Source organism: Monodelphis domestica, chromosome 4 (genome assembly GCF_027887165.1).
Source record: "Monodelphis domestica isolate mMonDom1 chromosome 4, mMonDom1.pri, whole genome shotgun sequence".
Lineage (NCBI taxonomy): Eukaryota > Metazoa > Chordata > Mammalia > Didelphimorphia > Didelphidae > Monodelphis > Monodelphis domestica.
Window position 1 is genome coordinate 181,564,087 of NC_077230.1, and position 72,089 is coordinate 181,636,175.

Genomic DNA, 72,089 nt, shown 5'->3' on the forward strand with positions numbered 1-72,089 from the left:
TCTCTGGTTTCTGTTTCTTCTATGGATGAATATTATCTTTGATCCCCTAAGTACATTTTGAAGAAAGAGATGTTTACTTTTTCTGTAATTTATAAGATCTATTTATTGTCTGGAGATTTAGGATTGATAGGTTAGGGAAGAGGGAAACAGGAGGTCCCTATCTGTTTTCAACCTAAATTCCCTTCAGGGATTGAGGACTCGAGACTGGGAAACTTGGGTCCCTGAAGATCGTTGTGGAGTCAGGCTGGTGTAATTTCCTGATATGGAAATACAGCTTTGTAGATACTGATAGGAAATCTTCTGGATGGATAGTCTGTTGCCTTCCCCAAAGGGAAAAAGTCTATCCACCACTTACAAGGAAATATGGCTAATCTGGGTCCCTTCAGATCAATTGAGGGATTATAGCAGGCTAAACTCAAGGAGGTTGCTCTTTCCATTCTCTAGTTCAGAAGGGACAAGAACTCCTTCTCAAGTGTCCATCTGTTTTTCTTGACTGGGGATTCCAGACCCCTCCCCTGTTGTCAGCCAAAGTTCCATTTCCTTCCTGAATGAGGTTTCCGTGCAAAATCAAGTCCTTGCAGTGTATTCTGTATCTCTCTCATCCACAGCAAGTCATTTAACTCTTTTTGCCTCAGTTTCTTCATCTGTTAAATGAGCTGGAGAAGGAAATGGCAAACAGGTTTGGTATGTTTGCCAAGAAAACTCCAAATGGGGCCAGAAAGAGTCAGACATGATGGAAACAATTTGAACATCAACAGGATAACTGACATTTTGTTGGCATGCTTCTATTAATTTACCTTTATTGTGACTCATTTCCACTTCTAGCTGGGCCTGCTCCAGACTTCCAGTACCTGCCCACAGCTTTCCACCAGCCCCATTCCCTCAGACACACAGGAGTCTAGACAACCTGGGGGAAGCCCAATCCTGACTCACACCAGCTAAACATGCCCAAGAAATTACCAAAAAAGGCTGAAGGTCATCCAGCCACTCCTCAATTGGGAGCAAGCATGGCTCAGAGAGAGAGGCTCTGATGGAACTTCACTCTCCCCAGGCTCCATCTTCTCTCTGGCATAATCCTGGACCTTGAGGTCCCCAAACCCTTCATGCTATGGGATGGTTGTCAACTCAAAAGCCTTCAGTATGTTCTGTTTCAGTATGTAGCAAGCTATGACTTCTTTTGCCATTATAGCTGCTAACATGAAGCTATATGCTTTATCAGGTCATGTGAAGTCACATGGAGTCAAAATACAGAGAAAGTCTTATAAAAAGATGTCCTCTTAATGGTGAAAAGATAGTATAGGGGAGAAATATTATAAACTAATTAGTAAATCAAAAAGAATTAAGTGTTTACTATGTATCAGCACTGCTTTAGGTATTAAGGATGCAAAATAAAAAAATGTAAAAATCTCTGACCTCCATACATTCTGTGGGAGAGGGGAGCAACATATACACATAAAAGTATATTCAAAATAAGAATGAAAATAAAACTTATGGGGGACATGAAAATTCAAGACTTTGACAGACTGTAATGTAGAAGAGAAATTGGACTTGTTCCCATTGGTCCCTGAGAATAGAACTATGAGCAACAGGTCAAAATTGCAATGAGGCAAATTTGGGCTTGGGGTGGGGAAGAACTTCCTTGCAATTGGAATTATCCCAAATACAATGACAGGACACAGTTGATTGCTTCTCCTTGGAGCTATTAAAGAAATTACTAGATCTGTGGGAATAGAAATCCAGAAGAAAGCATTTGATTTATCACTTATATAAGGGAATATGATTTGGGATTTCTATTTTTAAAAACTACTCTATTACAAAAATGAATATAGTCACACTCTTTGTGGTGGCAAAAAATTGGAAAATGAGGGGATGCCCTTCAATTGGGGAATGGCTGAACAAATTGTGGTATATGTTGGTGATAGAATACTATTGTGCTAAAAGGAATAATGAACTGGAGGAATTCCATGTGAACTGGAATGACCTCCAGGAATTCATGCTGAGTGAAAGGAGCAGAATCAGGAGACCATTATACATAGAGACTGATACACTGTGGCACAATCAAATATAATAGACTTCTCTACTAGCAGGAAGGCAATGATCCAGGACAATTCTAAGGGACTTATGAGAAAAAACACTAACCACATCCAGAGAAAGAACTGTGGTAGTAGAAACACAAAAGAAAAACGTAGCTTGATCACATGGTTTGATTGGGACATGATTGGGGATGTAGACTCTAAACAATCAACCTAGTGCAAATATTAATAATATGGAACTAGGTCTTGATCAATGACACATGTAAAATCCAGTGGAATTGTTCATTGGCTATGGGAGAAGGTAGAGAAAGAACATGATTCATGTAACCATGGAAAAATCTTCTAAATTAATTAAATAAACTTAATTTTAAAAATGAATAATATAGAAAGAGGTTTTGAATGATAATATATGTATAACCCAGTGGAATTGCTTTTCAGGTTGGAGGGGAAGGAAAAGAGTGGGAAGAGAACATGAATCATGTAACCATGGAAAAACTTTTTTTTAATTTTTTAAAAGATTAAAAAGGAAATCAGACTATAACTCATCAGGGGGAAAGTGGTAGAGGAAATTCTTTCTCAAATATGTGTTGACTAGATGGTCATTGAGGTCCCCCTCACCTCCAGAATTCTGTGTTTCTATGACCACAAAATCAATAGCATGATATGGCAGCCAAAAAACTAAAGAGATCTAATTACTGTGTTGTACTTTGCCCAGATCATACTAAATCTAGAGTACTGTCCTGAGTTTGGGGCATCCGATTCTAGAGAGGACACCGATAGACTGGAGAGTGACTGAGAAAGGCAACTAGAATGATAAAAGTCCTCCAGATCATACTCTTGAAGTTCTGGTTGAAAAACTAGGGATGTTATCCATGTGTTCTTGGAGCCAGTGACTCTGGCCTTCTTATAATTCCTCTAGCATGACAATCTATCTCCTGACTGTTCATTTTCTTCTGATTTTTTCATTGTATTCCACAACCTAGAACTCTCTCTCATCATCTCTGCCTTTTTGGCTTCCCTGGTGTCCTTCAGGTGTCAGAAAAAAAAAAAATCCCATCTGCAAGAAACCTTTCCCAATCATCTTTAGTGTTGTTATCTTCCCTCAGATTATCTCCACTTTGCCTTTTATATATCTGGTTTGTTCATGGTTGTTTATATGTTATCCCCACCCATCAGACCATGAGCTCCTTCAGGAATTGTTTCTTGCCTTATTAACCTCAGTATTTTAGCATAGTGCCTGCCTTTGAGAAGGCTCTTATGGTCTTGATTTCAAGTTTTTCAAGAATTTCACATCAACTAAACAAAATATGAACAACAGCAACAGGTGTGAGGGAGGGCCTGAAAGGAGAGAATTTGTAATTCAATTTTTTTTTTAATGTTAAAAGCAATTAAAAAAAATTTTGGGAAGAAGTCCATAGGTTTCACTAGACTGTGGAAGGCATCCATGACACAAAATTGGTTAAGTATCTCTAAATTAGAAGAATTCCCCAAACAAGGAAGGCGTCAAAATGATCATTTGGAGTCGGGCAACTACCAGGAACATTTCCTATTTTAACATTTCCCACTCAACTCTTGCTTTTAGTATTTTGGGTTAAGTGGGACCAAGAGGTTGTGAATAAATAGAAGTACTTTAGGAAAGGCAGAAACTAGAATAACTAGAAATTAGAATAACACCTAACCAGATAAAGAAAAAAGATAGGAAAGCATGAACAGAAGAGTTTTTGCCAGCGAAAGTGGTAGAACCACAGGGCCGGAACCATATGTATGTATATGTAAGCCAGAGCAGGGCTCCTACCAAGACAGCTGTGAGAGCCAATGGATAGGAAGGCTTTTTGACCCAGAGAAAAGGTTGCTTCTCCCTACTCCTCCTTCCACCACCCCCCCCCCCCCAACCAAACCCTCTCCCGCATAATGGGGGTAGAAAAGAGAGGAGAAGATAAATTGCTCTTATTTTCCAAAGGCTTCTTTGGAGCAAGAGATATTCACCAAGGGAACAAATCCTAAGGTCAGAGATATGCAGAAGCTATGTTCCCTACAAAAGGCAGGACTTTAAAGCCTAGGAAGCTGAAGTTTAAAGGATGAAGGGAACGTCTTTTTCTCCGACTCAAGCCACCAGAGGGTGCTGTGCTTCAAGGAGTAAAAAACATCTTTCGCGGAGGCGAAAACTCGTCTTAATAATCTTGTCTCAATGGGGCGACCGTAGGAAACATCCCTGGGAAATGAACGGTAACTCTGAGATCTCGCGAGGAAACCAGAGCGTTCCAGCCCATCACTTTCCACATCACCGCCGCTTCGCTTCCGCGACTTCCTCGAATACACTCCTCTTCCTCCTCCAGCAACACTTCTACTTCCTCCTTCCCTCTGGAGCCCAGGAGGTGGCGCTGTCCCCGGTGCCGTCACCAGCATCACCACTACCACGTCCACCACCGCAGTGATTTCCCGTCGGGCTGTGCGACGCCGGCCTCCAGAGCCAGCGAGTGCCACGTCCTAAGAGAGGCCCGGGCCTTGCGCGGGGCGGGGGGGGGGCGGGGAGCTACGCTGAGAAGGGGCCGGTGACCCTAGTCCTGTGCCCGCCACCGCCATGGGCTCCTCGCAGAGCGTCGAGATCCCCGGCGGAGGTACCGAAGGCTACCACGTCTTGCGGGTAAGGCTGAGGCCCGGAGACCGGAGCGATGCGTGTAGGTCGGGGTCGGGTCGTGCAGAGCAAAGAGGGAGCGCAGACACACCCACTCCTCTGAGGGGGCCACGGGTACGAGGAGGACAAGGAGGCGGCCCCCCTGCCCGTCTTCTCGAGGGAGAGCCGTCTCCCTGCTTCCGGCGTGTAGGGTCCAGGCTGGCGAGGTGGTAACCTCGCGCATCCCTCGGGTGGCTGGGAGCCGTCCGCTTGTAGTCCTTTGCCCAGAGCTGCTTCTCTCCGTTCCTGGCCAAAGGCCGTGCCTTTCCTGGCTCCTCAAATTTCCAGGGAAGATGTTTGAGCAAAAAAAAAAAAAGCGTGCAGAGGATGCTTCAAGAAGGGACTGTGGTGCCGCTGGCCTTTCTAGTAATAGATGTCCCTCACTGTCGGAGTGGGGTTAGTTTGGATTCGGCTGACACCTGTCTCTGAGAAAGAAAGGCTGGTGTCTGGCAACTCTTTAATCGTAGGATACCGAAAGCAACATGGTATACATAGGTTTGCCTGGCGAATGTTTACTTAATCGCGTGGCACTGCAATTCATAACCTTCCTTGTCCCTTGATTATTGGTTCTTAGATTCCCCAGAATGTCCGTCTGTCTTTTTTAACCCCTTCAGAATATGCTACCCCTTCCTTCCCCGCCTTCTCACACCTTACTCTTCTCCCTATATTCTGCAATTCAGTGAGATTGGCCCCTGCTGCTCCTCACATTCGATTAATAATTCCATACTTTCCCCCTGGCTGTCACCCATGCCTGGAACATTCTCCTTCCTCCTTCCTCATCACAGCTTTTTACTTTCCCTGGCTTTTTACAAGTCTCAGCCAAAGTTCTACCTTCTGCTAGACTTTCCCGGTACTCCTTAATCTTAGTGCCTTCCCTCTGAGACTCTCCCTAATTTATCCTGTGTACACACACACACACACACACACACACACACACACACACACACACACACACACACACACACACACGTCTTGTTTGCACGTGGTTGTTTCCTTGTCTCTCCCATTAGAATGAATTCCTTGAGAGCATGGAATTTTTTTGCCTTTCTTTTATTACCAAGGCTTGGGACACTGCCCTATAGTAGCCACTTAATAAATGATCATTGAATAACTTCCTGAACCTTTCTTCTTGTTCCTTGGAACCAGAATTCTATTAGAGGGTAAAGATTTTGATCTGTTAAGTGGAGAGTATTGTAATTTTTTAAATCCTTGCTTTCCTTCTTGGAGTCAATACTGTGTATTGGCTCCAAGGCAGAAGAGTGGTAAGGGCTAGGCAATGGGGGTCAAGTAACTTGCCCAGGGTCACACAGCTGGGAAGTATCTGAGGCCAGATTTGAACCTAGGACCTCCCGTTTCTAGGCCTGACTCTCAATCCACTGAGCTACCCAGCTGCCCCCAGCATTGTAATTTATGAGAACCTATTTCATTTATCTTCTTAAATAAAAATTATTTTGTCACAGAATCCAGAGAAACTTTGCCAGTTATTGTCGTCAAAGACAAGCAGATGTGGTCTCTGATAGTCTTGTCTTGGACTCAGCAAGTTCTGGGTTCAGGTTCTGCCTCTTAACACATAACTAGCTGGATGACAGTAGGGTCAGTAGTAACATGATGGGCATCAGCAGAATAGTTTCCAGGCTGCAGTGCTATTCAGGAAGATGACAAAGCCTCATTTATGTCACTAGGCTCAAGAAGACTTGAAATATGAGACCTATTAAGTAATAGCATTTTCACTTCATAAAGGGTCACAGAAATGAAAGGATATATTTAGTAATACCTCCTTCTTTACTGCTTTTCTTCTTATTGGTACTATTGTCCACTAATGTTTTTACTGTATTGTATAAATGTTACCATTGAGGTAACTCTTGATTCCTTACTGTTGGAGTAAGGAAAGTAAGCAGCTGATTGGGAGTAGGGAAAAGAAAGTTAGTTGTCATTGTCTATTATCATATATTTATAGCTAAAACCTGTCTAAGCATTTCTTAAGCACACACTTGTGCCAGGCATTCAGCTAAGTACTAGGGATACAAAAAAAGGCAAAACCATCCCCTACTCTAGTCATCCTGTCCAACCCCCTATTATTTTAGATGAGAAGACACAGTCCCCAAGAGGCTAAGTAGTTTGCCTGAAGTCATATGGTTGGAAGTCACAGGATTAATAATAATAGCTAACATTTATATAGTCTCTACTGTGTACATTTATTATCTCATTGATCCTTGTATTAATACTCAGAAGTAGGTGCTATTGTTATCCCTGTAGCACAGAAAACTGAAGTAGAGATTAAGTGACTTGCTCAGGATCATACAGTTAGTAAATATCTGAGGCCAGCTTTAACCCAGGTCTTCCTCTAGCCCTGGCATTCTATCCATTCTATCACTTGACTGCCACAATTAAAAAGTTATTTCTTCTTTATCCAAGAATCTGCTTTATAATCCTCTAAATGATGACATAGTTATCACAGACTGAATCCTGGAGGATTCGTTTATTTAATTTGTATTTACTTCTCTTTGTATGTTTGTTAACCCTCTCCTGTCCCATCATTCGAATGCAAGTTCCTTGAGGACAGGTATTTCTTTTTTTAAATCTTTTCCTCAGCTACAGGAACAGGTGTCTGATACATAGCAGGTATTTAATAAAGGATAGTTGGATGAATGCCACAGATCCTGGGATGCTAAGACAAGTTAATAATCAATAAGAATTCTGTGTTATGGTAAAAGGAGTCTTAGGTACAAAAACAATGCTTTCTGTTGCATAATACTTTCAAGTATAAATTAAGTGTAATTTCTTTTTCTTATAGTAATACCCAAGTAACAACATCTGTTTTATAGATAGGTATAAAGAGTAATTGATTTTATCTGTTTTGTTTTCTATTAGAGGCAGTGTAAAATAGTCAAACATGCATCCATGTGATCATGGGAAAATAGATTAACCTCTGAGTTGGATTCAACAACTCTCGAAGACAAATGCCCACCTCCCCGTTTGCAACTTTTCCTACCCGAGAATTTCCCACATCTAAAAGTCTCAGATAGACCACACCCAAAGAGAGGGAAACTGACAAATACTGTATTAATATGCTTGTTGTTCATCATGAGCCATAATTATTGCAGAAAGGTGATGGAATATGGTGTATTTAGTAGATGGGTTAGAGAGAATATTAAGATTGAAATAATAGTATAACTTTAAGGCTGCTTCTGCCATTATTGACTTTGAAAAGTTTCTTTATTCTCTCTTCCTTGATTTCCCCATCTGTAAAATAATGTTAATATTAAAGTGACATGAGTACTAATTTCCCTTTTTTTAATTTCTTCTATAGATTGAGGTTCTGTAGATATTTTCTCAGTTGTGCTCACTAGACATCTCAGGAAAGTGGCTAGAAGGCAAGTAGACTTATCCCTATATTCCAAGACATAGCATGAAGTTAACTGATTTTACTTGAATGTTCCCAGAAAGCCAGTCATTGAGGCAGAAATTAAATTCAGCTCTTTTGAGCACTATACTGTATTGTTTTATCCTGTGAGGAGCTAATGTCTGAAAAATAACAGAAATATCTGCTATCAATTGTCAGTAGATCTACAAGAGTATATTTTCTATTCAGTTCTATGAAGCAGAACAGACAAAATTATGAAGTTAATCAACTTTTTCCTAGAATAACCTAAGTATAGGGTATATTTCTTTAATAAACTACTAAAATTTGGTCACATCTTGATCAGTAATAAAAATGAATAGGGTCTAGGATTAGTGACATTCTTATTCACTGCTATTTTCTTATTAGTTATTTTCTAGTCCCTGTAACTGTTTTACCAGAATTTCCCCATTTTCATTGTTTATCCTTCTGCTTTGAAAATCAGTAGGTGATGTGCAGATTTTCTTAATAAAACTCAAAAATGTGCTATCGTTTTTTTATTTTGGTATATTACTAGGCCCAGAGTATAGTAAGTATATAATAACTTTATATAAACATTGGTCTTTAAGTGCAGATATTTTGGAGATCTTCTATGTCCTGTCTTACACAAACTAAGAGGAATAACTTCTAAAATGTGCTCTTTATGTTATGATTTTTTTACTCTAAAACCCCAATAATTCCATACTTATTATGGGCCAAATTAATAGAACTTTAAATCTTCAGTGACTTTATTTTGGGAAGAATGTTTGATAAATGGGATTATCTTTTATTCCTACTATGTGGTCCAGATTCAATAAATAGTCTCATGTGCCTTGTCTGTATACTTGATGCATATTATTTTACTATTTATGAGAACCTATTTCATTTATCTTCTTAAATAAAAATTATTTTGTCACAGAATCCAGAGAAACTTTGCCAGTTATTGTTGTCAAAGACAAGCATACCTATTATGAGTAAAAGTCCTTTTGACAGAGCTACATAAGACATGTTAAAATGAGGAATTTGCTAAAATTCACTTTCCTTTGCTACATCAGTTATCATATAATGCCTATAATCCAACTTCTTCATAATTGATTGGCAAGTGAAAGTGTTTTGAACCCAGTGGCCTATAATTACAAATATTTTGGGTTTGCCATAAACTATTAATGTTGGTTTGGTTTGATATTCATTTCATTCCTGCCTCAGCTGTCTCCCTTGCAGTAAGTACCAAAATGTTTTTTTAAATAAAGCAAATTAAAATTAATTGTGTTGCAAGAGTTTCACAATACCATTAGAGTCTAGGGATACTTTTAGGCATTCCAAAACTAGTCTTGGCAATCAATCAAGCAGGCATTGATTAAATCAGCATCTAGTATGTTCCCTGAATTGAACTGTGCTAAGGCATTAAAATTACAAGGGGGAGGGGGCAGCTGGGTGGCTCAGTGGATTGAGAGCCAGGCCTAGAGAAGGGAGGTCCTACATTCAAATCTGGCCTCAGACACTTCCTAACTGTGTGACCATGGGCAAGACACTTAACCCCCATTGCCTAGCCTTTACCATTCTTTTGCCTTGGAACCAATACACAGTATTGATTCCAAAACAGAAGGTAAGGGTTTAAGAAAAAAATTACAGAGGCAAAAATGAAATAAGCTGCACTTGATCTATCAAGAGAGACAAAATATATAAATATATATGGAATATAAACTAAAAAAACACAAGGTAGTTTTGGGGGGATGGACACTGGCAGAGGCCTTTGAAGAGGGAGTACATTCCAGGCATGGGAGATATGCTGGTGCCAAGGCGCAGAGCTCAGAGATGATATTGGTTGTGAGAAACAGGAAGAAGTCAGATCATAGAGAATACAAAAAGGAGTAATGAATAATGGAACATGATTTTATATTTACCTCTAGAGCCAACAGAGAGCCATTGGAATTTTGGTCTTTTCATTTTGCATGTCAATGCAATTTTTAATAATCGTTTTGGGACACTTTGTGACCCATGTTCTCTTCCTCCCTCAGACAACAGGTAATATTTCCATGTTCATATCACACTAGGGAAAAAATCATGGTGGAAATAAAGTGGAGAATGCCACTGGAGTTGATCGAATAGAGGAGTAACATGGTCAGAATTGTTCTTTAGGAAAACTATTTTAGCAGATATTTAGAGTAGGGAAATGCAGTAGGGAACTACTTGACAGCAAGACCAATTAAGTAGTGTTACATACAGGTAAGAAATAAGCACTGAGCTAAAGTAGTCACGATGAGAAGCGGTTGGACTTGAGAGATGCTGTGGAGGCAGAAATGGTGAGATTTGGCAGTTGAATCTGTTGGGGAGGAAGAATGAGTAGTTGAGATAATGTCAAAATTATGAACCTGAGAAGATTGGAAGGAAGTACCCTGAGACAGAAATAGGGGAAATTTGAAAGATGCCTGGGTTTGGAGGGGAAAGAGAATTACTATTTTGGACACAATGGATTTGAGGTGTCTGTGGCCTTAAATAGTTTTAAATATCAACTAGGAAGTTGGTGAGGGAGCTCAGGAGCCTTAGCTTGGATATGCATGGGTCATGTGGTAGTCAAAGATGATTCAGGAAAATGGGAGGCATCATGGACATCATCTCTTTCCTCATCAAGTTCCTGGATTTTTATTTATGATCATGCTTTTGGTGAATTATTTAGAGGTTTGGATAGGGTTTATAGATGGTGAAATATTTTGAGGAGGAGGGTGTTGTTAAACTGGATTAACCTCTTGGGACTCCTTTTAGTGCAAATAGTAGACAAGCAGGTATTTTTGTTGTTTATTATTGAAGAAAATTATAATCAGTTCTGTGAAGCATTGCTACAACTTAACCCAAATTTCAAAAGGTTATGTAAACAAAGGAGTGGTAAAAGGTTTTCTTTTTCTTATTTTTTCCTCATTTAGTGAATACAGGTTTTGAGTTATCTTTCAAAGACAGAAGTGAGAATATATATTAGATCGTTGAAAGCATAGAATACTATGCTTTTAACAGACTACTTCAGATTACTTTGTAATAGATGTTGGTTAAAGTCATTCTATACAAATCTTTGTCATCCACATATGAGGACCTTATACAAATTCAAATAATTTCAGAAAACTTAAAATTATTGAATCTTTTGATAAGAATATAATCATTTTTCAAAGTCCTTTTATGTAGCTAAAGCTCCATAAGTGTGAAGTTTCTTCACTAAGCCAATAGTTGAGACTTATTTTGTTATACTACTTGAATTTTTTTAATTAAAAAAATACACTTGGCAAAAGTCATAATCCTTTTTCACTTGAACATAAATTATTGAAAAATATACAGCCAATGTCACTCACACCTGTGTCCAAATACTCTTACATAATAAAGTTCATAGTTTATGCCTCACTAGTGATGGATCAGTTAGTTATATGATCTTGTAAGAGTGAAAATTATGAGACTGGCCCCAAATTAATAATTTTATTAAATCAAAAGTAGTAGGGGAAAAATGGAAAAATAGGAGAGAGATATAAAATATATTTTCCTTATCGCTCCTCTTAGTTTGCTATCCATTAGTGACCATTAAGGGCTCCATAGACACTCTCACAGGCAAGTCCAAGTCCAGGAAGCATCAAACTCAAAAGTGTAGAGCCCCAGATTAGTTCTCTACTCAGTTTATCAAACTTCTCCACCCACTAACTCAGACACATCAGGTCTCAGGAGCCGACCTTGGCTCTCTATTTTGCCTCCACAGGGGCAGTCCAAGGGCAGTCCAAGGGGTATTGCAGGGAAGAACACCCTTGCCTCCCCCTCTTCCCCCCTTGACTCATGACCTCTTGACTCTACTGCCACATTTTTCCTGCTGTTATTCTTATCCTCCTGACTCAATTCTAGGCGGAGTTTAAACTCACACCAGGTATACATATTCAAAAGGGGAAGGGTAAATTCCCTTTTCACAATCTTTGTTCTTAATTTTATTATTTGCCAGTTACACTTTAATATGGTTTCAGCCCCACTCAGGAGTATTACCTCAGTGGGCCTAGTGTTTGATACTAATGCTCTTTAGCCTACTACCTCCTCTTGAAAGGAGAGACATGTTTCATGATCAATTAACCAATTGAAACAAGATTGGTCACTACATTGATTAGAATTCTAGTCTTTCAGTATTATTTTCCTTTATATTATTATGGTCATTGCATAAATTATTTTCCTGATTCTACTCACTTTCTCTGAATCAGTTCATTTAAACCTTCCTAATGTGTGGAGTGGGATTTTGGAGGGTCTTGATATAACAAGATGCACCTCCTTTAATCACTCAGATAATCTTTGAGACCAGAATAAGATGCAGTCTGATGCTACTTTATTGCTTATGGCAAAGAACTGGGACCTTGGCTTGAGTCAGATATCCAAAGGCAATACCTAAAGATATACAAATAAACTTCCAATTGATTGGAAATGAATACAATACCCTCCACCTGTGCAAAAGAATACTAATTAAAGGCTTATGTGAAAGACTGGGAGGGGGAAGAGTAAAGGGAGAGCCAAGCTATATAATTAAGATAATGACAAACTTAACATCTTTTTGGAATTTCAGAAATAATGATCTAATATTGTTACTATTACTAACCAAAACTACATTGAGAATAATATACTCATTTTCACTCCATACATAATCTATAAATTCCTTATTTTGCCACATTTTACAGTGCAATATTTCATTACATTCATATACCCTGATTTGTTCAGCCATTCCCAAGTCAATGCTTCTGCTTTTGTTGGGGGTTTTTTATGCTGCAAAAAGTGCTTCTATCAATATTGTTCTATATGTGCACCTTTCCCTCTGTCTAACTATATGAGTATAATATATTCCTACTAGTGCTATTGCTATTTCACAGGGTATATACAGTTTAGTGGTTTTGTTGTGTTTTTTATTTTGGCTTAGTTAGAAGTTGTTTTCCATAATCCACTACAGTTTTCTTAAGAACAAAAAAGTTGTTTTTAGAGTAATGCTAGCTATAGAAGCACATACCTGTAATCCCAGCTACCAGGGAGTCTGAGACTGACAGATCTCTCTCAGTTACAGTGGGCTAAACTGAGTGAGTGTCCATAGTAAGTCCAGCATCAGTAGAATAAGCATCTCACCAGGGGGACACATGATTTTCTAAGGAGAGATGAATCTGTCCAGATTGGAAGAAGCAGGTCAGAGCTCCCATGCCAATCAGTAATGAGATCATCTAGTGAGCAGCCATTGTACTTCAAGCTTAGAGAGAGAGGGGAGTCCATATCTGAAAAGAAAAGTAAAAATGTCAGCACAAGTCAATCTATTTCACCGACTCCAAGTTTTTGCCAAAGACAATGTATGGTTTAACCAGTACATGAAAAATATAATGCTTCCACACTGGAGGAATTGTCTTTGAAGTTATTGTATATTTTTTTAGAATCTATATGACATGTACAATATAAAGTATAACTATAAATATGTTTTTATTTTTTTAACCTGCCAGAATTTATAAATACAAATGAGTTCTATCCTATTCGGATTAAGCATTATTAGGAGAATATGTACTTATTCTTATGATTATGCAGTTGGTCAGATATGTTCTGGTTTTGGCTTTTTCAAATGCCCTTCAGACGCTATAGCATAGTCTTTTGAATATTTTTAGTGGTGACAAAAATTAATTCTCTGAGTGGATTTAAAGTTATTTGGAATCAGATGTGGTTTGTAATCAAGTTGGGAAATAAACATTTTTCAGTCTTTAACACAAAATGTAATGGATCTGACATTTAAAAAATGTTCAAAGCATTGTTTTAAGCATTATATTAAGAATTACTGGACTAAGGCTAATACCTTAAAGAATATCTTTCTTTTGCATAGGTAGATCAACTCAGGGCTTTTTTAAAGCTATTATTTAGAGCAAGAGGAACAAAAAAGGCACTGGTCAGATTTTTAAGGCAGATGTTATAATAGATAGCCAAGAGAAAGCAGAAGAGCTCAACAGCAGTTTTGATTCTATACTGTGTGTCTAAGGGAGTATTCTTCAGATTGGAAATGGTAGAACAAATGTTATTAAGAAAGTATCAGATCTGGGACAGCTGGGTAGTTCAGTGGATTGAGAGCCAGGCCTAGAGATGGGAGGTCCTAGGTTCAAATCTGGCCTCAGACACTTCCTAGCTGTGTGACCCTCAGCAAGTCACTTGACCCCCATTGCCTAGGCCTTACTACTCTTCTGCCTTGGAGCCAATTCACAGTATTGACTCCAAGACTGAAGGTAAGGGTTTAAAAAAAAAAAAGAAAGTATCAGATCTCTGAGCCTGGTGATCTAAGTGAGGCCATATCTCTTGGCCTGGACAGATAATATCTAAATCCTGAAAGATCTGGCAAGTGAAATCACTGAACTGCTGTCACTGATCTTTGAAGAATTCAACCATTATTTAAGAAGCCAAGAGACTGTGTTTTGTTCTGCATAATAGTAGCTTGCATTTATAGCTTATAGAGTTTGTTCAATGTATTTGTCATTTCATTCTCTGTTAGGTAATATTATTCTCTTTTTATGTAAGAGGAAACTTAAGGACCAGCTGGATAGTGATTTGTCCAGGTCACACATCTAAGTGACAAAAGTGGGTGCAATCCTGGATCTTCTGGAACTGAATCCATGTTCTTTCTACTGTACTTCATTTTCTTGGAGAGTTGGAATCATGGAGAAGAGACATAGTATTTTTTTTTTAACTCTTACCTTCCGTCTTGGAATCAATACTTTGTATTGGTTCCAAGGCAGAAGAATGGTAAGGCCTAGGCAATGGGGGTCAAGTGACTTGCTGAGGGTCACACAGCTAGGAAGTGTCTGAGGCCAGATTTGAACCTAGGACCTCCCATCTCTAGGCCTGACTCTCAATCCACTGAGCTACCCAGCTGCCCCCTGAAGAGACATAGTATTGAAAGATTAAAGATGAATAATTATTGTCCCAATTTTTTAAGGGTAAAAAGATATGTGACAAAGTATAGGGGAGCTCTTCCATCCCCAGCTCATTTTAAAAGTATGATCTTTGAATATCTAGAAAGAGAATCAATTACTAGGAACCATCATATGTCACTAAGATCAAAATTTGTTAAATTAATCTCATTTCCTTAAAAAAATTTTTTTTGGCAGTTACAAGACTAACAAATCAGGGAAATGCCAAAGGTATATGTGAATTTCAGATTATCATTTGTTAAAGGTTCTCATCTTTGTAAACATGTTATAGAATTGAGTTGGATGGGTAGTAACATTAGATGGATTTAAGCCTGAAAAGAGATTGTTAGCAAATTTTTATCAGTGATTTGTCTGAATGCTTTTAAAAGCTATATGATGATGTACTTAAATTCATAATGTTGGGGAACTAGAGATGGATGACAACACCTCAAAAAACATCTAATTGTATTGAAATGCCTGTTTAATTTATTTTATATTTTACATTTATCATTTTATTTAGTATTATTGTACCTGCTTCCAGTATTGTCTCTAACAAGTTTTAGATTCAACTTTTTTAGACTCAAGACCAAATTTTAGTGTTAGGCCCTTGTGGCCCTCTAATCCAATACATCCCTGAAAATGAATCCCCAATACAACAGGCAATGTCAGAATGTAGAGGAAGGGTTCCACCCTTACTCTTCCCATGCAAAAAAAAGAGTTATAGGATGAGAGCATGTGCCTGGCAGTACAGGAGAAGGTGCTTATGTCAAAGGAGGTCTTCTTGGATCTATTAAAGAATAAGGAAAATATTTTAAAACATTTAATAAAGGAAAGTATAAAGGGTTTTTGCACTTAGGTTCAAAATGAACTAGAAAAGTACAATCTGTAAGAAACATGACTGGACAGTACTTCACATGAGAAAAAAAAAAACTTAGATATTTTATGTGACTGTCAATTCATTACTAGTAATGTAAAGTGACTGCCAAAAACTGTTTTGTGAGCTTGTCTTATATTGGTAGTGTCAAAAACAAATAATGAAGGAGGTGGTGATTATACTATATATATATATGCACTTTGTTCTAGTCAGATGACACCCATAATATTTTTTATTCATTTCTGGGTGCTACAATTTAAGAAGGTTAAGAATTTTATTGTAGAAGAAGGTGCTTAATGAGAAGACTTGAAACCCTTTCCATTTAGATTAAATAAGAAAAGATTGGGGAAGTTACAAAGAGAAGAGTTTATGATATATAAGGTATAGATTATATGAATTTACTCTGTATCACTCCAGAGGGCAGAACCTGGAACAACAGGTACGGTTTACAAGAAGGCTTACTATATGGTAGAGGAATTTCACTGCCTCATGAGATATTAAAATTTCCGGACCACTACATGTCAGGAGTTCATGGTTTGTGTAAGGTTCTGACCAGCAGCCCTTACAAGAAAGGAAAGATAAAAGATTGACCCTTGGGAGAAGGGCTGAAGCTGAGGGGATGGATAAGAATGGAGGCAGACACCAATGCAATATTAACAATAATCGAGCTGCACAGATCAAGCCCCAGCTACCTAACTTCACAAGGACATGAGGCAGTTAGATAACCTTCAATCAGCAACACAGGAGTCAGAAATGAGTATAGAGATCAACTGAGAGAAAAGCCACTGATCACTTAGAGCCAGTGCTCTAAGCACGGATCACTCCCGCTTGAGGATAGGAGATTAAGATGGAAAGGTCTTTTACAGAGATAAAGGAAATCCCATGAGAAAAGCTGTTCTTGTCCAGAGGCCAAGCTCCAGTTGGGAGAGGGACAGGAGAAAGAGATAATAAGGGCTCACTTTCTGTAAGCTGCTCATATTTATTGACATTGTGATGCAAAGGTACATAATACATATTAATGAAGACCCAGTGGATTGCCATTGGTTCAGGTGTACATTACAACAAGGCAGAGGCATGGATTGTCTCAGCCAGGTGAGCACAAAGAAACCTGAGTTTGTGCCTAAACCTTAGGAATGTTGGGATCAAAAGTCAGTGCCTTTCTTGCCATGAGCAGGACTGAGTATGCTCTCTCCTAAAACAATCCTTACAGATTAATTATCTTCCTTGTGCATACACAGGTGTGGACTGTTACAGTTTGGGTATAAATGAATAACTTCTTAGTCATTCTTCATTTTTATTCCTATATTGCTACATCTTTTTTGTCAGCCAAAAGAAATAAAAGTGGAACTAAATTCAATTTAATTTTTTAAAATTATTTTTAGAACTCATCCCTTTTAAGATGAGAAAACTGAGGCAAAAATTCAAATACTTTAGTCACAAAAATATTTGCTCCTGAGCCAGCCAAGTGGTGCAATAGACAAATGCTGGGCCTGGATTCAAGAGGACATGATATTAAATCTGGCCATAGATACTCACTGTGTGACCTGGGAAAGTCACTTAACCTTGTCGCCTCAATTTCTTCCTCTACAGAATGAGCTGGAGAAAGATATAGCAAACCACTCCAGTATCTTTGCTAAGAAAACCCTAAATATGGTCACAGAGAGTCCAGCATGACTAAAAATGACTGAACAACAAACTGTCTCAGTGATATTTGTTCTCTAGAAGGCAGTGGGGTGTAAATGATCACTTAGCTTACCTGTTTCCACTTGCTAGGGTAAAAAACTCTCACAGAAATTAATAGGAAGAAGTGATTTTTTTTAAGACAGGAAAAAAAGAATGCAAATAGATTATTAATTCCTGTCAGAACTAAAGTAGAACTGTTTTATAAACAATAGTACCTTAAAAAAAATAACAAAAAGCAACCCATATATGGAAAAGCTCCTTCATGGCCATCACTGATCTCTTAAAAACTTCTACTTTAACTGTAGTGTTAGATTTCTAATGTATAACTTATATGGTTTCTCCTTTAATATGAAATATGACATGGGGAGCAGCTGGATAGCTCAGTGGATTGAGAGTCAAACCTAGAGACCAGAGGTCCTAGGTTCAAATGTGGCCTCAGACACTTCCCAACTGTGTGGGCAAATCACTTAACTCCCATTGCCTAGCCCTTACCATTTTTCTGCCTTGGAACCATTTGTATTGGTTCCAAGATAGAAGGTAAGGGTTTCAAAAAAGAAAAAAGAAATATGACATGTATTTACTGAGTAGCTACATCAATGCTTTACCAGTGCTTATTAAAGGATGATCTATTTTGTTTCATCCTCTAATTTTTATTAAACTATATACATTTTAAGAAAATTGTTCTAAATATAGTTATAAATGTATTTAATTTATTTTGTCTTTGGTTGCTTTCCTATAATAACACTAAAGTTAATTAAGATGACTAAAAGCCTCATGTATTATAACTTTAAAGGTTGCTATGTTTGATTTCTTGTGGTATTTACACATTACCAAATTAAATGTTCTGACCATAATAGACTGTATGAATTCTGGTATTTAAAGACCTATCTATGGTTATAAGCTTACAGTATGGTATTCATTTATTTGGCACAAGCTTTGGTTTTGTGTCTTTTTAATAATTCGTGATCATTATTTTCCAGGCATTATCATGTAACATATCATATTTCCCAGGAATAATCATGTGACTGTTCTTTTGCAGCTATTATGCAGTGATGTTACTTAGTTTAGTTACTTGCATTGAAATTATTCATTTCTCTTCTCTTTGCAGCAAGTATTGCTCATATGTAAATGACACAGTTAGCTTATCAGTAGAATTTGTGTTTTGAATTATTTCTCATGGATAACATAAAATAATTTTTTAGTGATTGGAAATCAGTTCTGTTATAATTAAATTCTCTGTGCCAAATTAATGTCTGTTATGACTCATACAAGAAAACCTACCCACTTGTAGGCCTAATAAACCATTTCTCCTGAAAAGGTCTTTTAAAATTGAAGAATATGTTTATAGTGCAGTGTGTCCTCTGATTTCAGTATTTTATCTTGATCACTGAAAATAAATTTAAAATTGGCATGTACTCAATTTACTGAGAACCATTCAGAAGTCCTAAATGAATGAAACTCAGCTTTAACTATTTCTTAAGTTTTTAGTGGAAATTTGTAGGGTTTGTTTAATAGCATTTGAAGATAGAAAAATGCAAAAGAAAAAGAAAATTGCATTTTCATTACAAATAGACTTCTCTTTCAGATTGATCATATATAGAATAAAGAGGGGGAGAAGAGCACATGATGAGTAAAACCTTCAAAAAAACGTAAGGTGTTGGTGAGATTTTTTTTTTTTATGAAACGGAAGAGCTAAAGATATTTATGGGCCTTTTAGAGGGCTACACAATTGATTGTTTCTACCTCAGCTTGTCAAGGCAAGATGCCAGAGTTTCTAGCTATGATTCAAGTTATGCCTAGTACTACACACTTGATGTTTGAGGTACATTTTTTTTTTTATCACCAATACCATCTCCTTCCATCTAGCATCTCTGGTATATAGGCAAACTGAAATCTTTCCTGCATTCTATTGATCACACTTTGAGGCCTCCAATTTAACCTATGTTCAGAAGCGTAAGACTAGCACAAGTAATAGTCTGGGTTTTTTTCCCTCACTTGAAGCAAAAAGTGATACCACCTTTGAGAGCAGGTTAAGCTTCTTCTGTCATGGAAGAACCAATCTGCAAGAAGTTACTGTTCAAGTTGTTCACTTCTTGCCTACTCTAAACAGGAATTCTTTGGTTCCTTGAGCTTTATGGATGACCATTTTCTGGGAATGTTGAAGAGAAGATTGTTTAAGTTATACATTGGATTAAGTAGTCTTTGAAATCCCTTCCCTCTCTGAGACTGTAATATAGGAAAAACAGGTAGGCTTATAACATGAGGTGACTAATGGCAGCATAACTATCTGAGTTATCTCATTAGGTGCTATTGATGTTGGATTCATTTTTAGTTTACCTCTTCTACACTTTTTTCCCCTAAATCATTAAGAAATAGAGCACTTAGGAGACAGTGTTATTGAGGAGTGTTAATATTCCCTAACTAAATTAATAGATGGGTGCTACAAACATTGATGTGAATAGAAAGAGGAACTTATTGAAGGGAAAGAAGAAAGCAAAATAATATTTCTGGAAGGATGGATGTATACTATGTAAAGAAGGAAGGAAATAAAAGTTAGAAATTTAGGCACAGTTTATTATCATGTAAGCATTTATTAAGTATATACCATTTGTAAAGTGTTTTGCTGGGTACTAGCAAAGAGAATAAATAAAACACTATCTCTTTCTTCATGTAGTTTACAGTGTAGTAGAAGGATGATACCTGTGACATAAGTCTACCAGAAGTACAAAAAAGTGCTGGGTAAAGTTTGAAGAGAGAAAAGTCATTAATGACTAGAGGAATCAAGATTTCCTGGAGTAGGTAACATTTAAGTTAGAATTAAGTTAAGAATAGAATTTTAGTAGGTCAAAGTGGGAGGAGGAAACAAAACAATGTAAACAAAAATGTGAAAGTACGAAATATTTAGGAAGTAGTAAATAGGCCAGGTTGGTAGAAAAAGTCCAATGGGAAAAAAAAAGAAAAGAAAAGAAAAGAAAAAGTCCAATGGAGCTAGAGCTAGACAGGTATAATACTTTGGATTTTCAGTGCAGGGCTTTAATGAGAAGACAGTAGGAGAGTGTTTTGACAGAGTAGAGGAATGATCAGATCTGCCTGTGTTAAACTCTAGGGCTAGAAAAATAGGATAACACAGCCCCTGCTTCTCAAGAATTTAGTAACTAATTGAATGTAAGGGGGTTAGAGAAAACTCAAAGATGACTTCCATATTTTTGAGCCTGTGTGAATGATAGAATGATGATTTCATCAGTGGAAGTAGGGAAGTTGGGAGAAAGGTCAGAATTTGGGAAAGGAAGGAAAGAGGGAGATAATAAATCAATTTTGGACATGTTGAACTGTAGGTACCAAAAGAACATTCAGATAAAGATTTGACAAACTAGAAAGACAGGATTGAAGCTCAGAGGATAAATAAGCCTGCAAACAGTTGTGCCCCCATATCTGTTGATTCAGTATCTGGTAATTTAGTTACCCTTAGTTAACCACAGAAAAAAATGGAAATTTAGGAAATGGGGGGGGTCATAAGTTTCAAAGTATTCACCAGTTGACTGTAGGCTATAACAGTGATGGCAAACCTATTAGAGACTGTGGGTTGTGCCCCACCACCCCCTTACCCCACACAGGGGAGGGAAGAAGTGCCCCCATTAGGCTACTGAGGGGAGGGACCAGTAAAGTGAGGAATGTCCTTAGCAAGTGTAGAGAGAGGGAGGGGAGTGGCTTGAGCACTTTGCTTCCTGCCAACTCTGTCACTTATGAGCTGCACAACTTTTCCACTGAGCACCCACTGGGCAGAGGGGCAGGGAATGTGAAAAAATGTTATCAGGCACAGTGGAGAGGGAGAGGGGAGCAGCTCTGCCTGAGTCCCTATGCCTTTCTAGTAATGAATTTTGGGGAGGGAGGGCAGCTATATGCCCACAGAGAGCACTCTGCATGCCATCTTTAGCACCTGTGCCATAGGTTCGCCATCACTGGGCTATAACACAGTGAAGTCTACAGCCCAGTACTTAACTCATTTCCCTTTGTTCCCATACTCATATTCCCATGCAAAAACTTTCTTCCATTCTGCCTCTAGTGTTCTCAATGATCACATTCATAGTAAGACCTTATTTACTATAATAATGGCCCAAAAGAGCAAGAGCAATGGGTATGGTAGTACAGTTATGCCCCTGTATCCATTAGCTCAGTAATCTGTTGATAGATTAACCTGTAGTTAACAGCAGATGTTCAATTATGTACATTGGTTTTAGTCATCCACAGAGTAGGTCTTGGAACTACTGATACAGGGACCCTACTACAAATAGATCTGGGAGCCCTTCATAAAGGTAATAGATGAACCTTTGAGAATCATTAGGGCATTTCCTCATCCTCCCCCATATATTTCCCCATTCTTTATTAATCTGGTAGTAGAATAAAGAATGGATTGGAAAAAGAGAGAATGGAGGTGACAAGATGTCTATAAGAGCCTTATAACCAGTTTTCTAGGCAGGTGGTAATGAGAGCCTGTGCTGATGGCCACAGAAAGGAGTAAAAGGAGAAAATAGACTTTAAAGAAAATCAGTAAGACTCAGTAACTTGTTGACTATGAGAGATGAAGTAGAGGTGACACCAAAGATGCTTCTGAAAGAAAGGCAGAAAGAGAAGTTGGTTTGGGAGAGAAAGATAAGTTTACTCTTAGGCATACTGAATTTGAGTTGCTGGCTAAACATTCTTTTGGAGGTGTCTAGTAGGGCAGTGGGTCTGAAACAGGGAGATCAGAACTAGAGATAGAGATTTGATGTTCATCTGTATTAAAGTGATAGTTGAAGCCCTGGAAGATAGCCCAATGAGAAAGTGAGGAGAGAGACAGAGAGACAGACAGAGAGAGACAGACAGACAGACAGACAGACAGACAGACAGACAGAGAGCGCGCTGAGGGCAGAACCTTGTGAATGCCAATATTAAAGATATGGAAGAAAAGAGCCAGAGAAAGAACAATCAGCAATGGATAGAATGTCAGGTGGGCAGCTAGATGGCACAGTAGATAGAGTGCTAGACCCAGAGCCAGTAAACCATCTTTCGGGGTTCAAATGTGGCCTTCAGTACTTAGTAGCTTTGTGATCCTGGGCAAGTCACTTAACCCTTTGTCTCAGTTTCCTCATCAGTAAAATGAGCTGGAGAAGGAAATGTTAAACTACTCCAGTATTGTTGCCAAGAAAACCTCAAATGGGGACACAAAGAATCAGACATGATTGAACAACAACAACAAGAAGGCTAAATGATAGAATGAGCAACATAACCACAACAAAAGATGGTTTAGTACTGGAGGTTGATGGAGGACGTTTAGAAACCTTAAGAGGTAGCTGGAAGGTTGTAGGAAGAAACAAAACTTGCATATAATTGAAAAGCAATGTTTAAAATTCTTCTTTTGCTATATTATAGCAGATCTAGGTACCTTGACATGGAAGAATGAAGAAAAACTGAAATAAATTCAGGATTAGTCACTCCAAAATGGAAAGAATAAGTTCATTAAGAATATTAAAAAATGGCAGTGAATAGAATGTCCAATGCAGATGAGAGAACAGAGGGTAGGAGACTGGGTGGCACGCCTTCAGTGAGAAACAAGTATAATGCAAATGAAAAGAAAGATATAGGGTTAGTCTGAGGAAAGTTTCTATTGAGACAATTTTACAGTTTGGTGGGATAAGTGCGAGCTTGGTTTTTATTATTTAGAAGTTGATTCAACATAGTGATGCATAATATGCTATCGGAAATGTCTGTATTTTGGGAATAAATGTAATTGCATACCTGTTCTTATATTTAGTTTTAGTATGCATTAATATCAAATCTTTTTTTCCTCTTCTTTGTTGAAATTATTTATAATTGTTTATAATTATCATTTAATAAACATATTTGTCCACTGGGTGTTTTCATAAAAATATGGATCTTAATGACAGTAATTCTCAGATGTATTTATCCAACCTTCTCCTGACCTGCAGTCTCACATCTCCAGCCACCTATTCAGTATCTTGAAGTAAAAACAAATGAATAATGATAAAGGACTAAACAGAATACAAACTGCCTACATTCTAATTTAGAGAGAGAATACATTCTCCCTCTGAACCCCTGTTATCATCAGGCATGGAGGAGTCCAATTAGACAAGACCTAGAAATGGTTCTGTTATATCTTAGTGATCTTAAGGGAAGAATGGAAAGAATAGGGTAAGGAAAGATTAAAGAAAATCATCTTGTATATCAGGGTACAAATAAGGGAAATGAACTTCATTCTCATCTAAACTGGTTGAAGGAAGGAAAAGTAATACTCATAAGGAGTTGTGTACAGAAATATATTTCATTCAATGGGGAAATATGAAAAGGAGGAAAAAAGGAAGAAATAGAGGAAAGTTAGATTATAGGAGAGATTAGCCCTATGCAAAACACACAAAGGTATACAAAAATATTTATAGCTCTTGAGGTGGTTAAAAATGGGAATCTGAGGGGTTTCCTATGAATTGGAGAATGGCTGAACTATAAATTTGAAGGAATATTATTGTGCTGTAAGAAATGAAGGAAATGGTTTCAGAAAAACCTATGGTGATATATGAACTGATGCAGAGTGAACAGAGCCTTTAGAGGAAAACGTTTGCAATGACAATTTAGAAAACAACTTAAAAAGAATTAGAAAATCTGATCAATGTAACAACCAATCATGATTTCAAACAACTAATGATAAAGCATGCTCCACCTCCTAGAGAGGTGAAGGACTCAAGGTCCAGAATGAGATGCACAGGTTTATATACATACATATATACATAATATAACCAGTGAATACATTTGTTTTGCTTGACTATGCATACTTGCAACAGAGGTCTTGTTTTTCCTTCATTTTCAATGGAGTGAGAGGGAGAAAAAGAAAATTTTTGCTGATTAAAAAATATATATAATTTTAAAACAGTGTAGATGCAAAGTTTATATGTTGTCTAAATGTCTGACTCCTATTTTCTATTCCAGAACATATTAAAGTAGATACTGACTTAATTTGGAGGGTCTTATTGAATGTTGAAATATTTTTCTGCCCCTTTGCCCTCTGCAATAGGTGTGATGGTAGACTTTTTGCAAATAGTTTAATTTCTCAATCGAAGAGAGTCAAAATGTCCTGTGAAGTGTGTTTTGGTTGCTACTAGATTCTCAATAAAAATAAAAGTCATGTCAACAAGAATGTATTAAGTAAGAATGTATGTGTCAGGTTCTGTGCTGAGTGCTAGGGTTATATAGACCAAAAATATTCCATGCTTTCAAAGGAGCTCAGTTTCCTGGGCAAGGTGATATGCAAACAAGATATACACAGTCAATATTCAACTTTCCATAGGGCAAAGTTCCTAGAAAATCCATAAAAATCAAAAACAAATATTGATACATTGAACCAATGGGAAATAAGGGGGTTAGGTCCTCACAACTACCCAAAGCTAATCTTTCACTAGGACTTGCTTTTCTGGTAATGTGCACTTTTCCTAACACAACCAGGAAATAAAATGTAATATATAAAATAAAATTGGGAACATGCAAAGCATTTTTTCTCACTAGTTAATTCCCTAAATTTCTGTGACCATTTGTGTTAACATCTCAGTTTTAAGTTTGATTTCAGACAATATTCACATGTGAAATCTACAGTTCAATAAATACAGCAAGTAACATTCTTAAAACTAAAACATTTTAAAACTAAATCTTCCCTTCCACTGTGTCAGATGGTTTGAGGGTATTGTACAAGATACCATACTGCTTTTAACCTCTCTACTTTGACTATCCTCTGAAAACCAACAGAAAGTTATGAAAGTTTAGTTGTTCCTTTCCAATGAAGTCTGAACATTACCTTATAGGTCAAAAGACTTGTACTACACTGTAGGGGCATAACTACAACATGAACTTGTGTTTTAAAAGGCAAACAATGAAAATATGCAAATATACACAGGTGAACAAGACCGGTAAAGTGCCTAATGTGATACCAACTATTCTACAAACTACTTGCCACTCCAAGAACAACCTGTCAGCCACTTTTTCAATTGGCTGCAATTTCATTTTTGCCTTTTTATTTGTAATAAGAATGTCCAAAAGTTGAAAAAATTCCTTTAGTTATGTGTACGCAACAGTTAATATTTATAGAAGATCTAACAATCTTCACCATCTCTAGAGTACTATTAGAGTGGTAGAAAGAAGAATTTATTGTCTTAGAATTTGTTTGCCAAAGATTCTTATCTTATGACTCGGGTACTTATTCAGAAAATTTTGGTAATCATTTTTTTCTTCCCTTTTTTTAAACCTTTACTTTCTGTCTTAGAAGGTAGAAGAGTGGGAAGAGTTAGACAATTGGGGTTAAATCATTTGCCCAATCACAAATCTAGGATATGTCTAAGGCCAGATTGAAACCCAGATCCTTCCTATTCCAGGCCTGGCTATCTATCCACTGAGCCACCTAAATGTCCTGATAATTGTATTTCAATATAAATGGCTTCCTTTGTAATGGTATATTACATATTTTTATTAATTTTAAAACATTCTGAGAAGGGGTCTGTAAGCTTCACCAGATTTCTTTTGGAGTCCATGACACAAAAAAGATTAAGAATCCCTGATTTAAATTTGCCATTAGTAAAAACCACAGGAGTTGTTTTCTTCTGGTTCTTTCAAGATTTCATATACATGAAACAAGTAATACTCATTTGGGGGAGCTTCACTGCTAGTATGTGATTCCCCCCCTCCTGAAATTTCTATAGCTTAATTTGCCCAGATAATTAGGTTTTTAGTAAAGAAACAGGCAAATGTTATAATTTTTAAAATAGGTAAAATTTAATAACTGATGATTTGTGGGATATAATTCTAAAACTACATTCAGTATTAACCACAGAATTTTGGCTTTTGACAGAACTTTGAAGCATCTAGGACAATCCCAGTGATGTTATATTGACCATTCGGTTCACTCACCTATGTAACAACAAAGCCAAAAACTATTATTTGAGTCTGTTAATCCACTTTTAGTTTCCTAAAATGAATTAGATCATTATAACTGTTAAATGGCATTTTGCCAATGATGAATTGTTAAATGGCCTACTAAATCACTGGACAGTGGGAGTTAAAGTAGTTTTTTGCTCATTGTTAAGAATACTGAAAGAAAAATTAATCAGATTTAAATGAGACTGAAGACAGAATTGGCAATTGAGAAAAGAGTTGGGATGACAAGAATTAAGTGATTATGCTTAGAAGAGATTGGTGCCTAAAATATTTTCATCGGTCAATAATATTGTAAGAGAAGCTTTTACTATGTAGGATGTTTAATTTGTACTGTTAGAGATTTTAATTTCTCTTTTTGAAAATAGGAAGTTTCCTTGAACAGTATTTGGGCTAAAGAGAGAGACTTTTATGCACCCATTGCTGGTTACATAGCCATAATTAACAAGGCCTATTCTTGAATTGTGTTCATTCTGATGGTATTAGTAAATTTGTGAAGGAAATTAATTTCAAAGTCCATTAGAACAGAGGAAAATTTAGGGTTTGAAGTAAATGAAAAGGAAAAATAAATTAGCAAAATATTTTATTTCTGTTGGTATTTAGAACTCAAAAATGAACTGTTGAACCTTTTAAGTTATGGGGAGGGTGCTTAGAATAGAATTGGAAGCCTTTATAAATATATTAAACACCTGCCTTATACTAGACACTATACTAGCCTCTGAGAGTCCAAAGACAAAAACCCAACAGTTCTTGTTTTAAAGACACATTATATCAGGAGCATGTATACATATAGATCAAGTAAGCACAAGGTAAGTTAGTGGGGTGAAAGAATCAAGTGAGGCCTTGTAGAAAGCGATATCAAAACTGAATCGTGAAAGGAAATGAGAGACTTTTAATGAAGTATATTCTGATATTCTGGGCAATAGGGACACAGCCTGTACAAAATTAAAGGAACAGGAAATATGGAATCTACAGAAGTAATTTGTAAAAAGATTGAAAATGTCAGAAGGGACCAAATTGTGTAGTTTAGATGCCTGACAGAAGTTTCTATATGATCCTGGAAGTAATATGGAACACTGAAGTTTATTAAATCAAGGGAGGTGACATGGTCAGTCCTGTAAATTACAAAAGTCATTGGTGGCTATGAGAAGGATTGGATTGGTGAGGGAAACAAAACAGGAGACTATTGCAGGCATCTAGGTGAGAGAGTTGATGAAGACTAAGTTTGTGGCCATTTGGGTGTGGCAAGATAGGAATCAACTTCAAAAGAGATGGCATTCTAAAATAGTACATTTGGCAGCACCATCAGAAAAACCTGAAAAAGATCCATAAATGAACAAATGAAAAGGAGGCAGCTTGGTGGCTCAGTGGATTGAGAACTAGAGATGGAAAGGTCTTGAGTTCAAAAATGGCCTCAAATACTTCCTCACAGTATGACCCTGGCAAGCCATTTAACTCTTATTGCCTAGCCCTTATCCCTTTTCTTCCTTGGAATGAATACACTGCCCTGATTCTAAGATGGAAAGCAAGGGTTTTAAAAAAATTTTTAATGAAAAGACTTTTTTGAATAATTTATCATGTACCACACAGAACCCTAAAAACTGGGAATACAAATACAAAAGACTCAAGTCTGTGTCTTCATGGAGCTTACTTCTTAGAAGAGAGACAAGGCACATGGGGAATGGTGACCAAGGAAAGTGAAGTCTTGTGAATGATGAGTGGAGTAAAGAATTTGGTGTCGAGATTTATTCACATCCTGGCACTTTTGAGCCTCAGCAAATAAAAATAGCTCTCGAATTGTAGTCTGGAAAACTGGATTCTAATTCTGTCTCCTGTTTATTAGCTAGATGATCATGGATATGATTTTCTTTATCTCTGAAATGAGAGTGATAATTTCATAACTAACTTCACTGAGTAGTTGAAGGAAAGGTGTTTGTAAACCTGTAAGAACTATAGAAGTATGAGATATCATTTATTTTATGCAGTAGTTATATAGTAGTATGTGCAGTATCCCCTGCAAAATTCTAAGTGTGTTCTGTACACTACAGGGATTGATGAATGTTTATTTCATTGAATCAAACTGAATTTACTACAAGTTTGATGCTGAAGAGGCTACAGAAGAATATAAGATAAGGTTGGAGAGATTAGTTTTTATACAAAACATGAGAGCATAAATTTAGAGATGGAAAAGTAATGCAAGACAATAAATGATGTGTAGAAACTGAGTTTACAGACAGTAAACAGGATAGAAGTTCAGAAGAGGCATGGTTGCTATAGTTAATATTTCATTAAGGAGATAAGGGCATGACCTCAAAGAAGGGACATAAAGGACAACTTTAGGAACAATTATTGTATATCGAGTTTTCTTTAGCAAATAAAATTATCCTAAATTAATTAAAAACTGACAATAATTGAATGAAAATCAGTCTGTTGTCTTTTATTTGTAATCATTTAAACTTTTCTATTAATATTTTATCTTTATAGGTACAAGAAAATTCGCCAGGGCATAGAGCTGGACTAGAGCCCTTCTTTGATTTTATTGTTTCTATCAACGGTTCAAGATTAGTAAGTTAAATTTTTGTTTATCTAATTACATTGTTTAGTCTTTTGAAAGTCAGGAGTTTTAATGCTCATTTGGTATTTGTACCTAAAGGTTTTTTTTAATGTGCTTTTGAGTGTTTTTGGTTTTTGCAAGTTTCTTATTGGCAGGTAATAAGACTTTACTCATAGACATTCTCAAATAACTGGTTATTTTCCTTAACATCTTTATTTATTGATATATATATAAGTAATTTAATTAGAAGCAAGTAAAAAGATTGTTCAAAGAGAACATAATTAAAATCACTTGTGAATTTCTTTCCTTTTACATACCCATTGGAAATTCCAGTTTTAAGGCTGTTGTGTAATCTTGGCAAGGTTAGTTCCTGTACCTGTTGGTCCTTGATTTGTTTATTTTAAAGGAGCTCTTTTGTCTCTTGTCTATTCTCTGATGGACTTCCCATAGTGTTCATTCTTCTGGTAAAATACCTAAATTTTATTTCTATTTCTTTTTCCTCCATCCCTATTATCATTAATTAAACAAAGGAAGGGCCCAGATATAGTTGTTTCTTGAAAAACAATATTCTACTCCTATTAAAAATCCCTATTTTAAAATAGATATTTTTCCAGTTTAAACATTAACAGGACTATTCTTTAGCCTTCTAGATTTATTTTTGTTTTTAACTCTAAAATCTCTTCCCAACCCATTCCCCCAATAAAATAATCCCCAGATGACATTGTTAAATGGCACATCTCACAGTTTAGTTAGTAAAAATGTTAAATTTGGGATGGATGTTTACTTGGAAACAGGAATAGTACTAAAGTGTTTTTTTTTTTAACATTATGCTGCCTTCTTCATAGAAGGGAAAGCAAATATTAAGAGAGATTTATTAGGTTTTCTTTACTTTGCTGCTTTTTTATAAACTAATATATATAAACATTTTTATTCCTTTGTTACTTGTCTTTTTTGCATCTTGATTCTTGAAATGTTTTTTGTAGTGCTATGTGGTAAATAATCTTAAGAAAATTGGTCAACAATTTTGAATTTTATAAAGAAAAACTATTTCTCTTTGTTCACAGAATAAAGACAATGATACCCTCAAAGATCTGCTAAAAGCCAATGTTGAAAAGCCTGTAAAAATGCTTGTCTACAGTAGCAAAACACTGGAGCTAAGAGAAACATCAGTTACCCCCAGTAATATGTGGGGTGGTCAGGGTTTGCTTGGAGTGAGCATTCGTTTCTGCAGCTTTGATGGGGCCAATGAAAATGTCTGGCATGTATTGGTAGGTATTATTTGTGAACTATCACAGCTGAGCTGTATTTTATACAAACAGTTTATAGGTTTAGAGGAAGACATAATAAAGCAAGCTTCTGTGGAAGATGCACAATATTTACTATACTGTATGGGAATTTTTAAAAGTTTATATAATTCTAAAGCTGTTCTGATAAAACTGGATTGTTATATTCAAAAGATTGCTTTTGCAATTTGTTTTTCATTTTGTAAGAATACCTACAAATTATAAAATTTGGAGGATTATAAAATTCAAACATGTTTTGTTTTATTTTGTTTATACTAGGAAGTGGAGTCAAATTCTCCTGCAGCATTGGCAGGTCTTAGACCTTATAGTGATTATATCATTGGAGCTGATACTGTTATGAATGAGGTAATATGTCACAACTTTTGTTACTATCAGTGAAAGTCATATATTTTCCTATCAACATTTGACTTCAGAAGTATAGTACTATCTACTTGGCATCCAAAAATTAAATTTTAGACATTCCTTAAGAACCCAGGGCCATCTCCACACCACAGTGAGGCATTGAAGTATAATTTAGTAGAGGATTCTTTTAATAATAAAGTATAAAAAGGAAGATTGTTGTGGAATTGGACAGCAAGGAAAGAATACCATTAAGAATATTAACTAAGTATGGAGTTATATTTCTGAACTATGACTAAAGGCTGAAGAAATAAATTCTTTTATCAGATCTAGGGAAAGCAGAAATAAGAGTTAAAGTAGAGTTTGGAATTAGAGTGGCAGCATGTTATAAATAGGGGGATCATAAGCATTAAAATGGGAAAAAGGAGAATTAAACAAGCCACAAGGCAAGGGATGAAGGATAGTGAAAATATGCAATCCTTTTCAAACCCTCTTATATAACACAATAACACCTTCTACAAACCACTTCCCTTCAACCCTTTCCAAATGTACAGTTATCTCTCTAAAATCATGCTTAAAAATTTTACATAAAATCCAGTTTCTCCAAATTTGAGAGATAATGTTCTTAAACTACAGAGGTGCCCTTTAATAAATTATTGTCCACATATATAATTGTTCAAGAGTAACATTAGCCTCTGATTGCACATGACAGCAAGCCTACCCTTTTCCTAGGAAATCACATGGCAATTTGAAAACATTTTGACATCTGTGTTCTACACTATGGTGATATAAAGGCAGTTAGTTGTCTCCTGTGCATTCTTTTTCAGTCTGAAGATCTGTTCAGCCTTATTGAAACACATGAAGCAAAACCATTAAAACTTTATGTGTACAACACAGACACTGATAATTGCCGGGAAGTGATAATTACACCAAATTCTGCATGGGGTGGAGAAGGCAGGTAAGGTCAATTGATCCCAAAAATTATAACTACTTAAACTTTAATGAATGGCTTATTTATTGAGGGACTTTTCCATTTTTTGAGTGAAAGTAGAAAGGAAGAAGTAATATACATGATTTTGCCCAAACTAGGAATCTGTAAAAAAAATAACATTTTTATGTTATTTATTAGGACCTGGGTACTTTAATTATGTAAGAATATAGAGTGAATTTAAGCATTTCTTTTTACTCCAAACCATTGGGTAACAGGCTGTGATTATAGTTTAGTGCAAGGGTTGGCAGCATTTCAAAAACAAAGTCCATACCTTGTTCTAACATGCCTGGGAAGGAAAACGCTTTGGTCCAAGTGCCAAAGAGTGGGTGGATGGCATCCTGACTTGCTTAGGCAATGTTAGAACCAGAGTTAGTCCTGCAAACTGGATAGTTAAGAACTCTTTTCTCCATCTCCATCTCCCCTCCCCCAAAATGTCATTCAAATTCAACAATTCCTGCTAGGTTCCTTTTAATTAACAAGAATCCTTTAAAATGTAAATACTTCTAGGAAAGCTATCTGTAACTCATACTTTAGTGCAAATTAACTTAATTAGCTTGCTTTGGGGAGGTTTAGTTTAGGGTAGGAGGGTAATATGGAACTTAAATGTTGGGCTTTCCTTAGGAAATTTTGAGCAACCAGAAGGCAACACATGGGTTGGGTATTGGATCTCAAGGGATAAGGAAGAATATATCAAGGGATAAGGAAAAATAGTTGTCAAAAAGGGGGAGTGGCTCTGACGGGAAAAATACCATAAATTTCACAATTTACATCAGAGTACCAGTGTTTTATCTAAATGCCAGTGGACATTGGCTTTTCTCTTTATTTAAAAAGTGGCAGCCTTCCAGAAGAAGTGGCCTTGAGGTTCCACCTGCCCATTATTTTTAGAAGAGGTTCAATGGGGCAAGTGCACCTCTTGCTTATTGCTTACTGGAGTTATCTCGGATTTGGAATAAAACCTATTCTATGGAATGAAAAAGATTTCCTGTCCCATGTCTCTACCCTCTCCTCCATTCTCCCTGATTTCCTTTTAAGAAATTCATTCCCCCTTTTTTCATTCCTGCTTGCGAGTTTAATTAGTGATAAAAAAGCCAGGAGCTTAGGAGAAGCTTTGCAGGAATGGGCCCAGTATAGGGATAGGGAACTGTGCATGAAAAACGCTTAGGGAGAGCTTTGGAAGATACTAAATATAAACATGGCCTGTTGCTAGATTTTGTCCAGATTTTTCATTGATCTTTTTCTTGGGAATTAGGGCATCAGTGAATAGTGGCTCTCAAAGTGGTATTGGGAGGACTCAAAAAGCCTCAGGAATGGCATTAAAGTGGCAGCAGCCATCCTACTGCACTGGAAATTGGTCCACGTACCAAATTACATGTCTGCGCTTACCTCTGGTTTAGTGAAATCTTCTAATTATTCTTTCCTCTGAAGGGAAGAAAAAGAAGAAAGGAATACACATTTATATAGAACCTACTTTGTGCCAGGCACCATGCTAAGCACTTAACAAATATCTTATTTGATCCTCACAACCATATGGAAAGGCACTATTATTACCCCTGTTTTAGTTCAAAGAAACTGAGGCACACAGGAGTTAATTGACTTGTCCAGGATCACACATCTAGTAAGGAAAAGATCTGAATACAAATTTGAATTCAAAGTTTTCCTTACTTCAGGTCTAGCACTCCTACCCATAGCACCATTTTGAGGTTTTATGTAGAATTGGTTTGAATTAAACATAATCCTTATAAGGAATTAGATTTTATGTTAAGATCCTTTCCTTTTATTTTTTTTTCTTCTATAGTAGATTTCTCATAGACATAAATACTTGTTGCCTGACAGAGACTCATAGAATTGAGAATTAGAATGGATCTTAGAAATCATCCAATCCAAACTCCATATTGTACAAATGTATAGTCTGAAGCTCAGAGGACTTAAGAATCTTCTCCTGCCCATGATCCAGCAGCAATAAGGAGCAGATTAAGGCTTGGAATGCCCTCAACTCCAGGGATTTTTTCATTGCCTCATGCTGTTGTTACCTTAGAGTTCATTTTCACATGACTCAGTCAGCAAGACTGGCTTTTGTTGTTGTTGTTGTTGTTTGTTTGTTTTTAAACCCTTACCTTCAGTCTTGGAGTCAATACTGTGTATTGGCTCCAAGGCAGAAGAGTGGTAAGGGCTAGGCAATGGGAGTCAAGTGACTTGCCCAGGGTCACACAGCTAGGAAGTGTCTGAGGCCAGATTTGAACCTAAGACCCCCCATCTCTTGGCCTGGCTCTCAATCCACTGAGCCACCCAGCTGCCCCCTCAGCAAGACTGTTAATTCATGACACCCTAAGCTTTGAAACCCAAGTTATTTTTCAACAAATGTTAGCAGAAAATGCTCATGATTCATGTTTTGTATATGTCACACCCATTTCTTTTTTTTTTCATTTCTTTAATTTTTAAAATGAGACCATCACCAGATTAGATATCCATCAAAGCCTATTTGATCTGGGGAAAATTGGCTTTCTCCATCTGTAAAATGATGAATACTGCATACCTGGATCTCTTTTACAGTACTGTTACTAGTATAAATGAAATAACTTTATTGAAAATGTTTTGAGTTCTTTGGAAATAGAGCTATGGATATGCAATTATTTAAATTTATAGAAAGCATACCTAAAGACAAATTGTGACTGATCTTCAGTAGTACCTTTGAAAATGTCATGTTTCTAAAGCCTAGGATGTGGCATTGGCTATGGCTATTTACATCGAATACCTACACGACCATTTGAAGAAGGGAAGAAAATTTCTCTTCCAGGACAGATGACTAACACCCCTGTTACTCCTCTAAAAGATGGTTTTACAGAGGTAAGATACTTGCTTCACTGATCTGATTTATTCCTTGAAAAAAATTTTGTTGCTACATTTGTTTACATATTAGTCTAGCTATAACTCTCCTGCTGGTCTCTCCTCACCTCTTTTCTCCTGCCCCATTGAAGCCTCTCGTAATAATGACATTGTTCAGCAAAACCAACCAACACAGTAATCGCATATAGCAGCATAAATTCTCTACCTCTATAGCAATCCTTCTCTCTACCAAGAGGGAGGAGATAGGTTTCATTATCTATTCTCTGCAACCTGTTTTGTTTATTATCATTTCCTTGTATAACTCATCTTGTTTTTAGTGATGTTAAAAAAAAAAACATTATTATAATCATTATGTATATTCTCCTATCTTTTATTGCTTTCTTTGGCAACAATTCACACAAATACCCCTTTGTTTTTCTCACACAATATTACATTACATGGAATTATATTACATAGTATGGATTGTTCAGCTATTCCTTAATTGCTGGGTGCCCAGTTTGTTCAATTTTATTGTTTTGTTTTTTAACCCCCCCAAAAAAAATCTATGAATGTTTTCATATATGTAAAAGATTTCTTTTTCTGTTTTTTACCTCCTTGTGTTTATGTTCAATCGTGCAGTTGCTGGATCAAAGCATGAGCAGTTTGGTGACTTTTATTCCAAATTAATTCTTACCTGGAATAAATCTCTTCTCAAATTGAACTTGTAAATTAAATAAATGTTTTGTTGTTTAGTTATCTCAGTAACTATTTTCTGACTCTTTGTTGACCCCATTTGGAATTTTCTTAGCAAAAATACTGAAATGGTTTGCCTTTTTGTTCTCTTCATTTTACATAGGGGGAAACTGAGGCAAACAGGGTTAAGTGACTCATCAAGAGTCACACAGCTTAGAAGTGTCTGAGGCCAGATTTGAACTCAGATCTTTCTGACTCTAGGACTGGCCCTCTTATCCAATGAGCCACCTAGCTGTCCTAAATAAATAACCCAGTTAAGCCCAAAAAAGGATGGGGAGGGAGTGAAGAACATTAGATGAAAATTTCTGTTATTTCTTGTTTCCCCTGGCATTTTTTGGATATACATTTTGACTATACTTTTCATTACTTTCATTTTATCTAAAACTATTTGAATCAACTCAGGTGCACTGTTACTCTCCCTAAGATCATACTTTCTGTCCTTGAGTACTTTCAATCCTTTAGGCAAAATTCAGGCAAAGCATTTATGTACCCTGGGCAGAGTTTGAAAATTTTATCTCCTATAGGTTGGTATCTTTGGGGCTTCACTATAATACCTGCTAATGGGCAGTACCTTTTCTACCTTGCCCCATGTGCCAAACTAATCTCATTTTCTTTTTAATAGGGTTAAAAGACTGATAATGAAAAAGAATCAGGGAAAATATTGTAAACATAGTATAACTGGATCTGAGCAACACATTCAACAGCCTTTCTTGATCTTTTTGAAGACAAGATGGGGGACCTTTGGACTTGATGATGTAATTGGAATGGTAGTTAGTTTGACAATAATACCCAAGGAGTGTTTACTAATTAATCGTGCTCTTGGAGGGATAGCCTCATGGTTTGCTGAAGGACTCTGTCCCAAATCTTCTTTGGCACTTTTGTCCATTGGATGACACCAAGCTGGAAAGAATCGCTAATATATATTGTATAACATCAGAATCCCAAAAGATATTGACACATTGAAATAATCCATTTGATCTATAGGCCAAATCCAACATGATGAATTTTAATAGGGATGAATCTAAAGGCCTTATAGAGGTTTTTTGTTTTGTTTTGTTTTAAATCAGCTCTACAATTGCATGATGGTAGAGGTTTCGCATAAGAGCAGTTCATATGAAAAAAATGTCTTTGCTGATTGCAAATTCAATGTGAGTGAACGATGTGATGTTAGATGAAAAAAAAATTATGTGAACTTAGATTTCATCAACAGAAAGTAAAAAGGGAATACCTAAAATAAAATATAAGTTGACTGGGAGGAAGGGAAGTGTCAATGAGCTGGGGTATGGTTATAGTTTTGTAGTTAATTAAAATGGAATGTTTAAGGTGACTAAAGATTATTCAAAGATCAAGGTTAAAGAGAATTTAGAAGTTGAAATAAGGGTGTGTGTGTGTGTAAGTAAGTAAGTAAAAGGAAGGGCAGAGGTGACAGCTTTGAATGTTAACAGCTAAATATGGGATGTCCAAGTGAGGTGCCTATCTAGGAACGATATACAGGGTCACTACTTTTTGATAGGTCAAAATGGCAATCACTGGGGCCAGATCATATGCTAATAGAAAATGTTGCTCACTATTTATTATGTGTTCAAATGTTTTCTTTGAAATATACCTAAGTAATTTTAATCTTGATTTTCGATAAGGTCCAGTTGTCATCAGTTAATCCTTCACCTGTGTCACCACCTGGAACTACAGGCATTGAACAGAGTCTGTCAGGACTTTCTATTAGTTCAACCCCTTCAGCTGTCACCAATGTTCTCAGTACAGGTAAATCAAAAAATATTGTTCTTTAAAATTTATTTTTCTAATGGTCAGGTTTCCAAAGGTAGCTTGCTTCTCCAGTCCACAAGGCAAATGTTTATATTCCAGCATTCAACAACAAACAAGGGGTTTAAAGTGTCATATACCAGTCATTGATTCAAAGATTATAAATTCCAAAGGATAAAGAATCAACACTGTACTCCACCAATAGGAACATCTGGAGGCCCTGATCATATATAGAATATCCTTCTTCATGAGAGTGGCAAACATCTTTGACAGCTTACCTTGTTTTTGAAAATCAAAGGACTATTGATCTCTGTAGTTATATCTGTGAAGGAATCTTTTACTGTCTTAACATATACATCAGCTCAGATATCTTGTAAAAGAAAGCCTGTAATTGTGTATCACATGACCAGGACAGTGGCACATTAATCACTTTCTAAAAATCACTTGAATTCTGCATTTAAAAAAAAAAAAAGGAATTATGTACCATATATGTAATAGTCATAGATAAATATCCCAGTACAAGAAGATAAGGTAAAATCCCTATAAATTAGTTATCAAAATCTTAATCATTAGAGCACTCATTCGTCATTCTCACACCAGGCCTCACATATTCTAGCTTGAACACAAGCTTATTCACAAGTTTATGCATTGTCCTCTCTTGGAATTCCCTCCACTGCTGTAAGAAACTACAAGAAACCCATCCCTTAAGCAGCAGTTACACTGACTCTCCCATGTTATTTATGGCAGAAGTGGAATGGGGCTCAAAAATACTCTTTTGATTATGGTCTGGCCATTGGATTAAGGACTCCCAAAGCTGCTAAGACTGCTTAGAACACTCTTGCTCATAACCCCTCAGAAAAGTAAAAGACAATGATTCATTCCAACTATGAAAAAGAATGTGGGCAAATGCTCCAGGATTGAAGTAAAGGAGACTGAAATCCATCAAGCATTACCTTCCCTCCTACTGGTTATCCAAGGGAGGGGACCCAAGTTGTGAATCTTATTTTCCCCAGTTCACAAGAGGAGATCAAAGCATCCTTATGGCCTGGCCTTAGGGATATAAAATGATTGGGTTAGATGGATTGGCCTCTCTAAAGTCCCTTCATGAACAAAGTAGGAAGTGTGACAAGGAAATCACTTTAAAAGACTGATATATATTAATTTAAGGTCACCAAGGAATTCAGCTATGTAATTCCTAAATGAAAACTCAAGTCAGCCGTCAACCTTTTATAGAGTTTAATTACAAAAAGGAGGAAGAAAGGAATTAGAGAGGGGGGGGGGGGAGAGGGGAGAGGGGAGAGAAGGGAATAGGGCTTAAATACCCCTTCTGTTTAGGCTGGGCCAAAAGGCCCAAGCCCTTAGATAGCTGGGGCAAAGAAAGGAGATCAGTCCCTATTACTCACGTGACCAAAATGGAGAAACAGTCTCAGGGGCCTCCACCTCCAGCTTCCTTCAGAGCAAGCTTCTCAGAGCACCTCTCCAACCACTCAGAGCCAAAACTCTCCAACCAACCCCCACCCTCAGTCCTCAGACCCCTCTATCTTTAAGGAAACCATCCAAGTTCCCTCCCCTCAGTTCTCACATCTACCAATCACTGTCCATCATTTTCCCTGTGCCAATGGTGGCTCTAGCTTAACCCAGGACCGCCCAGAGGTCTGTGGCTTTGCACATGTCTGTTGAAGGTCATATTCTCAAATAATTAAATCTTGATCTTTTGCTACAGCCCTTCCTAAATCCTGTTACCCTGAGTAGGGTAGAGATTGGAATAATTAAATTTTGATCTATGCTGCAGCCCTTCCTAAATCCTGTTAGGACTGAGTAGGGTGGAGATTGCAATTTCCAAGACCTGGTTCTGTCATTCCAAGTATCTCTATTGTATAAATTCTAAAATCAATCATGACTCAAAGAAATTCCTGTTCTATGCTTAAGCATAGGTCAAAGCCCTTTCCATTGTTCAGCAAAAGGTTTCTGTCCTAAAGTAATCTTAAGAAGGGAGGAGGAGGAACCTCCCATGCCAATGGGGTTCACATTCCAATAGAGTTCCCACTCTCAATAGGAAATTTTCCAAGTATGACATTTCCCAATGGTGAAATTTCCAACATTTATAAGTCTAAGAAATTTTAAGGTTTACAGAAGGGATCTGAAAGTGAATAATAGGAGAATAAAAAAAATTAAAGAAAAAAGCAAAAGCACCAAAGATTTCAAGGGAAAACCTTCAATAAAACCTAAAGCACACACAGATTTAACAAAAAGAGAGTATCATAAAGTCAAAAGGGTGAGGAACAATTCTCAAAGAAAATAAGCTCTCTTAACAAATACTCTAAGATAGTAAAAAAAAATTCTAGAGTGGGTAAAAAATAGAAATGGAATCAATCCATAAGAGAAAAAACTAAAAGTTAATATAGGTCAAAATTTAGACCCCTCAATACAGAATTTTAAAAAGTCAGTTTACAGATTAGGAAAAAGTGATGCAATAATGTTAAAGGAATTAAACATTTTATGCAAGCCAGAATGACTGATCTTGAAAACAAGATGTGTAGAGACAACTTAAGAAAAACAGGTCTACCAGGAAACACATAATACTGAAATGCAGGAAATTATATAATGAAAGTACAGACAACAAAGCATCATTTGAGAGAATCCACAGATTGCCTCCAAAAAGAAAACACCCAGATTCATGCTTCGGTCTCCAAGAAACAGAGTGGTTAAATTGAAGAATTTCTGTCACACATATCAAATTTTGCAAGAGGCCAGGAGAAAGATTTTCAGATATAAAGAAAAGGAAATTAAAATAATACAGAATTATTCCTTGGTGACAGTTTGCATAGGGGAATGGAATAGTATAGCCCTAAAAAGCCAGAGAATTCCAGCTGCATCCTAAAATGACATACCCTGCAAATCTCAGCCTAATCATCAATTTTTTTAAAAGAGAAGCATCTCTCAAGAAAAGACAGCATCAGAAGCATTCCTGAAATAAAAAATTCAGAGATGAGAAGAAAATCTGTAAAACCACAAAACTACATTTTGTTCTATTGAAGCAAATTCTTTTTTCTCATCAACAAACAGAAATTTCGTAGTCCTGTATTTTCATCATATTTTTTAAAAAATCATTTATAGTACATTACTTTGTGTGGAGCCACCTATTCCCAAAGTGTGGTCCACAAAGCCCTGGAATCCCCAAAGCTCTGTCAAATGATCTAAATCATGTTCATAATAATGCTAAGACATTATTTGCTGATTAAAATACTCTTCCCTTTTCCAGCTATGTATCTGTGTGAGGCCGGATCTTCAATCCAAAAAACATATTGAACACAAAAGCAGATATGAGAATCCAACTGCCTTCTATTAAGCTAAACATTAAAGAGATTTGCTTAAATATGCAATTTTTTTGTCTTAGAAAATATAGTTACTTTTTTAAGCCTTGCCTTCTGTCTTAGAATCTATATAAGTATCAGTTCCAAGGCAGAATAGTGGTAAGTGCTAGGCAATTGGGGTTAAGTGACTTACCCTTGGTCATATGTGACCTGACTGGGAAATGTCTGAAGCCAGAGTTTAACCCAGGACCTCCCATCTCTAGTAGGCATGTGGTTCTCTATTCACTGAACCACCTAGCTGCCCCAATATACTTTTCATTAAAAAAAAAACTGTCATTTATGTTCATATATATTGAGTTCATTGTTGTTTTTTAAATGAATTAATGAAAGTTATCCATTTTAATTTCTGATATGATGACATAATAGATGAAACAAATGTAAACAAAAGTTCTTTGTGGTCTTCAACCATTTTTAAGAGTAAAAAGAGGTCCTGAAACATAAGTTTGATAATTATTGTTCTAAGCATTTAGTCTCTTTCTCAGTCATTAATAAATAAATATTTTGATTTGATAGCCATATTCTAAAGTTTTCAAAAAAATATTTTCAGATCAATCAATTTGTTACTTTATCTCATTCCTTTCATATACACAAACTATTATACAATAGTTATCCATTGCCTATCTGTTTTTGAGACAGATTTTAATTCATAGAGGTATACCTTGAAAAAACCTAGGAGGCACAAATTATTGTAGCACATTGATTATTGATTAAACAAATTTATTTGAAATAAATGTGACTCTGGTTTATTTTAGGTGTACCAACAGTACCATTATTGCCACCAAAAGTTAATCAGACCATCAGCTCGGTGCCACCAGTTAATCCAGCAGCTACGTTACCAGGTAATTATAAAGCACATATACTTTGGAGAGTTTTTTTATGATTTATTTATGATACAGAATAATAATAACTAACATTTTATAATGGTACAGGGTATTTCTTTTTTTTAATGACTTTTAATCTTACTTTATCCTCAAGGTAGTCTGTAGTCTTGGGATAGAAACAGAACAGTTATTAACTCTATTTTGTAGTTGAGGTTATTGGTACCAAAAGGTTTGTGGCTAGTTAGTAGATTCAGGTTTAGAACTTGGGTCTCTTGACCACTAACCTCATATTCTTTTCAATAAACCATTCAGTGTGAGCCAATAAAGAAGATAAAGAACATATACCACAATAAGAATGGTAATTCTTTTCCTTTCTTTTTTTGGAGTGAAGGGGAATTTAAACAGATTTTTTTTTTTACCAAAAGGCAAAACAAAAATGAAGCCCTAAGGAGCATCGAACTTAATAATGGCAATCCAAATTATTCATTCGTTTGGATAATTTCAAGTGGATATCTACTTCAAAATCATTATTCATTTAAATTTTTACACATTTATAATTCATGTATGCAGATTAATTCTGTTGCAGATCCATGGCTATCCTTATCACAGATTTGAGCTCTCAACATTCCAGTCCTTTAAAATGTCATATGCCACCACTTAACAAGAGAGGCCACATTCTTTTTCCCCAACCCTGGAGTTATATGTTTGGACTTTTCCAAATTTCCCATTATTATAGAACCCAGTCATGTTCTCTGCTGCTGCTGAGTCTCTATGTATATAGGTAGGCTAGTTAGTCCTCAGAAAACAGAAATATCTATCACTGCAATTGCACTTTAATGCTTTTAGCTTGATGAATTCTGCCAGAGCTTCTTACATTCTTTTGACATAGCTTTCAAGAATCCAAGGTTACTTATTGTGGCTTCAGAGGGGAAATAAGCTTTCTCCCTTCTAGTCAGAAGTGGTAGAATATGTGTAAGATGGCATACATGGCCAGTATGAGTTAGGTTTTGTTTTATTTGGCGTAACTTTAATGCTTTAGTACAATGGAGGGTTCTTAATTTGATTGGAGGTAGAATCACTGGGAATTGGCAAGGATGTTTTGTTTAAAGGCATCCATTAAACTTTTAAAAATCTAGAATCAACTTCAACACCAAAATGAGGCAGCACTTTAATGCATTTCTGTAAAGAACTTGTAATAAATTTCATCTCTCTTATTGTGATTTATAGCCTGTTGAAGGTAAACTGACTTATTTTGGGGTGGGGGGTTCTTTCTTCAGGTCTGGTGCCTTTGCCAGCAGGATTGCCCAACCTAGCAAATCTCTCAAATCTCAACCTACCTGCACCACAGTTAATTCCAGGAGCTGGATTACCAGAAGTTATGCACCCTGGTATGTACTGAATCTGTGTTGAATCATTTTAGAAACATCTTTCCAAAAATAACCTCTTGAAACAAGAAAGAGCCAAGATCCTCAATTTTCTTTTTCCTAGAAAAATCTCTTCAGTCATATTAGAACAGGCAATCAAATTTAAATAAAATCTCCTCTGACATTGGTACTTTCAGAGAGCTTCTCTTTTCATCCTTCCAGAACCAATCCAAACATAGAGAAAGAAGAGTGCATAGGTATATACTTCCCAGGGGATTTTCTTGATTTGTGAGCAGAATTATCCCACCTTTTCTCTTTATGCTTCTCTCATCTCAAACATTGTTATTAAGGGCCTGTTTTAGAAACAGGAAACAGGAATATGATTTTTAAGCCAGTGAATTACATTAAGAGGCTCGTGACTAGTGGAGGCTAATTAACTAACTACCTATAGAAACTTTCTGCCAGCAGATGAATAATGGTTCCTTTTTTAAAGTGAGATCTAGATTCCAGTCTTTAAACTTACTTCAGATGTGGATAATGGAGAATCGCAGAAATATAATACATGATAAACTTAATCATGCTTTTGTAAAATTTAAATTAATATGAATAATGATAACTTCAGGTTCTTATTTTCCTTAGAGTTTTATTAATAATCACTAAAGATAAAGCAGATTAAAGCCTAATCTAACCTAACTGACCATGGCCTGGCTCTCAGCCAAGTTTCCCAGCTGCATTCTTGGAAACAGAGAGCAGGCCGTGCCACACCAAAACTTTTATCCTCCATCCATTCACACAGCTTTCATGCAATGTAAGCACACAAATGGGATGCTGAGTTGGACGAGCCTTGGAGAGTAAATTCTTTCTACACACTTTTTAATGTAAAATATGCATTTCTTTTTTAACTTAACATAAATATCCTTAAATTTTACTTTCTGGAGGGCAGCTGGGTAGCTCAGTGGATTGAGAGCCAGGCCTAGAGACCTAGGAGGTCCTAGGTTCAAATCTGGTCTCAGACACTTCCCAGCTGTGTGACCCTAGACAGGTCACTTAAAACACCCCACCCACCCCCCTTGACTAGCCCTTACTACTCTTCTGCTTTGGCACCAATACACAGTATTGATTCCAAGACAGAAGGTAATGGTTTTTTTTTTTTATTTACTTTCTGCTGATAGGATGATTCAGGATAATTTACATGATATGAGTTAAAGGGTTTTTTTTATGGATTTTAAAGCTTAGTAGTTTTAAGTGATAGAGATGAGTGGTGTATGATCGGTGTGCCTTTCAAGTCCTACTAGCTAATAGTTTACCTCCTAGTAAATAAAAGCCATTTATCATATTGGTCCTGAAATAAAACTTTGGATGCAAATGAATGACTTATTATTAGAAATTTATTTGTTAAATTCTGTTTATAGATTATTTCTATTACAGCTACAACCCAAGTTATAGTAAAGTTTAAAAGATTGTAAGAATTTAGTGATTGATCTGGGTCTGAATTTCCTTATCTTTAAAATAGAGAAAAGAAAGTAGGTCAGCTAAGGTCTTTTCCAGCTCAAAGTCCTATGTTTCTGTTAATTTAGAATAAAAATTCTGGTAGCATTGCAGTTCTTTGTTTCAGGAGGGAAATATTGAAAATGTCTACTATTAGCATCATCGCTTTTCTTGTAACCCATTCACATGGGCACATATCTGTATGTCTTCATCCTACTTATCTATCTCAAAGAGTTGCCAAATTACTTGGATTTCAAACTGATCATGTAATTTTGGTTATATGTTGATAAAACTTAGAAAATTATGAAATTATGACTGTCATTTCTGTACTTCCATTTTAATTCCACTTTAAAATCGACTTATGTTGCTCAGATGTGTTTCTGACATTTAAAAATTTTTAGCCACATTCTAATTAGTATTTACATGTGACATATGAGTGCCAGTTAGTGTTCTCCACACAGAATACCCAGCTTGGGATGTAAACCCTTTGCGGGGGGGAGGGGTGGTTGTAATCCATCCTAGCCACAAGAGAAAAATGGTGCTTCTTATTGCTAGGATGGTAAAGTGACAGACTATCCCTCTCAGATCTGTCACTGAAATTATTGAGGTTTAAAGACACCTGAGGTCTTTTCTGAACACCAGGTAGGAAAGATCATCCACCCCAAGGCCATTCAGGCTGAAGTCACAGGGTCAGGCCACTACGTGATTAGGAGGGTTTTTGGCACAGCAACTCACAAAGACTATCTGCCAAGAGCTGGAGGGTTTATGGTCTTTGTTGATGAAAGCAGAACCCACCTCCTTGGTGTCATAGATCTTTGAACTCTTGATGGCAACGTAATGTTGGCATCTTTGGTGGTCTCAGAGTTCCAGGGTAACCTCTCCCATTAGGAAGTTCAAAACAGCCATATTTCCCAGCAACAGCCTTTGCTTTTCTAACAATTTTATGTCCAAAGACATTCCTTAAGGTAACATCACCTACCCTTCAGCCTCAACTGGGTGTTAAAACTTAAATGCTATATTTTATTACCACCTTCAGCAGACTGTTTTGAGTTTTTTGTTTCCTTCTTCCGGTCCTATTGATGATGCTCATATCCATTCATTAGGCATTGGCAAAAAGTCTTTGGCTTATTAGAAGAATATGTTCCAAGGCATCATCCTCCTTCAAAGTGGTTAGCTAAAACAAACTAGGGCTGTGGTTTGTGTTGTCTCTCTGTTTCCTTAGTGAAATACTGCTTGTTTTGTAATACTGAGAAGTTGAAATTAATTGTTTAATAATCAGTTCTGTATATGCTTGGTCCCTTTTCTTTGTCCTTGAGTTGAGCTCAGGAATTTAGCTTTCCCTCTGAGTAACTTTAAAGTTACAATTGAAAGAAAAATTATCTTTCATATTGGTAGCCCCTGGGAAATTCCAGGACATATGTATGTTATCTTTAAGCTCCACAAATTAACTTGATTATATCCCCAAAAGAAATATCTCTGCCCTTATGTAATTAGGGGAGTTTTTATCTCTGCCAAGGAGAAAACAAGCCTGATGGTTTTGATCGCCTAGTAAAGATTACGAGATGCAGATGGGTCCCATAAAATAATTAACATTCCTTAATTGTCAGCCAGAAATGGTGGTTAGCTACATGTGAATGCTAGCCCATATTTCTTAGTATAGTCAATTATAATGTTCCTGACCCACCCTGACAACTTAACACTTTTTCTCTACACCTATTGAGACCCCTTCTTTATTGTGTGTCAGTAAAAAGGGTCGCCTACTTCTCATGGGGGTCACAGGGTTTACCGAGGTTTCAAGTCTGATTTGCTTTGTTAATGATTGTACTCGTGATTGCTAATAAACTTATCTTGCCTTGGAGTCTTGTTCCTCAGTCTACCTTTCTTAAATTTATTTGAGACAATTCCAGATCATCTGTGGGTTTGTTTTTGTTTTGTTTTGTTTTCCATTCTAGGTTTGCCACCTCTTCCTTCCTTGCCTCCCTTAAACCTATCTGGAATAACACCTCTGTCCATGCCATCAGAATTCCTCCCATCGTTCCCTTTGGTTCCAGAGGTTTCTTCTGCAACACCTGAGCTTCTGTCCTCCCTTCCTCCAGTAGGGAGCTTACCTTCTGATCCAGTTTCTACTGCAAGAGCAGAACAAACCTCTTCGCTTCCCACAGATGTTCCTCCCCTTACTTCAAAGGCTACTACTGTTGAAGACACTGCAAATGAATCCATCACAACCAGTGAAAAGCCAGTTTCTATGATAGCAGCAGATACAAGTGCTTCAGAGTCACCTTAACTTGGAACCATTCCTTGGGATTGGCTTGGTATATTTATTTAGCCACAGGAGCGTGTTTGGAAATGCAAACTATCATTAATTTCATACTAGTTTGTACTGTATCTGTAGGAGTCTTGTAAATAATTCTAAGGGTAAAGATAAAGAAGATATAGGCTTTCTATACTTCAAAGTTTGGGTGGAGGGCAAGGAACACCAGAAAGTAAGGGTAACACAGGCTCCCACTGCCACCCTTGGAGAAGCTAGGACTGTAGCCTGCTGGGTCTTCTGCCAGCTCCTTCTGTAAGAAAATGGAACCTTTTATGCATAACCTTTACCTGCAGTGTTTCTTGTACTTTGTAAACAGTTTGCAGGAATGCAAACTCACACAGATGGGGGGAGGGGAAAGAGGTTCTACTTTTGATCTTTGTCAGTCACATCTATTTTAACATTTGCAAAGGATCTTCCAATTAAAGATGTTTGTTAAAGTTACCGAACGTGCACTGTTAATTGAGCATATTTTTATTCAATCTATACACAGATCTTTGTTTTGAGCTCGTAAAATTACACCACACTTTGTAACTGCAGCTGTGTTTGATGAGCCCACTGTAAAATGGCATTTGAAAGGAGATGTTGCATAGTTTTAAACCAGAAGGTGGCACTTTGTGGCTGCTTGTAAAATAATAGCTATACTGGGAAAACATAGATACAGCAGCAATAAATTACTGTAATTTTATTTTTCTTCCTGTGTGTTACATTCCAGTACCAGTTATTGCTGGGTGTGATTCTGTTCAAGATAAAGGTCTTACATCTTGGTGAGATTTTTGCCTATTCTTTGGGGTTTTCAGGGCGGTTAATAGCCAAGGGGTTGAATTCTTGAAAAATGGAATCTGTTTAATAGGCGTAGATAAAAGACAGTTCAGTGACAATTGGCCTAGTAAATTTGTGCTGAAGGAGATCCCCATCTCTTGCTGCATGGTGTGGTGTTTTAAGTGACTTAGATGTATCTCAGAACAGAGCTTTTTTAGCCAAAAAGGTTAGAAGAATTATATTTTCTACTCATTGCAGCTCTTAGGGTTGAGACAGGCTTGTCACATTATAGAACATTTCATTTTCTGGCATTGGGTTTATACAAGATTTCAACCTTGGTTTACAATTGTTTCTTCCATTTTCATGTAGAACTAGTTTCCTTCAGGCCAGTAGGCCTGTGTTTGACACATTCAAACAAGGGCATAAGAAGAAATAAAAGTTTTTTGCATATTTAGAACTTAAAACTTTTTCACTGGTCCATCACAGGGTAAAATTGGGCTTCCCTCTTCATGTAAATGCCATTAATTGGATAATATGGCTCCCAACAAGTTCTTCCATCTCTAAGAATCTGTGACTCCATGTGAAAGTTGCTTGTATTTTCCAAGATATGTTTGTCAATTCAAGGAAACCTTTGACTTAAGAAACAGACCTATTTAGAGGATGCTTTTTCACTTATGAAAGTATTCACCATGGGATTCCTTTAAATAGCCATTTCCATTTCTTCTGTCAAATGCTATGACCAACAAATAGCTCTTCTGGAATGCAATTAAACTGGCATTTGGGGCTTTACTTAAAATGTTGAATTGGGTTAGCAGACTCCCTGGGCCACTGAGATATTTGGTCAACTCTATGCCTTCCAGCAGAAGCAGTTTCACTTTTGGAATTGTCATGTCATCACTCCAGCTGTTCACAGAAACCAGTGAGGAGGAAGGAAGATGCTCATTTTGATTTTGGCTTGAGATGGTTTTATAAGCATTCACTTTCTCTTCCAATCATTTTATAATGCATATTTAGCTTTTCACCATACACCCACCCTTTACTAATTCACTAAACAGTTTTTAGTCAGCCAACAAGATGATCATTACCTGCTACATGCAAGACACCACACTGCTACAAAGACAAATGAATGGAAGAAGTCCCCAACATTGAGAAGTTTATATTCTGTTAAGCAGCTTTGCCAGGGTAGACCTTGAGAGTTCTCATGACCAAGAAATCGTAATAATGTCACAGCTGCTTTCTGCGTGTGAAATGCTAAATTAGAATTCAGGAACAGACCTGCCTGCCTCCCATCGTTTCAGTCCACGAAAAACAACAGATATTTAAAGTCTACTATGTGTATGGTAGTACGACTGGGGGCAGGAGATTCCTGCCCTCAAGTAATTTAGTTGGAGACAAGTTTGGGATTAAGAATTAGAAGAAACCTTTGGAATAATCTTGGCCTGCCTTCTCTCTCTTTTTTTTTTTCAGGTGAGGACACTTGCTAAAAAAAAAAAAAGTGACCAGCCCAGAATCAATAGGCAGGACTCAAAATCCAGTCCAGCTGCCAGGCCCTTTTGTACTCTGAAAATTAACAATACAAGGCAACTTGTGCTAAGTCCCAAATAAGCAATACAGACAATAAGAACTATAGGAGTCTAGACTCTGCTTAAGTAGACAGAGAAAGCTCCGTGGAGGACTTATTCTGCAGAATGGACAGGAGAAGAATGGGGGTGACATTGATTTTATTCCCATGCTTGTCAGTATCACAGGAAGAAATATATTTTAAACTCTTGTACTCACTTAGAATGTCAGGTTTCCTTAGCACAAGCTACAAGTACCTTTCCTGAAAGAGGAGGATCCTTGTGTCCCAACCTCTTTATTATTTGACTAAATGCTCACTTTTCCTTGTTGATAAAACCTGCCTCCCTCAAAACAAGAAAGTAGGCTCTTTTCCTTCTAAAGGGGTGATTGAATTACTAGGCACCTCAATTTGGGTATTTGATAAGGCAATTGTCCCAAGGTCTTGGTGAACATTTGTATATTTTTTGCAACTTAAATAGCTCAGAGTTAGACCTCAGCAGAAGCTTCAAGAGGTTATGGATTCCAATTGACTGGGTACCAATTAATGGAACTCTATCTAAAGTTATTAAGATTGCTCCAGGTCCAGGGCTCTAGAAACTGTCTTGTGAAAGCCACACAAAAGTAATGGTGTAGGGTTAAATAAAATGCCTTGGGTAAGTCTTTTTTTTTTCTTTGACCTAGGAAACCAAACTGTGCCCACCTACCTAGCCCCTTTGCTTTGTCTCTTGTATTTAGGATGTTTGACTTAACAGCTTTAATTCCTTCTTCTGTGATCAATTATCCTAACCCTGTGAACAGGTAAGTAAAAATATAAATTAGAATTCTGTACAAACTGTCATTTTCTTTATAGGCAACTGCTTGTGCCCTGACATTGTCTTTGTGCCACAAATGCTCCATTATCGAGCTTCTCTCAGCTGGCATGCTGCTTGGGAAAGCTCCCATCCTGAGGAGAATAAAGAAAGACTTCAGCGTTTGAAGACTTAATTTTCTGAGTGTCTGGCCAGACACTACTCACATTGATTAAGCTACTTAGAGAAGAGTTTCAAGTCATGGGGACTCCCAAGGACCAATCAGAAAACTGGGGCAACCTTCAAAGCAGCAGTTTTGGAAATCATAGGGTCTTCGGGGTAGAGCTTGAAGGACCTTCAGAAATGATCTAGTCCAACCCCCTCGTTTAGCAGATCAGAGCAGAGAACAAATGCATCAATGTTATCTGTCCAAGAGCACCTGGGACCAAGGGCTTTTGACCCAAAAGCAAGGGCTCTGATATTTATGAAGTATTAAAATTTTAGCACGGTTTTCAGTTGCCACTGCAGTCTTACCTGGCACAGAAATATTTCATTTCCAGTGTCTTCTAACCTGCGGGGTGGGGAGGTGGAGGCAGGAGCCCCGGGAAGTGCACTGATAGAAGAGAAAATCGTTTGGGCACCTTTGCTCCCTGGTTGAATTGGGTCTGGTTATCTGCAGTTTTATCTCTGTCCACTAGGTGGTACTGAACAGTTTCCCAGCATGAGCGTCGTCACCCGTCCACAGTCGGTACAGCCGGTCCAGTCATCCTGTCCTCCGCTACCCTCTTGATGCAAGTGGATGAGGTGCCAGTAAACAGCAGAAGAAGCAGCCGGAGCGAGGATGTGGGCAGGTTCAGGGGAGGCCTATGCCCTGCAATGCCTGGCCTGCGGGTCTAGAAGGACACCTGAGTTTTTATTTCTGTCAGAGAAAGGCACACTGACACACACCTTAACAATCTGTAGTCATCTCTGGCCCATTCAAGATGCCGCTGTCACAACTCTCTTGACTTCCCAGAAAAGCCTTTTCACACCCACCGGGCTCACTTCAAAGTCCCACGCTGGGAGCAGACAGGTTTGGGCTCACTTGCCACCCCGGGGCGTTGCGAGCGGGGAGTCGAAGGCAAGAGAGAAAGGTGCAGATAATGTCCACGTAAGCGGGTGGATGGTGGAGCCGTGATCGTGCTGGGACGGGCCAGTGATCGACTCAAACCCCGCCCCTCATCACAGTTACTTACATTTGTTACATAGCGGATAACTAGTTCCGGGGCTCTCGGTTTATAATTCACAGAGAAAAATACCAGGCGTTTCCTACACAAACTACCGTGGGAGGAAGCCAGGGCCAGTCTGAACCCTCCCACCCCGAAAGAAACGGAGCCCAGTACCGTGGCGGAGCCAAACCATTAAACCCGGGTTCTGACGGACTTCAGGATCGTTTTCTAAAATACCAGAAGAGATGAAGTCATTGTCTTTAAGTATTTGAGCTGTCCAGAGGGGAGGCACACACCCAGAGGCAGAACTTGGAGGACCGGGTGGAAGGTCCCGAGGGCTGATTTAGACTTGGCTTGAGGGAAAAGTTCCCTACAGAACAGCCTGAGAAGTGCGCCCCTGGCGGGAGGAGCGGGGGACTTCTCATAGGGGACGGCTTCTAGTGCCTCGCTGACGGCTGCTCAAGAACGTCCGGAAAGGGCTCCTCTCGAACCAGGCTGGACCAGAAGACCCGAATTTCGAGCCAGCCTCATCTTCGGAATAAGAGGCTCTTAAAAGCGTCGTCCACAGCGCGACTTCGGAGACCCGCCGGGGAGTCTCCAGGGACACGTCCGTGGCCTCAAAACGCAACGCCCAGAAGCGTCCATGGGGAGCCATGTGGCTCTCTAGTCGGTGAGAGTTGGAACGGGAGGAATGGCCAAGCTCTCGGGACGGAGGAGTTCTCAGAGGGCCGCATACTCCTAGACACCCACAGGAGGAAAAAATGCACCCTGCCATTGCCCGAGACCTCCACGCGCCATCTCCAATTCAGCTCAGGCACTCTTCTCTGCCTTACTGGACGCTTACTGTGGAAGTAACTGGTGGTTACAAGATTTACAAAGCTCTTACCTCGGAACCACCCTGTGAAATAGGGACTCTGGGGAATATTTTCTCCGTTTTAGACAAGGAGACCGATGGGTGCGACCCCCATGAAAAGAGCTTGTGGTAAAAACCAGGAGCCCATCCAATTGTTTCCAGCCAAGGTGTCCACAGAGCGGCCTGACCAGCTTCAAATGTAACGGAAACGAATAGGAATTACTAGGAATAAAATTAATAAGTAGGAATAAAAATACCTTCAAGTGTAGATACTATTTTACAAATAAGACACAGACGGGTGCCCTCGAGCTCTTTCTGTACAGGGTGGCCCCTGTTCCTTTTTTCAGTCTAACACTGCCGCCCTACAGCCACGTGGGCCGGAGCTGCCCCTTCCACCAGGTGTGAGCCTTAAATACTCCTGCATATGTTTGCCTGGGGTATACATGCTTCTTCTGTGTCCTGTGCCACCATTTCCTCCTGACTGTGTCCATTCACAAGGCATTGTGCCCCAGGCTTAGAGGGGGGATGTTTCTTTTTTTTTAAACCTTTACTTTCCATCTTAGAATCCGTACTAAATATCAGTTCCAAAGCAAAAGAGCTGTAAGGGCCAGGCAATTGGAGTTAAATGATTTGCCCAGGGTCACAGAGGTAGGAAATGGCTGAGGCCAAATTTGAACCCAGGACCTCCTGTCTCCAGGCCTGTCTCGGGAAGAAATCCTCTAACTCATATCCAATTAACAGTGAACAGCGATTTAAGGTGTGCAAACATTTCACAAATGCTGCCTCATTTTGTGCTCCCTCACCACCGCAGTGGGGAGCAGGAGCTATCATTGTCCTCATTTAACAGATGAAAAACTTGAACACTTGCCGCAGAGGCTGCACTTACACTTGGGTCTTCCTGACTCCAGATCCAGTATGCTCCCCACCGTATTGCTTAGCTGCTTCTAATGATTCATTATTCTCTCACAGCTTTTCCAGGAATGCTATCAATGAACCATCCAGTAAATTTTCCTTCAAGTTTCTGAAAAGCCCTAAAAATGTCCCTTTGAACCCAATAAAATAAAACCTTGACCCATGTCCGAAGCTTCCCCCTGCTGCATACCACGAACACAGAATCTGGGAATCAGCCAGAGCCGCCTGGCCTTCCACTAGCTTTAAACCAATCAAGACCGAAGAATCACCTTATTCAGAAGTGTTTCTGCTAACATTGAAGAACAAGCTGATCCTCCATTTTGAAGTGATGCTTTTCCTCAGTTTACAGAAATATACTGATTTTTTCCAGGGATTGGGATGTACCAGATGATGCCACCAATAGCCGTTAATTGTGTCAGAAAAGAGAATCTCTTTCCTTCTGTCCTGTGGCACAGGGATTAGACAGTTGAGCAGCCTTCTAAAACCACTGACAGTGTTACACGTGTCCCTAACTACTGGTCTGGCCCAGCCACAGAACGTTTGCTGACGGCTAAGACTGTTTCAAACTGAGCCAGCCTGCCTCTGCTGAAATGTAAAAAGCCATCGATGATCTTTCAAGACTAAAAAGACATTCTGAAAGAGTTATTGTTAGTTCAATCACAAAACTGCCTAGTGCTAAGCAAGGATTGTGCACTTGACTACTATAAATTTCATGGAAGAGATTTCTGGTTGGCTAAAATAATGAAACAAAATAGCTAATGATCTCTCGTTACCATAGCAAGCCTGTTTCATGGATTCATTTTTTAAAGACTTGTTTATGAAAAAGATGACAAAAGACAGACGTAATCAATGCTGGAAAATCTGTGGGAAGACCCGAAAATGAAAACACTATTTGTGGAGCTGTGGACTGGTCCAAGTGGTTTGTAATAGAAATTGGGAGAAAAGTCAGTAGTAGCCTCATTCTATCCTTTGATCCAGAGGTCCTACATGTAGCTAGGTCCAAGTTGGTGTGAATACAGAACCTGCTTAATGTGATTATACATGTTCAGATCTGCACTATTTGAAGTTATAATTGTGTCCAATATGGTCATTTGTTCTGGTCCAGTGGAATATCCTATGCAAATTCAAATTATGTGACTGCGCAGAGATTTTTAACTTGTCCTCATTGGGACCTACAGTATATCCCAAGGAAGTCAAAAACAGGAAAAAAGAAAAAAAAAGAAAAAACTCCAAGTAGCCCAAGATATTCATAACAGCACTTTTAATGGAGCAAAGTCAAAACAAAACAAAACAAAACTGACAATAGGTGGATCCCTGTCTATTTGGAAATAGCCCTACAAATTGTAGTCTTTGAGTATCGCTGAATTTTACTTTGCAGGAAAATTTAACATAAAAAAAATCCAGAGAAACATGGAAAGCTTTGTAGGAATTGATGGAGAGAAAAGAATGAAGAACTAGGAGAAGAATAGCATACTAGAACAATTAGATAAATGATAAGAATGCTGGAAGGAAGTTGAACTTACATTAGAGTTACATAATGATCAGTCTTGGACCTAGAGAAAAGATGATAAAAATGCATCCTCTTTTCAGTCGAGATTTGAAAGATTATAGGTGGAGAATGTCATATATACAATTATATTGTTTAACTTTTTAATTATTACAAGGGAAGATTTGTTAGAGGTGGGGTCATATATACAAAAAATGGACTTTGGTGTAAAAAAATATTCTTTTAAAAAAATAAAAGTTGGCATTTGACTGAAGTCCTAATTGAAATTGCAATACATATTCACAAAGATTACAGACCCGTTTAGCCCGAGTTCTGGAAAGTTCTGCCAAACTGGAAAGACTTTGAGTATGGGTCTCCCCTTAAAGGACCCTCTCCCTAAGGATAAAGAAAGGTATTACCAAATTGGCCAGCTAGATTTTGGGGTGGGGCAGAGGGCTCAGACTTTTTTTTAATCCATACCTTCTGAATTAGAAACAATACTATGTATTGATTTCTAGGCAGAAAAGAGTTAAGGGGAATGAGCATTAAATGATTTGCCCAGTCACACAGCTAGGAAGCCAGATTTGATTAAAGGACCTCCTGCCTCTGAGCCTGGCTCTCAACCCACCCAGCTACCCTCATTGGGAGCTCAAACTTAAAATGGTTGTTGCAAAGCTTTTACCTCACCAAGTTCCCTTTTGAATGGGGCAACTGATAAGAATTGCTTCCTTGCCTGCAGACAGCATCTCTTCTGCCTGGTCAGTTCCCTGCTGGGCTACATCCTACAGGTCACTCCTGGGGCTCGCTGGGCACCTCACCCAGCTCAGCTGGTGGCCGACTCTGAACCACATTGTAGTTCTTGTAACTCTGGTGGTCAGCTGTGAACCAGGAAGCCATAATCACAAAATCCCTGCTCTTGCCCAGACCTGGGAATCCCTCCATTACACATCATCAGAGATTTCCAGAAGCAGAACTCCCACCCCACCGCCCAGGCTGCTAGCAGGTTGTACCCATCAATCTGTCCTCCTTTTATGCATTGATGAACAGAGACAGCTCCTGGCAGAGGAAGGATGGGGGCGAGCTGGGGCCAAAAGGTGATTTTTCTGGCCAATGGTTCTTTTCATACTCTGTAACGCAAAGATGGGTGGAAAAGCAGCCTGTCATTTGCCACTCTGCTCTTTAAACTTCAGATCTTTTTTTCTAAGTGCTTATCTTTTTTTGTATATCTTTTAAAAATATTCATACAATTTTAATACTTTTCTTTTTTTAGAATTAATATTTTATTTATTTTTATTTTATTTTTTTAAGTTAATGTATTTAGTCAAAAAAGTACATTATTCCTTGGTTACAAGAATTATATTATTTCCCTCCCTCCCTTTCCCCCATCCTTCCTGCAGCCAACCCGCAATTCCACTGGGTATTACATGTGTCCTTGATCAGAACCCATTTCCATATTATTGATGTTTGCACTAGGATGATTATTTAGAGTCTCTCCTCAGTCATATCCCCTCCACCCATGTAATCAAGCAGTTGTTTTTCTTCTGTGTTTTTACTCCCACAGTGTTTCCTCTGAATGTGGATAGTGTTCCTTCTCATAGATTCCTCCGGGTTGTTCAGGATCACTGCATTGCCACTAATGGAGAAGTCCATCACCTTCGATTGTACCACAGTGCATCAGTCTCTGTGTATGTTTTCCTGGTTCTGCTCCTTTCGCTCTGCATCACTTCCTGGAGGTTCTTCCAGTCCCCATGGAGTTCCTCCACTTTTAATACTTGTTTTCTGACATTCTGTGACTCAGGTTCTCTCACTTTACCATTCTTTCTCCCTCCCTAAAATGGCAGGTAATATGTTGTACATCTGTTGTCACACAACATATATTTCCATGTTCATTATGTGAAAGAAGACACCTATCACACTAGAGAAAAATGCATGGAGGAAATAAAATGAAGAATGGTGTGCTTCTAAACTTCAGTTCTAACTGGGTGACAGCTTACATTAAAAATTTTATCCAAGAGAGTCGTTTTACTGCTGTTTTGGATTAAGCAGTTTCCTTTAAATGAAGGCTGATATTCTGACAAAGAAATATTTCCCACTTTCAGCAGCGAATGTCTCATAATCTTACACCAAAGGGAAGAACATCATTTATTGTTCTCCCTACTATTTCATTTACGGGGCTCTTGTCCCCTCCCAATTATGTGATAATCTATAAGAATTACATAAACCGTGAAAGACAATTGTTTATCTGTTGGGATAATCAATAACCTCTTCCCTGAAAATCTACAAAGATCTATCACATAGGAGCTATGGTACTCAAACACAATTCTTTGCTTAGCTAACATGCCGTAAATTAATTGCACACTCTGCCCTGCCATTAATTTACTTTTATCACTTCAGCACATTCTAAATGCCATGTCGGGGATTTTAAACAGCTTCTCTAACAAACAAGCATGAGATGTGAAAGTGATAAATTTGATACTTGCGCATTTTTAAAATAGTAATTTTGTCATTTCAAGGGACAAGATGAGAAGACAACCAGAACCACCTGAAAACAAGCTCCAAATCATTAATAGTAAGAGAAATGCACAATTAAACAACTTTGAGGTTTCCCCTCACACCCTGCAAATTGGCAAAGACAGAAAGTGGAAGTCGTTCATGTGGAGAAGCTACAAAAAAATGGTGCACTTACAAAGATGGAGGTCATCGATTTAGCTGAACCTCAACGCCTCTTAAACTTTAAGCTTTCCAATCAATCCCATAAACTTTAGAGAAGGGAAAAAGTCTTTCAAACTGTAGCTATTATGCAGAAATCATGTTTGGACAGGCTGAAAAAACTTGGTCATGCACCAGATATAAAACTAGTTAGAACTGCATTCATTTGAGAGGTTGGAGCAATTGCGGCATTCCAGCACACTCCCAGGAGCAAAGGGAGGACTGAAATGTTGCAGAGAAGGGAAGGTAGATACTGGACAGGGTCCCTGGCTCTACAAATATCTCAAAGAAGATCTAGGCTGAAGGAAGTCTTGCGAAATGGTCAACTCCTTCCCCAACTTCTGTTGCTGGTACCTGTTTATCCATACTATACTATATAATCTGTTGTTTTGTTACCCAAATGTTTCTAATAAATAGAATTTTGCCTCAACCACAAAGAGGCCAATGGTTAACTAAATATAGAATAAATGTAAAGTTAGGGAGAGAACCTAACACTTGACTAAATGTTAGAAATTTTCCTAATTCGGGGCTTAGAGCAATTATAACTGAACTTATTATTTTAAATAAACTCCTTAAAGTGGAAGAAGGAACTATGTAGACCTTAGAGGCAATCAGATTGCCCCTAAGGCTTAAAATGATGTAATTATTATAAAAGGGAGTTAAAAATTGAAAATCTTCATCCAGGATGTTTTTTTCTTAGTGACTTTAAATATAATGCTAAATATTTAATTATTTTTTGCTGTTACTGTTGTTTTGCTTGCTTTTCAGTAAGATTTCCTGAATTCTTGCTCAAACCTTATATTTTAAGTATTATTATTTTTAAACATTTTGATTATGTTACTTTTATTTCTGACCTATGTCTAAGAGGACATTTATAATTATTATAATCTGATAACTGTGGTTGACAACTGTAAGATGTCATCTGTGTCAAGTGTGTTGACAATTGTGTTGTAGAATTGATCAAATTGTTTGGCCAAATTCATTCTTGCTGTTTGGTGTTTGGCTAAATCTTGGATGATGGCACAACATTGTGAGGGCACTGAAAAATATTACTAATTTATCAATGTTATTATTCATAAAGGATTATTGATTTGCAGAACAGAACCTGTGTTTCATGAAAATGTTGTAAACTTCAAGATGATTAGAGTAAGGGGAATTTAGAGGCTGTAGAAAAGTATATACAGAGGCAAGCTCAAGGGCATCCACTAAGGATACTGTCTGGGAATTACCAGTCATTTAAACATGGAAGACCACCTGAAAGGGGGGCAGTTAGATGGCCCAGAGGATAGAGAGCCAAGACTAGAGATGGGAGGTCCTACTCTCCAATATGGCCTCAGACACTTCCTAGCTGTGTGACCCTGGGCAAGTCACTGAATTCTTCATTGCTTAGCCCTTATTACCCTTCTGCCTTGGAACCAATGCTCAGTACAGATTCCAAGATGGAAGGTAAGGGGTTAAAAAAAAAAGCCTAAAAGAATGTGTATCAGGTGCAGTTTTGGAAATCAATTTACAGTTCTTCCTTTGAGGGGGAAGTGCACTTGAAGCATTATTGAATGGAAGTGATGAGTCTTTATGGCAATTGAGATCTAGGTTTGAAAACAGACTTGAGGTTTCACCTATCCAGAATGTTAATAAGAGGACTTTTTTCTGGTAGAAACACACTTAAGTGATACTGAGTCTATATGGGCCAAGCATGGTTTTTCAGCTTCTGACTAGATGCTTATGGGAGGCAAATTTCTCCAATCAAATAGCAATGTATGTGGTTTTAAAACTGTATACACTGTTAGAGGCAAAGAAATAAATAGCTGTGTGACCCTGGGCAAGTTACTTAACCCTGATTGCCTGTTCTTTTTTTAATAATTCTAAGACAGAAATTAAGGAAGAGAGAGGGGAAGAAAGAGAAAGAGAGAGAGAAGGGGAAAGAAAAGGAAAAAAAGAAAAGGAAAGAAAAGAAAAAAGGAAGGGAGGAAGAGATAAAAGCAAAGAACAAAAGAAAAAGGAAGGAAGAAAGAAAGTTAATGGTGAATAAGAAAACAAACCATGGAATCATTTATTTAAACAACATACCAAAGTGTTAGGGTCACGTTTATAATTTCTCTGTTGTTTTTCAGTCATTTTCAGTCATGACCAAATTTCCATGACCCCATTTGGGGTTTTCTTGGCAAAGACACTGAAATGGTTTACCATTTTCTTCTCTAGTTCATTTTATAAATGAGGAAACTAAGGCAAACAGGGTAAAGTGACTTGCCCAGGGTCACACAACTAGTAAGTATCTGAGGTCAAATTTTTAGCCACTATCAGGCAGGAAGCAGCAGGGAGTTCATCATCTCCAAGATATCAAAGTTTGAAGTCACAAAAATGATTGGCAGGAAACAGGAAGGATAATTTTGTGCATCCCCTATTCAAATCTCATTTTGTATGTATGTGTATGTATGTATGTAACATACTGGCTTTGTGACGCCGGGCAAAGCACTTTCAATATCTCCAAGCAACTCTCTAAGATTATAATTTGGAAAAGTGATACAGATCTGCATGGAGGTAGAGAGGTAGGAGAGAATTATTTACACTGTTGGAATCATAAGTATAGACCAAAAAAAGTACGAGTTACTCTGTCAGACACTGAGATTACAAAGATAAAAGCCAAACCCCTTCCATTTCATCTTCAGGAAAAAGCTGTATTGCAATGAGCATTAGAAGATGTTAGAAATGTCAGAGAGAAGAAGAGATGTAAATTGAAAGAAGTTTCTTAACAGTAAAATAATACAAAACAAATTTTACTAAAAATAAAAATGTAATAGAGTAATATTCCAGTTATTGGAGTGGAAAGGGACACAGAGAATGCTTATGCACTAAAAAGCCTAAAGGTGAGCAGGGCAGAGATGATAGTAAGAGTTGAGGCAGAAGAAGGAAGAAAAAGGAATGAGGGAAGTCCAGGAACCATGAGAGTGTAGCAGTCCACCCCTAGCTATGGGCAAGGGAAACAGTTGGTATGTACAGATTGCCTTAGAAGAGAGCATGCTCAGTCTTGAGCATGCTCAGTATTGCACATGGCTGGGAAAGCCTCTGACCCTTGACCCCAGCTTCCCCCAGGTTAGGTGGGAACACAGGTTTCTTTGTGCTTACCTGGTTAAGAGAAACCACACCTATACCTTGTCATTAACCAATGAGAATCATCCCTATGTACTATGTATATTTGCATATAAATAGGGCCCAGCCAGCTCCGCCTTTCTCTCTTCTGCTCTTCCTCCCTTCCAGCTCGCACTGATGCCTGTCCAAGCTGGGGCCTGGCCTTGGGCCAGGCTCCATTTCTAATCTTTCTCTATCATCTCTCCGACCTGTGTGGTATTGAATCTGGATCTCTGGACTGGTAAAAGCCTTCGGAAGGGTCCTTTGATCAGAGCTTGGCTGTGGCTCATTGGTAATTAATAAAGACTCATTCCTGCCACCTCATATCTCTACTTCGACTCCGTCATCCCCCTCGTGGTATCTAAAACTTCTATCCTTTCTCTATTTTCCTACCTTAAATCTTCTCTCTCCCCTCTGAGGAAGCTTTAGAGAGCGATGATGACCCATCCATGAAGTAGCTCCACTGCTAAGGTAGCCCATTCTCTCCCCATCCTAGGAGACCTTCCCTCAAATTAGGGGATGAGCTAGGGGAAGGGGGCTCATCTGCAGGCTTGCAAACATCAGGACAACAGTCTCCAAACAGGAAGAGGGAAGAAGCTCCCTCTCCTCCGCCCTGTAAAATGTCAATCCCTGAGCCAGAGCTTTGGTCTCCTTATCCTACTTACTTCCCTGTATCTCTGTATCTTTTCATACATCAGTCCTTAAATATAAAGTATTAAGAAATGACAAATACCCAAACCAAGTAAACTGAAGAATTCCCCTTGACCATGTACTATGACTGATTCTTTTTCATTTCCCAAATCTCCCAACCTTTCTTCTTTCAGCAATTCCTACTGTAAGCCAAGCCCCAAAGTCCATCCATATGGGGCTCTCTCCATCAGTGGAGATGGCTTCCCCTTGCCTGCATGAGGGGGTGGAAGAGCACCGTTGTCTGCTGGCTCTTCTAGCTTTCCACTTGGAGAGGGAAGATGTGCAATGCTGACCTCTCTTTGGGTCCCTGAAGGGAAAGACAGACCCTGGAAAGAGAAAGGAGCTAGCAATTTGTTCCATCCCTTATCCTTGCTATACTAGAGACTTTAGGGTATTTTCCTGAGCCCAGAAAGCTTGTTCCCAATGGGAGAACTCCTTCAACCTGTATCATCTAGCATATGTTCTTAGAAGTATTTCTATTTTTGATTTCTGATTTCTATTTTTCTATCAACTTAGTTAAATGAATTTCTTTGCTATATTTACTATGTGTATTCATTGGGGAACATGCATTTGGTGGGCAGTCAAAGCTTGGATATAAAGCTTGCTGACCAGCTCACCAGTCTTCCTTCTTGGACCTTCCCCATTAATGAAGAGCAATCAGAAGTTTAGCTTGAACCTTAAAGTCACTTTTCCTAAACTAAATCTATGTAAGGGGGCAGACAGTTGCCGCTCCATCCTGGTAACCCCTCTCTGAGAAGAATAGAGTGGCCAGTCTCTGGCCCTATGACAAGGAAATCACTTTAAAAGACTGATATATATTAATTTAAGGTCACCAAGGAATTCAGCTATGTAATTCCTAAATGAAAACTCAAGTCAGCCGTCAACCTTTTATAGAGTTTAATTACAAACAGGAGGAAGAAAGGTATTAGAGATAGAGAGAGAGAGGGAGAGAGAAAGGGGAGAGAAGGGAATAGGGCTTAAATACCCCTTCTGTTTAGGCTGGGCCAAAAGGCCCAAGCCCTTAGATAGCTGGGGCAAAGAAAGGAGATCAGTCCCTATTACTCACGTGACCAAAATGGAGAAACAGTCTCAGGGGCCTCCACCTCCAGCTTCCTTCAGAGCAAGCTTCTCAGAGCACCTCTCCAACCACTCAGAGCCAAAACTCTCCAACCAACCACCCCAGTCCTCCGACCCCTCTCTCTTTAAGCAAACCATCCAAGTTCCCTCCCCTCAGTTCTCACATCTACCAATCACTGTCCATGTCTTCCCTGTGCCAATGGTGGCTCCAGCTTAACCCAGGACCGCCCAGAGGTCTGTGGCTTTGCACATGTCTGTTGAAGGTCGTATTCTCAAATAATAAATCTTGATCCTTTGCTACAGCCCTTCCTAAATCCTGTTAGGACTGAGTAGGGTGGAGATTGCAATTTCCAAGACCTGGTTCTGTCATTCCAAGTATCTCTATTGTATAAATTCTAAAATCAATCATGACTCAAAGAAATTCCTGTTCTATGCTTAAGCATAGGTCAAAGCCCTATTCATTGTTCAGCAAAAGGTTTCTGTCCTAAAGTAATCTTAAGAAGGGAGGAGGAAGAACCTCCCATGCCAATGGGGTTCACATTCCAATAGACTATCAGTAAGAAATTTTCCAAGTATGACATTTCCCAATGGTGAAATTTCCAACATTTATAAGTCTAAGATATTTTAGGGTTTACAGGTCCCTATACTGCTTTGCCTCCTTGATGGAATTTATGTCTCCCTTGGAGAAGGGTAATGGGAGGAGACACTACAGATGTCTATCCTTGCCTTCCTATTGACAAGGGGTGCTTCAGTTTTTCCTACCATATTAACTGGCTTTTTCCTAGGCTTCCAATTTCAGATCTTTAAGAGCAGTGTTTTCTAGGTCTTCTCTCTATGCATCCTAAGAGATGGAAAATATAAGCCATTCCATCATCCCAGACATCTTATAAAATTATTCCAGGACTGTAAGGAGTCCAAAACAAGGCTAGCCTTAACTCCAGTGTGACATATTCTCTGCTTCCCACTATAGTTAGGACAGCTTCTGTGTCTACCAGGTTCAAAAGAAGTCTGTAGTTTTTGGATGGGAGGAAAGCCAGGAATTTACTAATTCCCTTGACCTCAGTAAGTCAGTTCCCACCAGTGGGAGGGGGGAAGCTTTTGATCTTGAGTCATTTTCTTTCTAAGGCCTTCCCCATCTTCCTATCAAATTCTAAGAGTCAACATGTCCATTGGACAGTGACTTTGAACTTTTGGTTCAATTTTGTTGTTGTTCAGCATCTAAAAAGGCAAGTGGTGGTGACTGAGGGCCAGCATGGCTTCATCAAGAAAATGTCATCCCAGTATGATCTCAGTTCATTTTTAAACAAGATTTCTAAACCAGTAGATGAGAGGAATATTGTGTAGGCAATTTACTTAGATTTTTGGCAAAGTTTTTTTTTTAGTTCTTTTTATTTTATTTTTTAAACATGATAGATTTTTAAATATATCACTTCAAAAAATATAAAGACATTTTATTCTCCCAATTACATATAATGACAATTTTCAACATGTTTTCCAAAATTATAAGATCCAAATGGTCTCCCTCCCTTTCCCCTCCCAGAGATAGTAAGCAATTTGATCTGGGTTATACACATATTATTATGCAAACCTTCCTTCCATATTGGTCATTGTTCTAAGAGAATGCTCATATAAAACTAAAACCCCAAAATAAAACACAAATAAACAAGTGAAAAATTGCATGCTTTGATCTGATTTCTTTCTCTAGAGGTGGATAGCATAATTTGTCATAAGTCCCTCATAATTGTCTAGGATCACTGTATTTGTTCATTCCATAGTGTTGTTGTTACAGTGTATGATGTTCTCCTGGTTCTGCTTATTTCACTCTGCATCAACTCACATAGATCTTCCCAATTCTTTCTGAAATCATCCTGTTCATTATTTCTTACAGCACAATACTATTTCATCACCCATCATATACCATACTTTGTTCAGCCATTCCCCAGTTGACGAATACCTGCTCAATTTTCAATTCTTTGCCACCACAAAAATAGCTGCTATCAATGTTTTATCTCTTTGGGATTCAACCCTCATGGTGGTATTAAAGGATCAAAGGATATGCACAGTTTTAAAGCCCTTTGGACATAGTTCCAAATTTGGCAAAGCTTTTGAAAAAACATCTCATGCTATTCTTGTTGGGAAGATGGAGAGATGTTGGCAAGGCCTTAGGGAACAACTAGTGCTGTTATGAAGGAGCCAAAGTATGGATCCTTGCCCATAGAGCCAAAGGACTTATAGTGCCCCTGTTCAGCAGAACAGGGATTGCTCTAAATCACCCATTACATTAGCTTTGGTAAATTCAAGCAATGACCACGTACAATGTGAGCTAATCTTCTATAGCCAAGATGACAAACCTTTTAGAGACTGAGTGCCCAAACTGTGACCCTCACATGCATGTGAGCCACCCCCTTACCCCAGACAGGGGAGGGAGGAAGCACTTCCATTGGCCACTGGGCAGATGGGTGGAGAAGTAAGGAATGTCCTCAGGCACACATAGAGAGGGGGAGAGGAGCAGCTCCCTCCAGCACAGGTGCCATAGGTTCACCAACATGGCTGTATAGTATTAAATGGATATAACAACAAGCCATATTATTTTTGGCCCCAATAATTTGGTTATAATTTTTCATTTTAAAAAAATCACATTAAGTTTAATACTTTATTTAAAGAACCCCTTTTGTGTTAAATTGGGTGGGTAGGAAGAGAAGTTTCAGGACAAATAGGATCTGACCCCCCCAACTTGACAAAGTTTGAGGTAGATCCACTATTCTAAAAACTACCAAGTAAGGCATTGAGTAGCTATTCTCTAATCACACTGCCACCTTCGTTGGAGCCCTAATTACTTCTGTCTCAAACCTCTTCTCATTCTAGTCTATCCTCTAACCAGCTGCTAAAGGGATTTTCCTTTTCTAAAGAAAATCATGCTCTATGTCATTCCCCTCCTCAATAAACTCCAGTGACTTCCTATGACCTCTAAAGTAAGTATGAATCCCTCTGCTTAGCTTTGAAAACCTTCTGATCTATCTTTCTAATATCATTATGCATTACTGCTCTTCTTGCTAAAAATGACTTTCTTATTCCTCATACAGGGAATTCCTTGTACCGTCTTTGTGTGGACTTTCCCTACACCTGGAACACACTCCCTCTTCTCTCAAGATTCAGGTCAAATACCAACTTCCACATGAAGCCTTTCCTCAACTGCTCCTGCCCTCCTGCACTACTTACCTTGTATTTAACTGTTTTCTATTTATTTATATGTTCCTTTTGTATTTATTCTGTATTCGTATATACACATCCATGTCTCCAACTATAAAATATTAGACCCTCCAAAGTAGAAATTGTTTCATTCTTTATCCCAATAACCCCAGTACCTAGGATAGCACCTGTCATGGAAGGCATTTAGTCAGTACTTAATAATGGTTGGTGGATTCTCTAGGATACAGCTAGATTGGACCACATCGCCTAATCCCCCATTCTCAGTCATGATGTCATTGAATCATTTTTTTATAACCCTTACCTTCTGTCTTACAATTTTGACACTACCTGTTCCAAGGCAGAAGAGCAGAGAAGACCAGGAAATGGGGTTTCAGAGACTTGCCAAGGGGCACATGTTAGGAAGTTTCTGAGGCCAAATTTGAACTCAGGCCCTTCTGTCTTCAGGCCTGATGCTCTGCCCACCTAGCCACCTATCTGCCCCCCTTAACAATTGTTTTAGAAAATCAGACTCAGAAAAGAAAGATTTTGACTTTTTAGCATGAAGTCTTATCAAATGGCTTAATATAAAAAACTCATCTGTTTTTATCAGCAGAACCTACATTAAAGAGGAGGCCTTATGATCTACTTTGTTGCTACACCCTAAGGTCCATGGAACCTCTTAGACTGACTTGAAAACTTTCCATTAGAATGTGAGCTCCTAGAAAGACTGTCTTTTTCTATTCACACCCACAGAGCTTACTTAGTATGGTGCTTTGCACATAGTAAACAGTTAATAAGTAGTTAATCCTCCTGATTAGAGAAGTGCAAATTAAAACAACTGAGGTATCACCTCACACCTAGCAGATTGGCTAACATAACAGCAAAGGAAAGTAATGAATGCTGGAGGGGATGTGGCAAAGTGGGGACATTAATGCACTTCTGGTGGGGTTGTGAATTGATCCAACCATTCTGGAGGGCAATTTGGAACTATGCCCAAAGGGCGACAAAAGAATATCTACCCTTTGATCCAGCCATAGCACTGCTGGGTCTGTACCCCAAAGAGATAATAAGGAAAAAGACTTGTACAAGAATATTCATGGCTGTGCTCTTTGTGGTGGTAAAAAATTGGAAAATAAGGGGGTGCTCATCAATTGGGGAATGGCTGAACAAATTGTGGTATATGTTGGTGATGGAATACTATTGTGCTAGAAGGTGGAGGAATTCCATGGAGACTGGAATGACCTCCAGGAAGTGATGCAGAGTGAAAGGAGCAGAACCAGGAAATCATTATACACAGAGGCTGATGCACTGTGGTACAATCAAATGTAATGGAATTCTCCATTAGTGGCAATGCAATGTCCCAGGACAATTCTGAGAGAGAATACTGTTCATATCGAGAGAAAGAACTGTGGGAACAGAAACACAGAAATAAAACATGATCGATCACGAGATTCGATGGGGATGTGATTAGGGTTTTGATCTTAAAAGATCACTACTGCAAATATGAATAAATAATAATGGAAATAGATTTTGAACAATAATATATGCATAACTCAATGGAACTGTCTCAGTGTCAGTTCCAGGAGGGGGGAGGAATGAGGAAAGGGGAAAATCACAAATCATGTAACCATGGAAAATATTCTAAATACATTTTCAAAATAAAAAATAAATTGCTTTGGATAAAGTGGAAAAAATAGGTAGTTAATGCTTTTTCATTCATTCATTTCATTCAACCTCTCACTGGGGGACAGTCCTGGCTTTTCCTCCAGTTCCACCTTCCTTCCAGCTCCAGGAACCAGGATACTTTGGGCTCTTGAGTTGAATTAAACAAAAGAAGATGGCCCTTTCTTTTCATCATAATGCCACTGAGTTCATTGTTGTTCAAATGAAGAGGGAACCATCAGCTATTACCGAAACCAGGGAGAAATTGAGCTGTATCTCCTTGTGATAGATGGTAGCAACCAATTCAACCTTATTTTAATACAAGTTCTAACAATCTTGGTAATCAAAGTCACACACCTACTCCAGGGTGTATTCTCCTTTCAATCCCCCTAGGGGAATCCTCTTCAGTTAGGAGTTGTGTGAGAAGGAGCACTACTATTCTGTTTATGCTGTCATGGAATTCTTGAAGAAAACAGGATCCTAGGGTGTTAGTTCAGTGGCAGAATGAGAGGAGAGAGAGATTAAGCTTGATAGAGCCTGATTATGTTCTGGAAATGGCAAATCTCCAAATTTACATAATTGCACTATTTCCAGACAAAATCTGGACCATCTTTCTTCTGAAAACATGGCCCAAGAGTGGGGGTAAAGGAGATCCCAAAGGCTCAGTTTCATACATGGCCTCCAGACCCAAAGGTGTGTTCCTGGAAGGGTAATTTGTCTTCTGAGCTTTCATCAGTCATTTCCAAGTTCTGGGTCTCATACGTTAGCAAACTCCAGGTCTGGAGGATAGAAGTCTTGATTGGTGAACCAAATAGTGCAAATCCATTCATGGATTTTTATATTTAGCCAGACAGAGATCCTAAATTTTGTTTTTCAGCTGTTGTAGGCCAGGCTTGCCTCAAGCTGATAGTTTCAGTCCAATATTAGAACAAAATGAGACACTTATAAATAATTCAGCAATTAAAATGTTTCTTCACCAAAACACAGAAGAGACATCCATGAGGCTACAGCCCTTCTCTTGGAATGATGCCCCACTCACAGTAGACAGAGATCCAGGCACAGAGACAGGAGTTCTTGCGTTCAAAACTGGCCTCAGACACTTCCCAGCTGTGTGACCCTGGGCAAGTCACTTGACCCCCATTGCCTGGCCTTTACCACTCTTCTGCCTTAGAAGAAGGTTTTTAAAAAAGGGGGAGGGGAAGAAAGATGCCACCATCTCCATATGGCATCTTGTTAGTAGCACAAAATGATCCACTCTGGGACTTCGTTACATCAGAAAGATTCCAAGTTCATGTGGGTGAGCCTCTTCTGTTGCCTTTTGGTACTCAGAAAGTCACTACTGACACTAGTAAGTGTCCCCCTTTCAACAGGATCTTTGAATGTTTGGTTCTGCTTGGCCAGATCTCTGCCTTTTCCCCAGTTTTTCCTGTCCTCTGATCCAGGCTGCCCAGACCCTATCTGGGACCGCAGGGAAGCAAGCTTGCAGCTTGCAGGCTGGATGAGCTGGGCATCACCGACTACGATGCTTCTGGAAAGGTGGGAGACCATTAGGACTTGCCTTTTCCTATTCATTGAGTCTTCAGGTCCTCTTGGCCTCACCAGTGGATCTTCTGCTATTATTATTATTATTATTATTATTATTATTATTATTATTATTATTATTATTATTGCCGTCTGACCTGCTCATGGACCCCTCCACTTCACCAGCTGTCCCTCTGCTGAATCCTTGCCTCCCCACTCATTTCTTCTAGCTTCTAGTCGAAGCGCTTACGCTGTGCCGGGAGCCTCCGTTCATTTCATTCATTCCTAATGCTTGGCACACCGTGGCCATGCAGGATCCTTTTCACTCTGGCTCCCCGTCCCTCATTGCAGGGGACATGGAGGAGGCTTTGGCTTCAGATAGGGAGTGAGAGAAGGGTCCAAGGAGAAGTTGCTGCATGCAGCCGCAAGGAGGTGTGTGGAAGGGTCTATGTGTGTACATGAGTTAGTTGTAGACAAGGTAGGAAGATTTAGATACACTAGTGGAGAATACAAATGAGACTTCTTTGGACAGAGGATCCCTTTAGCTGGGTCATATAGCTTGAATGAGTTTTTGTCCTGGTAATCATTAAATTCTTGAGAGGCAGTGTTGGTTAATTTTTAACTTTATTAATCAAGAAAATTGAGACTAGCCTGTGGACTCCCTCCATAATATGAATGGATGCCAAGGAATACAAGCAGGGCAGAAAAGTCTCAATTCCTGTGGTAAGGACCTCTATAAGCCAATCTACACAAGCTGTAGCATATGTATTGGCCACCCCTACAACAGTCTGGAACCAGTTTGAGGGTAACTGATGGGGCTCAAACCCTTAGATAAATTTGGAGGAAGTCAGCCGCCCCTCCACATCTCCAGAAGGTTCTGCTTGGTAAAAAGTCCCTGAAAAGGTAGACTCAGAGACTTCAGACATCTCCCTTTTTACTTCTTCCCAGCAATCTGTCCAAAATCAGGAGCACCAAGCCCTCCGAATGCCCATGAATGCCCATTGTGGTGATGACTCTTTCGGAAGGGCAAGTCCAGATTTAATCATGAAAAAGCCTCTTGCAGAAAAACAACATGAGAGCTGAAGGGGACCAGAGAACCCAGTCTGTGCCCAGCCCCTTCACAGAAGAGGAAACTGAGGCACAGAGAGAGGAAGGACTCCCCTGTAGCTGCAGGAGTGGACTCCGGAAGGACGTGGAGATTGCAAAGACCCCAGAGGGGAAGCCCAGTTGTGGGGTCGATAAACTTCTTTTACTTTTGGCTTGCCACTTTCCCCTCCAAATTTCTCCCTGGTGTTGACTCTATAAACGCAATACAATGTGTTCCTCACTCTGCCTTCCTTCCCCCGGCTTAATAGAATGGAGAATTTGGGAACAAGAGACTCAGGCTCCGCTGGGTGCGATCTCACCCTCCCCCTTCTGTTCCCTCACCTGCAAAACGAGGTGTTTGGACGAGCTGATCACCAAAGGACCATCTGATGCTAAATCCATTATCCACAGGACCTGCGCCTTCAGGGCTCTGTTCCAAGAACTGCCCCATGACTGAAACCCTAGAGAGGAGCAGACGCCCATCTGGGGGGACAGTGCCACGACCTCATGTTGGGGGACCATCATTATGGCAAATAAGGACGCCCTTAAGCAAAGGCACTTCTGAAAGGCTACAATGAATGGGACTGAGGAAAGTATTGGACAAGGGGAGACGACTCATGTCCTGGGCTGGTGGACTTCACCGCGTTACAGCCCAGACTCACTCGGCAGGTAGTTTACATACCCGGTTAAGTTCTTCATTTTCTGGAATTTTCCAATTTTCTCCTCCCCAGTGGCTAATTGCAAGTAACTGAATCAGCAGATATCAAGACACCGCCCGTAACCCGCTTTGGGGGCTCCCACAACAACAAGAGGGACCCAGACGCCCACATGGGCCGCGACTAATTAGTCATTTATAGCACTTGCTCTCAAGACAGATCTAGCCAGTCTCATGAATGAATAGATAGAAATGAGAGTGGAGGTTGGCCCAAGGCTTAGATCTGGTTCAAGGGAAGCTGAGCACTTGATGAAGCCAATTAGAATTGGAAAGAGGAGCAGAGATCAGAGTCAGAGCCCTCAGGGGCTGAGACAATATTCAGATGGGAAAAAAAAATGCAGACATGGCAGAGACGGTAGCTCAGGGATGGGCAGTGACACTGAGAGGACTGCAGAAATGGGGGGGAGGTAGTGAGGCAGGAATGAAGCTGAGGGCACAGGCAACAGGAAGGCAGCATTAGTTAAACGAATAGAAAAAGCTTGTTGGGTACTGATTTTTTTTAAAGAATTTAAGTTTAATTAATTAATTAGTTAATTAATTTAGAATATTTTCCAAGGTTACATGGATCATGTTCTTTCCCTGCCCTCCTCCCACCCCCCTGCTGTAGTCAATGAGCAAACAATTCCTTTACCTCCTTTTTAAATTTTATTTTTAAATTAATTTTAATTGTATTTAATTAAGAAAAATTTCCCATGGTTACGTGGATCATGTTCTTTCCCTCCACTCTTCCCACCCCGCTTCCAGGAGTGGTAGCTCTCGGTGACGGAGAATGACAATTGTCTTTGTGCATTATCTCTATTGATGTACCCTCATGTGGCTTTGAAGTCCAAAGACTGAGGCGCAGAGTTTGTGGCACATGAGGCATGGAATGCCAGTTGTTATGGGAGGTGCGGTTGTGGCCTGGTGTCACCGTTCACGCACAGCGGCAAGACGTCGACGTCGCTCATCTTCAAAGGTGGTGGCGGCATGGTGAATGTGGGTTCGCCAGCTGCTTCTGTCAGAGGCAGCGAGTTCTAGTTGCTTTGGTGTCATGCCAGCCCACTTCAAGTTGGACTTTAGCTGATCCTTGAATCTTTTCTTTGGTCGGCCTTGTTTCCTGAGTCCAGCTGACAGTTCACCATAGAATACCTGTCTTGGTATTCTCTGTGGGTCCATGCGGATGACGTGTCCAGACCATCGTAGCTGGGTTCTGAGGACCAGGACTTCGATGCTGGTGGAGTTGGCTCTGTCGAGGACTTCCTGGTTGGTGATTCGGTCCTGCCATCGGATCCTCATGATTGACCGGAGGGAGCGTTGGTGGAATTGCTCCAGCTGTTTCATGTGCTTCCGGTACAGTGTCCATGTCTCACAACCGTACAGGAGCAAGCTGAGGACCACTGTGTTATACACTTTGAGCTTCATCGCAGTGCTTACACCTCTGTGTTGGAGGACTTTGGAGAGCAGCCACCCAAGTGTCTGACTGGCCTTTTGGATCCTGGCATTGATCTTGTGGTCTAGGGACCCGTCGTTGGCGATGGTGCTGCCCAGGTACTTGAAAGTGTTGACATTAGAAAGCTGCGTGCTGTTGATTGTAATGCACGGCTGGTTCGTTGGCCTCCCTGGTACAGGTTGAAACAGCACCTCTGTTTTGCTGAGGCTGATAGTAAGGCCAAACAGTTTTGTTGCGGTAGAGAACCTGTCCACAATGGTTTGGAGATGATTTTCTTGGTGGGCCATGAGAGCACAGTCATCTGCAAAGAGAGCTTCCAGGATGAGTCTCTCTGTTGTCTTTGTTTTTGCAGTAGGGCAGCGAAGGTCGAATAGTGAGCCATCCAGTCGGTATTTGATGTAGACGCCCAGGTCTAGATCCATCACAGCATGTCATAATACTTGGGTGAAAAATAGGTTGAATAGTACTGGAGCGAGGACCCAGCCTTGTTTCACGCCATTGGAGATGTTGAAGCGATCGGAAGTCTCTCCACCAGATAGGACTTCCCCTGTCATGTCGACATGAAAGAGCTGGATCAGTTTGATGAATTTTGCTGGGCAGCCGAGCTTGCTAAGGATCACCCACAATGTGTCCCTGTTCACTGTGTCGAACGTCTTCGTCAGGTCTATGAAGACAATGTAGAGACTCAGGTTCTGATCAAGGCATTTTTTCCTGCATTTGCCTCACTGTGAAGACCATGTCGATGGTGCTGCGATCTGGTCGGAAGCCACATTGTGATTCAGGCAGGTTCTGCTCTGAAACAGATGACAGGAGTCTGTTGAGTATAACACGGGCGAGGATCTTGCCAGCAGTGGAGAGTAGTGAGATGCCTCTGTAGTTGTCACAGGCTGCTCGTGA

General features: G+C 38.7%; 1 protein-coding gene and 1 long non-coding RNA gene across 2 annotated transcripts; both read left to right on the plus strand.

Annotated features, from left to right (window-relative positions):
• Window positions 1-4,071: 4,071 nt before the first annotated feature.
• GORASP2 (golgi reassembly stacking protein 2) lies at window positions 4,072-46,863 on the plus strand. The gene is made up of 10 exons (XM_001367786.5): window positions 4,072-4,677; window positions 29,024-29,104; window positions 30,158-30,361; window positions 30,656-30,742; window positions 31,564-31,694; window positions 34,439-34,571; window positions 36,941-37,064; window positions 41,191-41,277; window positions 42,537-42,647; window positions 46,064-46,863. Exons 1-10 carry the CDS (start codon window positions 4,615-4,617, stop codon window positions 46,393-46,395), a joined length of 1,353 nt encoding a protein of 450 aa, XP_001367823.1. The 5' UTR covers window positions 4,072-4,614; the 3' UTR covers window positions 46,396-46,863.
• An 8,408-nt stretch (window positions 46,864-55,271) lies between these two features.
• On the plus strand, window positions 55,272-60,147 carry LOC103093707 (uncharacterized). The gene is made up of 2 exons (XR_467609.3): window positions 55,272-55,673; window positions 56,502-60,147. It is a non-coding gene; the product is annotated as an uncharacterized LOC103093707 (long non-coding RNA).
• The last annotated feature ends 11,942 nt before the right edge of the window (window positions 60,148-72,089 follow it).

What these genes read in the sequence shown, in the direction of transcription:
- GORASP2 (XM_001367786.5), top strand. Translation starts at nt 4,615, where the DNA reads ATGGGCTCCTCGCAGAGCGTCGAGATCCCCGGCGGAGGTACCGAAGGC. An exon ending in AAAATGTCTGGCATGTATTG is followed by an intron (nt 30,362 to 30,655) that starts GTAGGTATTATT and finishes TGTTTATACTAG; the next exon opens with GAAGTGGAGTCAAATTCTCC. An exon ending in ACCAGAAGTTATGCACCCTG is followed by an intron (nt 42,648 to 46,063) that starts GTATGTACTGAA and finishes TTTCCATTCTAG; the next exon opens with GTTTGCCACCTCTTCCTTCC.